The sequence below is a fragment of the Ochotona princeps genome, chromosome 2 (genome assembly GCF_030435755.1).
Source record: "Ochotona princeps isolate mOchPri1 chromosome 2, mOchPri1.hap1, whole genome shotgun sequence".
Lineage (NCBI taxonomy): Eukaryota > Metazoa > Chordata > Mammalia > Lagomorpha > Ochotonidae > Ochotona > Ochotona princeps.
The window spans coordinates 26,652,497-26,724,585 of record NC_080833.1 but is presented as its reverse complement, the minus strand read 5'-3'; the positions used below and the strand labels follow the sequence as shown (position 1 = coordinate 26,724,585).

The 72,089-nt window shown below is 45.2% G+C and overlaps 1 protein-coding gene across 1 annotated transcript; it reads right to left on the bottom strand.

Moving 5' to 3' along the window:
• Positions 1–14,434: 14,434 nt before the first annotated feature.
• AGO4 (argonaute RISC component 4) lies at positions 14,435–55,274 on the bottom strand. Its single transcript, XM_058678805.1, has 18 exons — positions 55,016–55,274; positions 51,283–51,448; positions 46,193–46,313; positions 42,672–42,853; positions 42,358–42,494; positions 42,089–42,223; positions 39,228–39,315; positions 36,798–36,945; positions 36,449–36,568; positions 36,171–36,299; positions 35,762–35,895; positions 34,482–34,666; positions 33,053–33,212; positions 28,281–28,596; positions 28,021–28,155; positions 21,353–21,454; positions 20,886–21,085; positions 14,435–17,506 (listed from the first exon to the last, which is right to left on the bottom strand). Exons 1-18 carry the CDS (start codon positions 55,032–55,034, stop codon positions 17,398–17,400), a joined length of 2,586 nt encoding a protein of 861 aa, XP_058534788.1. The 5' UTR covers positions 55,035–55,274; the 3' UTR covers positions 14,435–17,397.
• Positions 55,275–72,089: the final 16,815 nt, after the last annotated feature.

Below are 72,089 nucleotides of genomic sequence, written 5' to 3'. Positions count from 1 at the left end.
CTTCCTTCTGGGGTGAGTACGCCGAGGGGGGAGGCCTCCGTGACTGGGCATGTCCGGGACCCACCCAACACCCTCATTGGGTGGTGGGTGAACGGGATTGGGGAGGGGCGCAACCTCGGGCCTGCAGGATTTAACTTCCGGCTGCCAGAGGCGAGCCGAGGGCTGCGGGAGAGGACGTCTAGCTCGGATCCCGAACCCAGTCCGCCATGTGCCCATGGCTCATGGCGGGCTGGGCCCGGACATGCCTGGGTGCGGCCTGCTTCCTTCTGGGGTGAGTACGCCGAGGGGGGAGGCCTCCGTGACTGGGCATGTCCGGGACCCACCCAACACCCTCATTGGGTGGTGGGTGAACGGGATTGGGGAGGGGCGCAACCTCGGGCCTGCAGGATTTAACTTCCGGCTGCCAGAGGCGAGCCGAGGGCTGCGGGAGAGGACGTCTAGCTCGGATCCCGAACCCAGTCCGCCATGTGCCCATGGCTCATGGCGGGCTGGGCCCGGACATGCCTGGGTGCGGCCTGCTTCCTTCTGGGGTGAGTACGCCGAGGGGGGAGGCCTCCGTGACTGGGCATGTCCGGGACCCACCCAACACCCTCATTGGGTGGTGGGTGAACGGGATTGGGGAGGGGCGCAACCTCGGGCCTGCAGGATTTAACTTCCGGCTGCCAGAGGCGAGCCGAGGGCTGCGGGAGAGGACGTCTAGCTCGGATCCCGAACCCAGTCCGCCATGTGCCCATGGCTCATGGCGGGCTGGGCCCGGACATGCCTGGGTGCGGCCTGCTTCCTTCTGGGGTGAGTACGCCGAGGGGGGAGGCCTCCGTGACTGGGCATGTCCGGGACCCACCCAACACCCTCATTGGGTGGTGGGTGAACGGGATTGGGGAGGGGCGCAACCTCGGGCCTGCAGGATTTAACTTCCGGCTGCCAGAGGCGAGCCGAGGGCTGCGGGAGAGGACGTCTAGCTCGGATCCCGAACCCAGTCCGCCATGTGCCCATGGCTCATGGCGGGCTGGGCCCGGACATGCCTGGGTGCGGCCTGCTTCCTTCTGGGGTGAGTACGCCGAGGGGGGAGGCCTCCGTGACTGGGCATGTCCGGGACCCACCCAACACCCTCATTGGGTGGTGGGTGAACGGGATTGGGGAGGGGCGCAACCTCGGGCCTGCAGGATTTAACTTCCGGCTGCCAGAGGCGAGCCGAGGGCTGCGGGAGAGGACGTCTAGCTCGGATCCCGAACCCAGTCCGCCATGTGCCCATGGCTCATGGCGGGCTGGGCCCGGACATGCCTGGGTGCGGCCTGCTTCCTTCTGGGGTGAGTACGCCGAGGGGGGAGGCCTCCGTGACTGGGCATGTCCGGGACCCACCCAACACCCTCATTGGGTGGTGGGTGAACGGGATTGGGGAGGGGCGCAACCTCGGGCCTGCAGGATTTAACTTCCGGCTGCCAGAGGCGAGCCGAGGGCTGCGGGAGAGGACGTCTAGCTCGGATCCCGAACCCAGTCCGCCATGTGCCCATGGCTCATGGCGGGCTGGGCCCGGACATGCCTGGGTGCGGCCTGCTTCCTTCTGGGGTGAGTACGCCGAGGGGGGAGGCCTCCGTGACTGGGCATGTCCGGGACCCACCCAACACCCTCATTGGGTGGTGGGTGAACGGGATTGGGGAGGGGCGCAACCTCGGGCCTGCAGGATTTAACTTCCGGCTGCCAGAGGCGAGCCGAGGGCTGCGGGAGAGGACGTCTAGCTCGGATCCCGAACCCAGTCCGCCATGTGCCCATGGCTCATGGCGGGCTGGGCCCGGACATGCCTGGGTGCGGCCTGCTTCCTTCTGGGGTGAGTACGCCGAGGGGGGAGGCCTCCGTGACTGGGCATGTCCGGGACCCACCCAACACCCTCATTGGGTGGTGGGTGAACGGGATTGGGGAGGGGCGCAACCTCGGGCCTGCAGGATTTAACTTCCGGCTGCCAGAGGCGAGCCGAGGGCTGCGGGAGAGGACGTCTAGCTCGGATCCCGAACCCAGTCCGCCATGTGCCCATGGCTCATGGCGGGCTGGGTCCGGGCGGCCAGTGCGCCATTTGGCGCCAGGCTGTGCCTACTGGCCGCCCGGCCGGGGAGCTCTGGGGTATTGGACATCTGAATCCCTGCTGAGATAGCTCTAGAGTGACCCCACTGTTTCTGGGATCTGAGTCAATCCTAAAGATTCCCAATGCCAGTAACTCTTCCTTTGAAGAACTTCCAATCCCTTAATAATGCTGAGCTTTGAACACCTATCAAGTAAAAGATAAGCTCCGGCTTGTGTAGCAGGCTGGCACCTAATGGTCCTCGGAGCAACCACGTGCAGGTGCGTGATTTACAGCTAGGAACGGTCCCAATCTGGGAAGCCACAGCTGGGATGAGGTTCCCACCAAGGGGTGTATGTGCTGGAATGGGGGCTGCGTTCTATCTAGGAAACAGTTGCAGTCACCCGAGGCACTAGTGTGGGCTGGGATTGGATGCACCAGGCCGGTTCAGATCCCAGCACCATCTGGTGTTATGGAGAAACAGGGTAGATGTGGGACTGACTAGGCTGGGTCTCAATCCCCTTCTGAGCCATGTGTGAGCTGTATGTGGGTATGGACGAGCCATGGCTGGGCTGAAACATCCAACAACAAGAGTCAGAATGGGGTGAAAGCCAGCCAGGAAAAGCCACTGTTCCTGCTAGGACAGGAGGTGAACTGAGTAGGGTTGGCTCAAGAACCCCCTGGCAAGCGCAAAATCTGGCATTGGGAGGGGTTCTGATGGAGGAGCCTGGGCAACTCCTCTGGCAGGACACAGTCCCTGCAGGTAAGCGCGAGAAGCATGATTGGAAACAGCCCAGAATAGGCCATGGAAAGTTTCCCACTGGCATGCATTCGGCATGGGTCAGGAGCAGGCCAGGCTGAATCAGTTCATGTCATCCTCTGGCAAATCCGATCACCAGAACAGAGTGTGGAATGGGCCGGGTTTGGTTGCGACAAAACCAGTACACATTCTGGAACGCCAGGGCGTGGTTGCCTGTACTGGATATGAATGCAACACCCATCCAGCACACGTGAGATCCAGGAAGGGAGGGGCAGAGCTGGCGGGGGGGTTAAGGGGCTGGTCCCCTCGCTGGACAACCACTCCCACTGGAGAGTGTTGGCTGGGATAGAGACAGACACGACTAAGCAAGGCTACAACACCTGTGCGCTGCATGTGGACAAGATCAGGGCCACAGCATCAGCTGGCAGAAGCTGGCACTGGGGACTAATTCTGTCGAGTCAAATCACAGGACCACCTAAAGAGTGCATAAACCGGGACAGAGAGACCTGGGAGGGAAAAAGTGGGTTCCCCCTTCTTGGGTCACTATTCCCGTGGGAGGGCATGAAAACTAGGACGGGGGCTGGGATGGCTAGACAGAGGCACTCAACAACATCTGTGAGGGCTGGATGGTTGAGTCGATTAGATAGAACTAAGCTTTAATACCCATTGACAAGTACCAGAGCCAAATGGGATGGGGAACAGACTGGTCTTCTGCTACACAAATTGGCAAACCAGGGTAGGGGGCAGGCTTGGTGGGGGTTATTGTGGGTCACCCCGACTAGGCTGCAGCTCCCACTGGTTGATGTAAGGGCCGAACCAGACTGGACTGCAACACCCATTGGTTCCAGTGCAACTCGGGACTGAAAACAGAACCAACACAGCAATTGCAACCACCAGCTGATCAGGGTGATGGACTGTGCCGGGCCCTGTGCTTGCTAGAACATACAAGAATCTGGTCTGGGAATACCTCAAAGTATCTTTGGAGATCTCCCCACTTGAACTGCTGGACTCAGAATTCTAACCAAGAAAAGACAGAAGACAGAATAGGACAATCATTCATCTCAGCTACATGTTGGCAGCGAAATATGGGACAAATGGAGACTTCATGATGGACCATATCAATCAGTGGACCACCTCATCGAGCGAAACTGGCAGTGACTCATAACTGGAGAACTATTAACTCCACTTGAGCACATATCTCAGAGCATGCCCCACATATGGGACTTGGGGTGGGCGGGAAACCGGGTGGGGCTTCTCCCTCAATATCCCCTTTTACCTCAGATACATGATGGAAACAATATGGACATAATAGCATTGCCCACCTCCCTATCCCCCTGAACCTTTTTTTTTTTTTCTTCCTTCTCTTTCTTGATTTTCCTTCAACTATAGTTAACTATGTAAAGATTGTCAACAACAATACAATAAAATGGATTATATATAAAAAAAAAAAAAAAAAAAAAAAAAAAAAAACTCTGAGGTTGGCAAAGGGTTTTGCTCCTTTGCAGGGGAGTTTTCAGTATTATTCATTGTGCCTTTGTCTCTTTTTTTGCTCTTGATCATTGTACTTCTGGTCAGCAGAGTCTTCTCCTTGGGGCAGGTTTCTAAGCTGTGTCACCCACAGGTCTACAATGCGATTTTACTTATTGCAGTTGGTACACAACTTTTTACTTGCAGCCACTGTGCCACAACTTCCAGTGAGTTCCAGGTCTGGGTTCTTACGTCAGATTTCCACCGTGGTCTCCACAGTCCCAGCTCCTGGCTCACCACTCTCCACCTCCTATGATACTGTGCTAAGGCTGCACTGCTGTCTCTGCAACCTTTCTCCCACTTCTGGTTGGAGCAGGTCCCAGGAGTAGAGAAACACCAGGTGTCCTATATAATTAGGTTGTTTGTGGTGCTGATCTTGTTGGAACCTGTTGGACGTTAGGTCTGGGTGTCACATGGACCTATTTTGACCCGTACGATTTTACAGTAGGTATTATTTTCCTGTGGGACCAGTGCAATACACGGAACTCAGTGAGTTCTCGCGACTTCTGCACATGTGCAGTTCACTGTTGTCCCCTGCAGTGCTAAAGCTATTGCCACAGTGTGCAAAATGGCGCCTGACGTACCACTACTAGAATTCTTGATCTGCTGGCTGTTAGATCTGAGGGCTACCCAGACCTGTCTTGGGTGGGAATGGCAGAATGCCACGTTGATGCAGTTCACTGAGTCAGAAAAGAGTTCACTCCCAGCTCAGCGCATGCTCAGTCCTTTCCCTTGCCTTTCCTCCTTATGCAAAATGGCGCCCAATTCAGCTCTAGGGGGCTGACTGGGCTATGAATCTACTCTGTTCTCGCACTGCCCATCTGGGATCTGCTGCTCTGTCTCTGATCCTGGTCAAATAAAACGGACCAGCAGGACGGAAAGTTCTTTGGGTTTGCCTCCCAACCTCCCAGTGAAAGTCCCTTCCCACCTGGTTGCTGGTAGAGTTCCAGCTGCTGGGGGAGTTCAGTTCGCTGTTAGCTGAATGCTGCTGGAGTATCAGTCACTGTAGCACCACACCGTTGTGTCCGCTGCTTTCTTGTGTCTGTCAGTCTCCAGGTACCCCTCTGCTATTATTCTGTCCTTTCCTATTTCCTGGAATATGTCCTCTCTGTTTCATCCTGATTAAATGTTTTTCTGTCCATTTAAATGTGTCCTTACCCTATTCCGCCATCTTGATTCTCCCCCGATTTGCTTTTGTCTGTGCCCTTCTGTGCCCGGAGAAGGGAGCTAGCCTGCAGGAAAAATCAGCTTGCCTTCTGGCTTTCTCCTACCTCATCTCAGGATATTTAGCTTGCTGGGATGTGCTAAGTCAGTTACCAGTTTCTGAGTTCCAAATTTCTGTTTCGTTTTCCCCTTTTCCTTGCTCTATGTCCCTATGAACCCATGCTTTAAAAAAAAAAAAAAAGACATCCATTATTGTTTTTACGAGGTTAGTGGAGGAAAGAGAGGTAATTGTGGGTGTGTAATCCACCATCCTCAATCTATGCAAAGTAGAAGAGTGGTCAAGAACACACGCCTGGATCTGGCGCAACAGCCTAGCGGCTAAAGTCTTTACCTTGAACAGGCTGGGATCCCATATGGGCACCAGTTCTTATCCTAGCAGCCCCACTTCCCATCCAGCTCCCTACTTATGGCCTGTGAAAGCAATTAAGGACAGCCCAAAGCCTTGGGATCCTGTACCCATGTGGGAAACCCTGAAGAGACTCCTGGCTCCTGGCTTTGCATCAGCTTAGCTCCAGGCATTGTGATCACTTGGGGAGCAGAGCATGAGACGAAGATTTTGCTCTCTGGCTCTCCTCCTGTCTGTATATTTGATTTTCCAATAAAAATAAACAAATCTTTAAAAAAAAAACAAACCTGGGGCTAGTGCTGTGGTGCAGCAGGCTAAGCCACAGTTAGCAGCACCAGCACTCCATACGCGCACCAGCACTGCATACGCACACCAGCTGAGTGCCTAGCTGTTATACTTCAGATCCAGATCCCTGCTAGTGCACATGGGAAACAGTGGAAAGTGGCCACTGCACTCACATGGGAGGCTTAGAAGCAGCTGTTGCAATGATCTGGGGAGAAAGCTAGTAGATGGAAGACCTCTCTGCCTACCCCCTCCACAACTGTCCTCTCCTTTCTAATACATAAATACATAAATTTTAAAACAACAACATACATGCCCTACCTAGACTACACTGGTTTGGCTCTTTGTAAAAACTCAAACTCTTCTTTCCTTCATTTCAGAGTCCAGAGTCCTAACCATTACACTATGGAACCCTCCCTAACCTTTCCTTCATTTCAACACACATAAACTGGTAGTAGTAGCATCTATTTTATTAGTTATAATGAGAATTAAACGGAATGTATGAAAGACGTCAGGACTGTGAGAGCTCCACAAATGTTAGCTATCATTTTGATGAGGAGGAGGAGAAGGGGGAGGAAGCTCTCCAACAAGAAAGAGAACAAAACTAACAATGACTAAACTAGAGGAAAGAGATCCATGGGGGCCCGGCGGCGTGGCCTAGCGGCTAAAGTCCTCGCCTTGAAAGCCCCGGGATCCCATATGGGCGCCGGTTCTAATCCCGGCAGCTCCACTTCCCATCCAGCTCCCTGCTTCTGGCCTGGGAAAGCAGTCGAGGACGGCCCAAAGCGTTGGGACACTGCACCCGCGTGGGAGACCCGGAGGAGGTTCCTGGTTCCCGGCTTCGGATCGGCGCGTACCGGCCCGTTGCGGCTCACTTGGGGAGTGAAACATCGGATGGAAGATCTTCCTGTCTGTCTCTCCTCCTCTCTATATATCCAGCTTTCCAATAATAATAAAATCTTTAAAAAAAAAAAAAAAAACAAATAAATCTTAAAAAAAAAAAAAAAAAAAAAGGATCCCATGAAGAGCCCCTGCATTTGCATTCTAAAGCCCCAGAAAGATAAAAGAAACAACAAAAAGATGAAAGAAGCTCCTTCAGTATCATTACTTAGGTAAGAAGTAAGTTACTACAACAATAGGACAATTTAAGGAAAAATAATAAAATATCAAGACTTTCAACTTCATCATGAGAAGAAAAATAAAAATCAAACAAATTATCCTAGAAAACAGGAGAAAGGGAGGAAAAAAGCAGAGAGAATATTGGGCCCCATATTATCAACTGAAGATCTAACACAGCAGACTGAGAAAATAGGAAGGAGAAATGATCAAAGAGCTAAAATAAAAAAACTTCTCAGAACTGAAGGGTAAGGGGTTCTAGAAAGAAACAGGCATTCTACGTTCTGTGTTCAGCACACACAGAAAAAAACAGAGAGAACAACACAGTCATAGAGCTCAGCAGGGTAAAACAGCAAAGTTTTAGGAAAAACAAATGAAGATACCTAAACTTCTTATCCGAGTAATTACCACACTTCAATATGTTGTGTGTTTTAGGAGAGGACAGAGACAATGTCCACCCTCCTCATCCCACATACCCTGTGCCAAGCACGCCTGGAAGAGTGGATGGGGTGAGTCAGAGCAAATAAAACTAATCTTACGGAATTTCTGGAAACACACATCCTGCCAAACGCACTGAGAATCCCGCTACTTATGGTGGTTGTGTGGCTGCTGTCAGCACCTGGATCCAACAGAAGAATCCTAACATGAATACCAAAACTGCTTAGATTTGAATTACATTTTTATTAAGAAGACAGATTGACAGGGAGGAGGAGAGACAGAGAAGAACTTCCATCCACTGCTTCATTCCCCCAATGGCTGGTGCTGAGCCGATAGCAAGTCAGGAGCCTGGAGCCTCTTTTTATTATTATTATTATTATTATTATTAATTATTTTGCATTATGTTACAGTTTCATAGGCTCTGGGAATCCCCCCCCACGCCCCTCCCCCCTGGTGGCTTCCTCCACCTTGATGCAGTATTACAGTTCAAATTCAGTCAAGATTCCCTCCTCGCAAACATATACCGAGCGTAAAGTCCAGCTATTTATTGTCCAGATGGGTTGAACAGTCTCTTGGGGAGACCATTTCTGGTCCGTTGTTAGAGCTGGCAGAATATCATCCCATTCAACCAAGAGTCCCGACATAACATCAACAGCAATTTGCAACATTATGGAATTGACATGGTTGTGAGTAACCAGTGTGTTACAAAAAAAAAAACAAGTTCTTAACCACAACCTATGATTAGCCCATTGACATTTCAGTTTTAGTTTTATATACAGAACCGACTGCTATATACCTTAAAATGGCTATAAGGTACCATTCAGCTGTCTCGTGTCTATTTCATTTTAGTATTTAGCCATTTGTTGTGTTGAAGTATAATTTTGCTGATCTTGGCAGATTTTAGGGTAATCTAGACTGACTTGTAACTCTAACAAGACATTTGTCGACAATTAAGGTGCTGAACATTTTTTTGTTTGTTTGTTTGTTTGTTTTTGGGGGGTGTGCAGGGAAATCCCCAACACCATGGTGAGGAGTGACTAATCTTTGTGTCCCACCCAGCGAGGCATGAGCCAATCCACACCAGCTCTTTCCTGTCAGATTAGGAGCCTGGAGCCTCTTGCAAGTCTCTCACGCAGGTGCAGGGTCCCAAGGCTTTGGGCCATTCTCTACTGCTTTCCCAGGCCACAAGCAGAGTGCTGGACGGGAAGCGGGGCTGCCAGAATACAAACCAGTGCCCATATGGGATCCCGGTGTGTTCAAAGCAAGGACTTTAGCCGCTAGGTTATGGCGCTGGGCCTGTACTAGGTTTTAAAGGCAAGACCTCAGGCCCGGATGGATGATCTTCCTCTCTCTCTTCTCCTCGTTTCCGTATATCTGATTTTCCAATAAAATTAATGTTATTTTATAAAAAAAAAAATTAAAGGCAATAACTCAGGGCCCAAGGACCCTGGATTTCAACCCTGGCTCTGCCAAGATCGGACTAGACCCAGCAGGTTCGGGGTGCATTGGCGTTGACCCAGTCCCTTCTCTGACCACCGCTGTGACCTGAGGTTAGTCAGCCACCTCAGCGAAACAACACGGTGCGCACATCCCGGGCAGAGAACACCAGTGGGAAGGGATGACCTGGCGACGGGAAAGCTCTCTTCCCATCAGAGTTCCCTGTGCCATGGGCAGAGGTGACAGAAAGGACAAGCGAACGGCACATTGAGCAAGAGGAAGATGGCGGACAGAATACCGGGGCCTACCACCACGTCACTGCCCTGCCCCCTCAAGCCCGGCTTCCACACATTGCCAAAACGCCCAACACCACATGAAATTACTTGCCCGAGTCTAGTTCCTCAGGCGCTCTGTTGTGGCCTCAGGGTGACAGGTCTGCAGGAAGCCCCCGCGCATGCCTAAGCGCTGGTGCTCACCTGGACAGCTTCCCTCGTGCCCCGCGCCCTCACATCCCAGGCCTCCCTCACGCTCCGGCGTCCTCGCGCCCCCAGCGGCCCTTGCAGCCCCGGCGTCTTCACATCCAGGCCTCCCTAGCGCCCCCAGCGGCCCTTGCGGCCCCGGCGTCCTTACATCCAGGCCTTCCCAGCACCCCCAGCGGCCCTTGGAGCCTCCGCCAGTCCTCACATCCCAGTCCTCCCTCACATTCTCGGCCTCCGTAGCGCCCACAGCAGCCCTAGTGCCCTGCTCCTGACTTCCCAGGTCTCCATCACACTCTAGGCCTCCATAACACCCCCAGCGCCCTTGTGTGCCCTCTCCCCCACGTCTCCCTCACGCTCCCATCCTCACACCCCATGCCATGGCCAGTGAGTGAGGGTGCGTTCCCTATACCAAGCCCACCCCTAGTCCCGGTTTTTGCATGTGTCAGCATATGCTGCAGCCTAGCCTAGCCCATCCACATGTCATCAGGCTCTCATGCATACCCATGGGTGTTGCAGCTGAACTCAGCCTGCCCTGCCCCAGACCCAGCCCACACATATGCTATCACATACTGCTGCCTTGACCAACCTATCCCACCCCCAACCCTGGCTCTCATGATCACTAGTGGAAGCTGCAGCCCAACGGGGAGGTGCCCACAGTTTACTTCCAGGCCCTCTTCCTCTATCTACTCTTGAAATGTTCTTGTTTCCTAGGAGCCCATGCTTTTTATTTCTTCTCCCTCTGCACGATCTTTCTGGGCATATATTTAAAGGATTTTTTAAAACAATTTTTTGATATTTATTTTTATTGGAATGGCAGATTACAGAGAGAATGACATACAGAGAGAAAGATCTTACATCCGCTGGTTCACTCCCCAAGTGGCCACAGCAGCCAGAGCCAGGAACCTCTTCCAGTTCTCCTATGTGGGTGCAGGGTCCCAAGGCTTTGGGCTGTCCTCTATTGCTTTCCCAGGCCACAAGCAGGATGGGAAGTGGAGCAGCCGGGACATGAACCGGTGCCCATAAGGGATCCTGGCATGTGCAAGGCGAGGACTTTAGCCACTAGGCTATAGTGCCAGGCCCTTAAATGATTTTAATCCCCACCTGTATACTTATGGCTTCAAATTTCCTATTGCAGCACAAGCCCTCAACATCAACTTAATCAAAACTGAAGCACTCACCTTACTCCTTTCTCACAAACCATCTCCTATTCTTGTTCTCTCAGTGTGCTGCGACTTACTAAGCTCCCAAACTAAGAAACTAAGGGTGCATCTAATGAGTCTGCCTCCTTCCCCTCACTCTCTAGACCTACTCTATCACTGAGTTTGACTTCTATTTTATGACTCTTTTTTTTTTAAAGATTTTTTAAAAAATTTTTTATTGGAAATTCAGATATACAGAGAGGAGGAGAGACAGAGAGCCAGGTCTTCCATCCGATGGTTCACTCCCCAAGTGGCCGCTTCGGCTAAAGCTGAGCCAATCCAAAGCCAGGAGCCAGCTCTTCCTGGTCTCTCATGCAGGTGCAAAGCCTTGGGCCATCCTTGGCTGCATTCCCAGGCCACAAGCAGGGAGCTGGAAGGGAAGTGGAGCTGCCGGGATTAGAACTGGTGGCTGTATGGGATCCCGGCACATTCAAGAAGAGGACTTTAACCACTATGCTATCGCGCCGGGCCCAACTAACTCTTGTGTTCTTTTCTGTCTTTCCCTGCAACTACAGCATTGCTGCCAGAGTTAAAGCCTTATCATCTTATGCTTAATTGCAGTAAAATTTGAACTTGCCTTCTGTGGACCTCAGCTTCAATCTATCCAAAATGTTCCTGCTTGCTGTGAGCAAACAAACATGTGAATGAGCACATGAGCCGTTCCCCAGGACCTCAAGGGTGGACATGAACATGAGACAGGTGAAGGGACTGAGGCCTTTTGGATCCACCTGAGTCACATAATGAATTTCTCATTACAAAAGGAATTCTGTCTTCCAAACAAGTGGAAGAAAGCATTTGGGCAAAGAATGTAGCTGCTATAAACTACTGGAAGTACATCTCCCCCTTGTTTACCTGACTAACTCCCATTGTACTTCATGGTCTGCAGGGGTAGACCCTGCCCAAATCACTGCCACCACAAAATGTTTCTTGACAGCCTCTGCTAAGTTCCTCACAGTATTCTTTTGTTTTGGGCCGAATAGCAGGTGTAATGAAATCAGAGGGCCTGACTAAAATTCTAGTTTTGACATTCAGTAACTGTGTGGCACTTAGCATCTTTGTTGCGGACTCTTCAACTTTAAAAGGGGATACCACTATCACTTCATTGTTTTCTGGGATTCAAGATGTCAACATAAAGACTGCCAGAGAAAGTTTTCAGGTAATATAAATCTTGATGTCTTCTCCACCCTGTGACACCTCAGAGTGAACTCTTTGAAAACTTACATTTTATTTATGTATTTTTTTATTGGAAAGTCAGATTTACAGAGAAGGAGAGATAAAGATCTTCCGTCCACTGATTCACTTACAAAGTGGCCACAATAGCTAGGGATGAGCTGATCTGGAGCCAGGAGCCAGGAGCCAGGAGCCAGAAGGCTCTTCCAGGTCTCCCACACTGGTGCAGCTTTGGGTTGTCCTCTACTGCTTTTCCGAGGCCACAAGCAGGAAACTGGAATGGAAGTGGAGCAGACAGGATACCAACTGCTGTCCATTTGCAAGGTAAGAACTTGAGCCACTAGGCTATCCCAAGCAGGACCCGAAGATTTACATTTTAATTCTCTGGTGCTCCTAGCACAAGACTGACCTTGGCATATGTCCAGTTCATCATAAATGTTTGATAAATGTGGAGATGGAGATGTTATGCTGAAGAAAGGTGGTAGGGTGGTCCCTTCTAGCAGAGTTGGTAAACCGTAACTTCTCTGAGGATAAGGGTTATATTGTATAAATCTCTGCAGCCATCCTATCATGAAATAGCAACATTTTTTGCTGGTGAAAACTTTTAAAGCCTTAAAAAAAAAAAGATAGGGGGAGGGACCAGCATGGTAGTCTAGTGGGTGAAGTCCTCAATTTGCATGTACCGGGATTCCATATTGGTGCTGGTTTGTATCCCCGCTGCTCCATTTTCCTTCCAGCTTCTTGCTTGTGGCCTGGGAAAGTAGAGGATGGCCCAAAGCCTTGTAACCCCATACCCATGTGGGTGACACAAAAGAGACTCCTGGCTCCTGGCTTTGGAGCTCAGCTCTGGCCATTGTAGCCACTTGCGGCGTGAACCAGTGGATGGAAGATCTTTCTGGGTCTCCTTCTCTGTAAATTTGACTTTCTGATAAAAAGTACATAGATCTGAGAGAGAGAGACATATTAGAGGTCCTACTCTGTGACATATCATGTTAAGCCATGGCTGAAGGGCTGGCTTGCCATATGGGCACTGGTTTGAGTCACAGTTGATCCACTTCCAATTCAGCTCCCTACTGATGGCCTGGTAAAGTAGGGGAAAATGGCCCAAGTGCTTGAATTCTTGTACCATGTAGGAGACCAGGAGCTCCTGGCTCCTGGCTTAACCCTGGCCACTGTGGCCATTTAGGAAGTGAACCAGTAGATGGAAGACTTCCTTTCTCTGCCTTACCCTCTCCACAACTCTACTTTTCAAATAAAATAAAATCTTTAAAAAAAAAAATTTAACTGTATAGCCCCAGGCTGGGTGTTTTTTGGGTAGTTTCTCTGGAGAAGTTAGTTGGACTACATTACCTCTGGAGATTAGAAATTTGTCTCAAAATATCAGTTAAATAGATCTTCCTATTAGGAACTGTACCCAGAACCCTGGTGAATATTTGAAAGTCTTCATATATAAAATATTGCAGAAAACATCTTCTAAAATTCCCAAACAGCAATGTATAAAAATAGGAAGACCTAGAATTTCAGAACACAAAGTTTTCCCACTGTTGTCAAATTTCTGAAGTCAAGAAAATTGATTTTTTTTAGTTGATTTTTAAATGCAACCATATGCATTGCTAGCATATTGTGCTCCATATTTACTGGACAATTGAACAGCAACAAGTTTTGGCACAAGAATGCTGATTCATCTTATTTTTATTTTATTTTTGGACACATAAACACAAAATATCCCTGCAAGCCAAAAACAATTCCAAAATTTAAAGAACCATTATCTTTTCTCAATATGGGAATCCAACCCCTCCCTTAGTAGCTTAGAAAGTACCTCGTATTGCTAGAAACATACATTCAGTCCAAACTGAATAAATTTCAAACATTACAAATCTAACAATATTAAAACAGAAATCACACCATGATTCAAAGGAATCAATGCAAGCATTATCAGCCACTAGACACAGAAAGAGCAGGAATTATGTCAATAGCAAGGGACAAGACAATGTTCATCAATAACAAGATCTTCCCTTTCATTTGATAGGGAACAAATTTTTCTTGGAGCTAAAGCAGTTGTTGAGGCACTGCTTTTCACCTCCACTTTCTGAAAATGAAGGCAGAGCTATCATCTCACTATTGAGCCAGAAAGCACATCTACATCCACAGAGGCTGGCTAGGGCAGGGTGGAGAGGGTGAGCTTTCTTTTCCAGTAGATCACCTTTTCTCCTTGGGAAGCAGAGGTATCTGAGCCAGGTAGGTTATACTGTGACACAGGGTGGGCACCAGATCCTAAAATGCAGACCACGTAGAATACAGCTGCTTGCAACCCCCCAGATACAATTTACAGTAAGAATGATTGTGGTCTGCCAGCACAGAACACTGGCTGCATTAGCTGGCTCTCTGTATAAACTGCTCAGGATTCAACAGCTCACAACAATAAAATCATGTGATCATCAGGAGTCTTCACCACTCTCTTACTGTCCCTTACAAATCCTTAGCCTGAAATAGCTACTCATTAGCATCACTACGTTTGAGTCTTTCACACCACATGACAGTGCCTAACCAGGCTGCCTGTTAGAAAACCAAACAGCCCAACACTACATCTAGGAAATGCACACCACCCGTTGATTGACACATGCATAACAATTCAGTCTGTCCCAAGGGGCTACCTATTTGAATTGTCAAGTCCTGTTAAAAAAAAAAAAAACTGTGCTTTCAGCCCTGCTGGCCCAAGTACTGTGGCAACTCTGATTCTATACAGAATATTAAAGATTCGCCCCTCATCAAATTCTTTTCAACAGTCCCACTTATATCTGTCCTGTTGTCCAAAATGACAGCATTGCACCCTTCATGATATTATTTTCCTATAAAATATAGGCCTCCCGGCTTTTCCTCCACCAGTACACTGAGTTGCCCCAGTGTACAAGAACTGACTGAGATATTAACAAATGCCATGATTCAGGGTCAGGCATATTACCCAGATGCAGGCAAGTAGTTTGGGGCTTCCTGTTACTCCGCCTTGCTTGCTATTCCATGCACACCTGGAGATGGTGAGAAGTGACTCTTCTGTGCGTTCTTCACAAGCAAGCCCTGAGGCACTCAAGTGCAGGGGAGGTGCATGCTGGCCAACCAGCCATGGAGAGTTCTTCATTTTAGCAAGTCCTCCTTCTACAAAAGCTTCCATTTTGTCCTCCTCTTGGGTCCAGGGTGGCCATGCTGATGTGGGTTTTTGCTGTGCTCTCCCTGAACAAGTGTGAATAAGCAGCAGCCAGCCCCTTACCAACATGTCCCGATTTGTATGATCCAAGTGAGGTATTTGCAAAAACAAAAACAAAAAGGAAAACCTTACAACATGAACACCTGCCATCTTGTTACCCCCGCCTAGGTTCCCGGTACCTTTGGAGACAAAGGACGTTGGCATCATCAATCACCATGAGCTGTGGGACTCAATAAACATCACAGAACTCAGAGACCAGTCTCAGCAGGTGTCTGCACTCCCTCTGAGCAGCAAGGGTGGAAATGTAAACTTCAACATATGGACAAGCTTGTCTCAACGACTGATGAAGAACGGTGCTTTATATTGCTGGGATTCTAAAAAGGCTACATTGAGAGATTTGGACTAATGTGTTTAAGCAAACACCATTCACCATCAGCTTCGGCATCCACTCTCCCCGCACATTCCAGACCACGCTGTGTCTGTCCCATCCCACCCCTCCCCCAGCTGCAGCAGAATGATTCTGTGGCCTTGTATCTCCTTTTCCATTTTTCATTCCTGATGTTCCAGGAAAGAGATTTCCAAGTCAGTCACATTTGGGCTGGGAAACACTGGCTGGGACTACCAAGGATCTATGTAATTGTTGTCCATTCACAAAATATTAGTTACACTAAGTACAGACACTGTTTTCCCCCTACGCTTTTCCTGATGCTTACACTGGACAAGCATCCCTTTGTTTGGACGAGAAAGGAATCCCATCTCCTTGTGAGCAGAATCCAAAATCTAGGAAGAAAAGACCCAATATTTCCTACATGCTTTTAGCTGAATAAAAAGGAAGGAAAACCCACCAAGTGCCTTCCCATCAGAAGGAGAAGCAAAAAATTTTGCTCTGCAATTACTCATGTGGATCACCTTGGTTCCCAGGGTGAAAACAAAAACAAAAACAAAGCCTAAATGCTGGTACAATTTTGCAAGTTGCAGCATTGCACAAGGTATCTTAAGGACTGGCAAAGCCTAGCCAATAAGGAAGCCTCCTGGTTCTAGCTTATTTTAAAATGAAGTGACAGGGCACTAACTGTGACTATAAAAAAGGTAAAAAATAATTATTTAAAAACACATGGAAATATGTCTTTTCTGACCAGCTTCAGAAATTGCCAGCTTATGACATCTAAGAAACAGTTAATAAAGAACATATCAAAATCTAATCTAGAAAACTACATCATCAGGGGATAGAAGAGGAGGGACCTTAAAAGACGTTTATTGCCAAAGTTCACTCTCTATGAGAAAAGTTTAAAAATCATTAAATCTAGCAAACCACAGAGCAGCATAGAATGGGCACTTTTAAAAACTTGGAAAACTCTTAAATAATTATTGGTACTTCTATAGGAAGAAACATGAGTATTTTGACCATGGCAGTGTTATCTGTCACTATGACACGCTTCTATCGGTTTCTGTCACACATTCACGTAAGTCAACCAAATAAGGTAACTGCCTGCTTGAATCTGAAGCCCAGTATAATGCAGTTTGCCTGTGGCCTATACTGGCAGCACAAGCCTGCGGAGATCCGGTAAATGATGTAGAAAAACTCATAAAACCTTGCTGAAAACTCTCAAAATTGAATGCTCGTTAAAGGCATTTACAGTGGCAGTTGGAAATCTCCACTAGAAAGTCTGTGAACCTACACAATTAAATAGCAACACCGAACTGAAGTCGACTGGTTTCTCTCTCCCACATATACACTTCTTGATGGAAACAGAAAACAGGAATCATCTTCTCTTATGAGATGAGAGGGTTATGGGCATGCTGAGAACACCATTCTGTAGACACAGTGAATGCATCGACCATAGCAACTTTTCTGGGGAAGTCCTTTAGAAAGTTTAGGCTCGTCAGCCTTTGCACATTGAGGTAAAAATTCCATCCAGTGCATCAGAAAAGAGAATCTATGTGTATCTATGACCTTAAAAAAATGGCTCCATTTTGTCAATGCATCAGATGGTGCTGCAAAGAAAGTTGGGATCCAGTGCAACAAAGCGGAGCTGCTTAGAGAAGACCCTCTGAGGTCCCCTTGGCTCTCTCAAGAGGTGGTAGGCATTTGAAACGTTTTGAGGCTGCTTGAGGTGCCAGATAACTTGAATTATAATTATGATTATTACTATTTTGGAGACTCTCAGGCAAAATACATGGTATGTTGGGTGTCATGGTGGATCTGTACAGCCTTAGCCAGGGCCTGAGGATCCCGACCGTTGCTCTGTCCTGACACGTGACTGCCTTCTGCACTGTAAAGAAAAGAAAACAAGAACCCTGATGTAAGATAAGGTCACTTTATACTTCACACATTTCAAATAACACAGACTGCCAGATTAAAAAGGAAATCAGATCCAAGCCTTGGCTCCTTCAATAGTTACGTCTCTCTAGCCATTGGTTCATTTAACCAAGAAGCGTATAATGTTTGCATGGGCTCCACTCTTTCCTGGTACTTGCATAAGAATGTCTGCTGCCAGCTATACTGGGTTAATTCCTGCTTACCCATTAGGTTCAGCCAAATGCCATTTCCCCTATTGAAATCTACTCTGGGAGTGAGTATTTATTACAACAGTTAAGATGTTGCTTGGGACCCCAGCAGCCCATACCAGAGTGCCCAATTTGAGTCCCATCTTCTTCACTTCAAAGGCAGTTTCCCTTGACATGCACCCTTGGAAGCAGCCTATGTGGAAGACCCAGTTGGAGTTCTAAACTCCTAAGCCGTTGCCTGTCCCAGTCCTGGTTGGTGGAGCTATTTGGGGAGTGAATCCGCAGATGGAAGAGTTCTCTCTGTGCCTTTCAAATAAAACAAAGATAAATACATAAAAATGAAAAGAAGAGAAAGAAACCTATTCTCTGTCCAAATTCAAGAGCAGAAGCATCTGGAACAAGCTTTCACAGTGTACTGTGTTTTTCTTTCATGTCGCTCAATTCAATTGAAATTACTAACTGGGTAATGACTTATTCCCCTACTGAATACAAATTTCAAGAAAGAGAAACTTTATACATCTTACTCACCTTTCTATTCCTATTGCCCAGCACATAACATAGTTTTAGTAACTGTTGAATGAATGAGTCTATCTAGCACAGTGCTAGAATCCACACTCAGCAAATGTCACTGTGCCACCAGTCACTTCTTGCTTTCCCTTTGCTAGCTACATGATCTTGGATAAGTAAAAACGTCTGTGAATGTTGATTTTTCAGATTAACAATGATAACCTGGAAGGGTGGCATCCCATAAGGGAGTGCCAGTTGGCATTCCAGCTGTTCCACTTCCAGCTTACTGCTAATGCACTGAAGATGGCCCAGGTACCTGGGGTCTGGTAAGCCACATGGGAGACGTGGTTGGACTTCTAGGCTCCTGACTTTGGCCTGGCCATTTGAAGAGTGGGCCAGCAGATGAAAGATCTCTTTCTCTCTCTGTCTCTGTCTCTCTACATTACTCTGTATCTCAAATAAATAAAATCAAGCTTTTCCTTTTTTAAAATAAGGAGGGAGAGGGGGTTTAGTGAACCATAAACCATCATAGCTTCTTTGCCTTCTCTTCTTTAACTGATTATTACTATCCTTCTCATCTAGTCTTAAATCTTCATCATCTTTTGCTTTATTTTTCCTGTGCCCCACATGGCCAATTAACTACCTATTGCAGGAATAGCTTATTTTCCCCCCTTAAAGATTTATTTATTCACTTGAGAGACAGACTGACAGAGAGAAATAGGAGAGCTCTTTCATCTACTGGTTTACTCCCCAAAAGGTGGTAACAGCCAGGCCTGGGCCAGGCTGTAGTCAGGAGCCTGGACCACAAGGCTGATCCCGGGCATAGCTTTTTACATTTAACAAAGACAGTCTTGCTCTAACATACTTCTGGAATAAAAACAAAAACCAAAAAACAAAACAAAACAAAACAAAAAAAACCAACAAAACAAAACAAAACAAAACAAACCCCTGCTGTTCCCCTTTAACACGCTCTGGCCAAAGAACACTTGGTATTGTCCAAACATGTCATGTGCTCTCTCCTTTGTGTTCATTGTTGTTTCTGCCTGGAAAATCCTTTTCTTTGTAAAGCCAAGTCTGTGCATCTAGCTATCAAGTCCTCTCCAGCAGCCTTTCTTCCAACATCCATCGCACTGCTGCCTGTATTGATGCCATATTTGCCTTCGTCTTGGTACTTCCAGCACCTAGCACAACACTCAGCACCAAGTTAGTCGTCCCGACCTAACAGACATGTTGGGGAGTGACAGTGCGTTCTTGCAGAGAAGGCACAAAGCCTTCTCAGCCGGACTTTTCCACGATAATGTGTTTTCAACCCTTACAGAAATAGACTTGCAGTGGAATGTCTAGAATTTAGCTGCTAGCTGAATTCAGACTTGGGGAAAAGCCCAGAAATGTCCATACTTCACAGATGGTCATTTGGAAAAGAAAATTAATGCAGGAAGCTCAGGCATCAGTCAAAATGTTTAATTCTCTTGAGATCCCCATTTGGGGTTAAGGGTGGTCTAGCCCCCTCCCACACACAGGTGCACCGTGGTGCATTCCAGATTGCCCTGGGAGTGACACAAACCGGCCAGGCCTCCCACTGCATGAAGCACAGTCTACAGGCCTATGACCACTCTGACTGGAGTGGGGGCTATGCTGGCCTCCTTTGGAGGTTACTCAGCACCTGAACCAAACTGAAAGGCATCTGGCTCGATGGGCAAGCCAGAGGCAGCTCCAAATGAAACATCTTTAGAGAGACAATACAAGTATAAACAAGCCAGGCACCTCTTGGAGCAGAAGTTGCATTATAAGCTCTCAAAGGCAAATGCAATTTCATTGGTTTGTTGCAATTAAACTCTAAAAGGAAATTTATATCTTTAACAAAAAGTTTTTTATAGCAACTTAAAAGGAAAGAAAGGTATGGTAGGCTAATGGCTAAAGCCCTTGTTTTGCATGCACCGAGGTCGCATGTGGGCACCAGTTTGTGTCTCAGCTTCTCCACTTCCCATCCAGCTCCCTGCTGGTGGCCTGGGAAAGCAGTCGAGGACGGCCAAAGTCTTGGAACCCTACACCTGTGTGGGAGACCCAGGGGAAGCTCCTGGTTCCTGACTTCGGATCAGCTCAGGTCTGGCTGTTGCAGCCACTTGGGAAGTGAACCAATGAACAGAAAATCTTTGGCCCCGGCGGCGTGGCCTAGCGGCTAAAGTCCTGGCCTTGAACGTGCCAGGATCCCATATGGGCACCGGTTCTAATCCCCGCAGCTCCACTTCCCATCCAGCTCCCTGCTTGTGGCCTGGGAAAGCAGTCAAGGACGACCCAAAGCTTTGGGACCCTGCACCCGCGTGGGAGACCTGGAAGAGGTTTCTGGTTCCCGGCATCGGATCGGCATAGCACCGGCCCGTTGCGGCTCACTTGGGGAGTGAATCATCGGATGGAAGATCTTCCTCTCTGTCTCTCCTCCTCTCTGTATATCCGGCTTTCCAATAGTAATAAATCTTTAAAAAAAAAAAAAAAAAAGAAAGGAAATCTTTCTGTCTCACCTTCTCTCTGTAAATCTGTCTAGCCAATAAAAATAAATAAATATTTTTTTTAATTATATAAAAAAGGCAACATGCTGCTAAATTAGAAAGAGATTTTTATTGAGCCTGAGACACTTACCTGTCATGATCTTTATCCACCAGATGATACCTGGCCCTAAAGGCTACAAGCCGGGCGTAATATGCAGGTGCTGGGATAGAGACCGAGCGAGTGCACCTCACGTAGGTGTGACACAGCTGGTAAGTCAGCAGCTGGAGCTCATCTGCGGTGAAGCAGTTGTCATCCCACAAGACTTGGTAGTGTGAAGGACGGCTGGTTCCCTGGAGGAAGAGTTGCACCATTAGCACATTTCTCATGCACTCTGGCTACCCGAAAGAAGATAAGAATTAAAACTTACTCCTTAACTGCAAAAGTATGTCTGCCTAGCACACCTACAAGGAGACACCTAGACCAACAGATAGCAGTTCTGGGATACAGGCATTAACACAGTCAATGACAATGTCAAGTAACAAGTCTACTCAAGCTAACTGCAGAATTTGCAAACATCACCCTATCAAGTCAAAGATCTGGACCCATTTCCAACTCACCTGAATTCCTGCATGACTACAGAGGTAAAAGTCGAACTCGGATGGATGGGTGATGGTGCTATCCACCGTAGTGCCTGCTGGAACGTTGCCACTTTTCCCCACCTACCAAAGCAAATGTTGTTAGTCATCAGAGTGCCCAATGATGCTCAGGACAGTTTTTAATAGTATGTGTTAATGGATAAAAGGAAGACAAACTGCTCCTAAGTAAAGCCTTAAAAAAATCAGTTTTAATTGATGATGCTGGATCCCCTGTGATTTTTGCCTTAGCTCAGCCATCTCATCCTGAAGTATTTTCTCCTACAAATATACCCAGTGTTTCTCTTGGGGAAATTCAGATGAATAAGTTTTTACCTGTGGCTTGGAGCTGCAGTATTGCCATGTAACTGCAGATGCTACCCTGGCCGATTCACAAAAGGAAGGGGGAAATGAACATTTAATATGGATAAGTTTTCCCCCAAAAATCAGTTTTACATTTCACTTGAAGTAAAAAAACAAAACAAAACAAAACAAAACAAAAACATCAAAACTGCACAACTTTAAACAAAAGTTACAATGAAGGAATCTTTGAATTGGCTCACCAGGTTCAATAAACTTTATACTTTTATAGGTGCCAATAAAATAAGCCACTGGCAAGTGGCAATCAGGAGGAGAACACCTGAAATGGGAATGAAGAATCCAGTTTCGGGCCAGGTGCTGTGGCCTAGTGGCGAAAGTCCTCGCCTTGAATATGCCAAGATCCCATATGAGCGCTGGTTCTACTCCCAGTGGCCCCACTTCTCATCTAGCTCCCTGCTTGTGGCCTGGGAAAGTAGTTGAGGACGCCCGAAGCCTTGGGACCCTGCACCTGCGTGGGAGACCTGGAAGAGATCCTGGCTACTGGCTATGGATTGGCTCAGCTCTGGCTGTTGTGGTCACTTGGGGAGTGAGTCATTGGACAGAAGATGTTCCTCTCTGTCTCTCCTCCTCTCTGTATATCTGACTTTGCAATAAAAATAAATAAATCTTTAAAAAAGAAAGAAAGAAAGAAAGAAAGAAAGAAAGAAAGAAAGAAAGAAAGAAAGAAAGAAAGAAAGAAAGAAGAAAGAAAGAAAGAAAGAAACCAGCTTCACAGGCCAGTATTGTGGCATAATTGATTAAGCTACTGCCTGCAATGCTGGCATCCCATGTGACCATAGCTTGCAGTCCAGGCAGCTCCAATTCCAATCCAGTTCCCTCCTCAAGCACCTGGAAACAGTGGAAGATGTTCTAAGTACATTGGGCTCCTGCCACTCACATGGTAGACTCCCACATGGAGTTTCAGGTTGGCCTAGAGTTGTTAAAGTTATTTGGGGAGTGAACCAACAGATTGAAGATCTCTCTCCCTTTCTCTCTGTAACTTTTCTTTTCAAGTAAATAAATAAAGAAAAAAAAAAGAGGGGGCGGCACTGTGGTGTATCAGGTTAAGTCTTTGCCTGACACTGGCATCCTATTTGGGTACCAGTTTGAGTCCTGGTTGTTCCACTTCCAATCTAGCTCCCTGCTAATGTGTCTGGAAAGGTAGCAGAAGATGGTCTAAGGTCTCGGGTCCCTGAACCCCCATGTGAGGGCTAGAGGAAGCTTCTGGCTTTGGATTGGCCCAGCTCTGACCTTTGCAGTCATTTGGGGAGTGAACCATTGGGATGGAAAATCAATCTCTCTCTCTTTCATAACTCTGTCTTTCAAATAAACAATCTTTTTAAAAAAAAAAAAGAAGGAAAGAAGGAAGGAAGGAAGGAAGAAAGGAAGGAAGGAAGGTAGCAGTCTTTCAGGTTCTTTAGATGAAAGCCTACAGATGCAACACCTTGGGGAGAAGGGAAGCCAGGCACACTCATTGCAATGCGTGTTTCTGGAACACCAACATGCTGGCTCTGCAGTAAGTGTTGGAGATGAGAGCCAGAGGCACACAGAGAACTAATGAACTTGCCTTTCAGCCCTCATGAAAACCATATAAAATTAACTGTAATGAAATGTGATAAGGGGATAGCGAGGCACTGGGAAAATGTGGTTGGAAGGAAATACTCGAGTTACATTTTATAGGACAAGCATGGTGCGATAAAAACTAAAAGACATTCCAAATACTTCCATACTCAGGAATATATAAGCAAACTATGGCTTGTGACAGACTACTCAGAAATAAAAAGCAACAAATGGGGTGGGCATTTGGACTAGTGGTTAAACCACCAGCTGGGACTACTGTAGCCCACATAGGATTGCCTGAGGTTTGACTATGCCTACAATTCTACCTTCCTGTCTATGTGCACCGTGGGAGGCAGCAAGTGATGGCTCAAGCACAGAGTCTCCGTTACTCACATGGGAGTCTCTAGCTTCTGGCTTTGACCTGGCTCAATCCTAATCATTGCAGGCCTTGAGGGGAATGAATCAGTGGATATGAGTTTTGTCTCTCAAATAAATAAACAAGTAAAACAAGCTACTTATATAGATTATAACCTGGGTGAATCGCAAATGTATTATGGCACCTAAAAAAACATGTATTTCAAAAAAATTTTTTTTTGCACTAAACAAACATTTCTCTTTATTTATTTGAAAGTCAGGAAGCTGAGATTGACAATACAGCTGAACTCTAAGCCAGGGGTTCCAAGATGGGATGTAGGCATCCCAAATGGCATTTTTATTTGTTTTTTTTTTTAAAGATTTATTCATTTTATTACAGACAGATATACAGAGAGGAGGAGAGACAGAGAGGAAGATCTTCCGTCCGATGACTCACTCCCCAAGTGAGCCGCAACGGGCCGATGCGCGCCGATCCGATGCCAAATGGCATTTTTAACCACATGCCAGACTCCTACCCTTATGTTTGCCTCTCAATTCTATCTTCCATGAATATTTTGAAATACTCTTGTACTCACATGAAATTCTAGAAAAGGTGAAACCATAAGAGCTGAATACATATCAGCTAATGGCTGAGTAAGGGAAAGGTTGACCAGAAAAGAACCATATTAGCATATTTTTAAAAAGAATAAAACTGTAGAGACAGAGTGGGGAAGGAAGCAGACAGACAGAACTCCCATCTGTTGGTTCACCCCCTAAATGTCTGTAATGAAATACTTGTTGGAGCTGAGTATTGAACCCAAGCACTCCAACATGGAGTTTGGGCATTTTTAATTGGTATCTCTGCCACTGGGCCAAACTCTGGAATGTGTGAAGACATTTGAGCAGTGCCGTGGCACAATAAGATTTTGTTTTAAACAGTAGCGCTTGTAGCATGGAGGGTGGAGGGTGTGTTGGTGAAGGAGGAATAGAAGCAGGTAGCCTGCAGGGTCTCCTCCTGTACGAAGCCCTGTGCCCAGAGCAGCAGACACGCAAGAGGAAGGGCTGAGATGAGATGCCAGGACACAACACAGAGGACTAGCTGGCCACCCGGATATGGAGGACAGCAAAAGAGAAGAATGTTAGGATAACTGAAGTTTCAGACTTGGCTGACTAAAGACATAATGATGCCAAGGACCAGAATGAAAGGAAAATGAAGACTAGAGTTTGGATGAGGATGAAACAGTAAGTAGAAGGTTTAGACATGTTTTGCTGGAATTGCCTGTGGTTGATTGTATCACGGTTGAATGTTCCCATGCCCCTCCCTAAGGGAGGATTATAGCTCTCCACCCAATTAATACCCTAGAAGGGGCCATCTCAATGTGTTGGTGGATACAACGTGGCCTGAAATGGTAGTTCTAGGCTGAATTTTTAGGAGGCAGTACTTGGCTTACTGTATATCTTTTTCCCCCCTCTGCCACAATGACTGGCACTGTTCCACATGGATGCCTCCCTGCCAACTTAGGTTCCAATGCCAGGAAAGCAGGGTCACAGCTGCAACAGAGCCACAATGCATGTGTAATGTGAGCAAGAAAGAAATATTTGCAAGCCACCAAGATTTGGGTTCTTATTGTTGTTACTATAGCACAGCTTAGTCTATCTTGACTGATCCACAGCCTGTGGGACATTCATGCAAATTTGTCAGGTAATCAGAATCTCACGTCAAGAGTGGCATAACGTGGTTTGGGGTTAGAAACACACATTTAGGAAACACTTAGTAAACAAGCTAGCAGATTGAAAGGCAGATTGAAAGGCAGATTGAAACAGAGGAGAGCGAGAAATATGAAATGCCAGGAAGTACCAGAGTGAAATGGGCAGTGGAGGAAGAAGAGTTGAAGGAAGCCTGGCTATAAAGATGGCAGTAAACCTGGAAAGTCTTGTCACTGAGGCCATTGAAGGCCATTATTGTCTTAAGTGCTGCTAAGAGGTCACTGGCCAGATACCAACTCCAGGGAAGTCACTGACATGGAAGTCAGCCTGCAGAGAATTGAAGTATGTTGTGAGAAGGTAATATGGAAGGTGAAGTACTTGTTTTCCAAGTTCAGTCATGAAAGCAAGACAAGATGAGACAGCAAGGAGACTCATGGAGAAGTAGGCAAAGGAAAATTTATTGAAGGCACTGAACAAGATCTGAGCAATGAAGGGGGCAATAGAAGGTTTTTTTTTTTTTTTTTTAAAAAAGGATACTTAATGAATCAGTGAGGTCTCAGGAAAGCAGAAAGAATTAGGATCAAAAGTAAGAGGGCTGTGGCTATGGCAGTGCCAGTATCCCAACTGGGTACCAGTTCTAGTCTCAGCCGCTCCATTTTTGATCCATTTCCCTGTCAAAGGCCTAGGAAAGCAGCAAAGGATGGTTCAAGTGCTTGGGCTCCTGCGCTCATGTGGGAGACCCAAAAGAACCTCCTGGCACTAGCTCAGATGGCCCAGCTATGGCTGTTGCGGTGGATGGAAGATCTCTCTCTCAAAACTCTGATTCTACCTTTTAAATAAATAAAATAAATAAATAAATCTTAAAAAAAAAAGTTGGGCCAGGGCATTGTGATGCAGCAAGTTAGGCCATGGATCTCCCACATCCCATATATGAGTGCCTGAGAGGGAGTCCCACCTCTGCTTAGAATCCAGCTTCCTGTTAATGTGCATCCAGGGTGGCAGTAGATGATAGTTCAAATATTTGGGTCCTTACCACCCATTTAGGAAATCTGGAAGGAGTTCCTGTCTCCTGTCTTTAGCCTGGCTCAGTCCTGATAGCTCTGGGCATTTAGGAAATAAACCAGAATATGCAAGATGTCTTTCTTGCTTTCAAATAATAATAATAATAATAATAATAATAATAATAATAATAATAATAATAAACAACGCATGCTTTTTAGGGCCAGCATGGTAGTATACCAGACTAATTCTCTGCTTGTGGTGCCAGCATCCCATTTAGGCACCAGTTCAAGTATTGGCTTCTCCACTGGCCTGGAAAAGAAGAGGAGGATGTCTCAAGGCCTTAGTCCCTGTACACATGTGGGAGATCTGGAAGAAGCTCCTGGCTCCCAATTTCTGAACTGCCTAGCCCTGGCCATTGCAGCCATTTGGGGAGTAAACCAGTGGATGGAAGATCTCTCTTCCTCGTTCTCTCTACCTTTCTCTTCCTCTCCCCTCTCTCTGTAACTCTGACCTTCACATATATACATATATACATTTTTTAAAATTTATTTTTATTGGAAAGACAGATATACAGAGTGGAGGAAAGATAGAGAGGAAGATCTTCCATCCAATGATTCACTTCCCAAGCGGTTGCAAAGGCCGGTGCTGAGCCAATCCGAAGCCAGGAGCCAGGAGCTTCTTCCAGGTCTCCCACATGGATGCAGGGTCCCAAAGCCTGGGGCTGTCCTTGACTTCATTCCCAGGCCACAGGCAGGGATCTGGATGGGAAGCGGGGCCGCCAGGATTAGAACCAGCACCCATATGGGATCCTGGCGTGTTCAAGGCGAGGACTTTAATGCTATTGCACTGGGCCCAACTCTGACTTTCAAGTAAAGTAAATAAATCCTTAAACACACACACACACACACTTTTTAAATAGAAAGAATACTGGCTGGATTGAATGCTTAGCTTAGCAATTATCATGTTGGTTAAAATGTCTTATCTCACAATGTCTATTTCGTGGCTACCTTTGGCTCCTAATGATGTAGACCTTTGAGGCAGTAATGATGTCTTAAGCCATTGCATTTCTACCACCCACACTGAGTTTCTAGGTCTTGGTCCAAAGTACAATTTCTACCAAAGGCATATTACTTTAGGGCCATCATAAAATTGAAAAGAATGCAGGTCAAATTATCTGCTTAGTGGCTTAGAAAAAGTTAAGTAACTCATATGTGGTTAAGAGATGTGTTAATAATCACCCAAAGTCTATACTCTACAAATTCCACACACAGATATAAAATCACTTTAGAGTTAGATCCTTTAACAAACTTGTGAGCCAGGGCAGCAAAAAGTAGCAAGAGGCAAGAGAGTCTACACAGATCAAGCCCCCTTTCACAGCTGGCTGCCTTGATCACTGCAATGTTCTGGCTGGTTCTGCTCTCTACTCCTCCACACACAAAAAACCATGCTAGAAGCCAGCATTTCTGCCCAACAAGAGAAATATTCAGACTTGAGTCTTGCATCATCCAGAATTAGCCATTGGGACTCAATGACAGCTAGCATAGATACTCAATTATTCTTAGGCACTTCTGTGTTTACGGGAAAATTATCCAAATGCTCATTCAAAACAAAAACAAACACATTCCATAGTCACAGCCTCAAGCTGGGAAGCTTATATCCCATCTTCTTACCCTCTCCGCTTTATCTGCACAAAAGAGCCGCGTGTGATGCCTCTTTTGCACCACAATGTATGTTATTCCTGGTCGGTAGTCCTCTTCCAAACTAATACATGCCTTTCGAATTGCTATTAGTTCTGGCCAAGCTACCTAGGAGATAGAAATGGCATAGCATTTAATTGAGAACTCACCCCCTATCTCCCCAGGGTGGCAAATGAGAGGAGGCTCTTTCAAAATCCCAGAAGCCTGAAAGGGCAAAATTGAGGGGAGAGTACCTGTTTCATCTGCCCCTCTGACACCCCTCCACGATAATAGATGATCCGAGTGGGCTTGAATCGCGTGGATTTGTAGAACTGGATGAGTAGCTCTCGAACCATGTTGGTAAGGTCCTGGATGACCTCCTGACTGTAGAGGAGCTCCTGGGCGATCTCCTGCCGGGATGTCTGCACCCGCACGGTAGCACAGTACCGGCTCGGGTGGCCATCCATACTGCCCACCACGGCAGCAATGGAGGGCTTCTTCCCATCCCCAGCTGGAGGGTGAGTGACATCTGCTCCCAGAAAGATGACAGGCTGCTGGAACACGGAGGGCCTGTTAGATTTAAAGAGACATTGCCACTCAGAAATGCAGGTGAAAACATTTGGGTTCAGCAAGAGTATATCATCAGAGATAATCACAGGTGTAATTGTTTAAAAAAGAAGAAAGACTTGTGCCTGGGGCAGAACTGGCATCCCAGCAGCTCCATTTCTGATCATTTCCCTGCTAATGCACCTTGGAGAGCAGTGGAAGACGGCCCCTGCACCCATGTGGGTGACCCAGATGAAGCCCCTGGCTCCTGGCTCCTGGTTTCAGACTGGCCCCACCCTGATTGTTGTAGCTATTTGGGGGAATGAACCAGTGGATAGACTCTTTTTCTGCCTCCTATTCCACTCTGTAACTCTGCCTTTCAAATAAAATATATATTTTATATGTATTTGTAAAGAGTATATTTGTAAATATATGTAAGAAGTATATTTTTTCATTTATTTATTTAATATTTTTACAATCTTTTCATAGTTAATTAGGGTAAAAAGGTTCAAGGGCTATAGGAAAGTGGGTAAGACTATTATTTCCATATTGTTTCCTTCATGTTTAAAAAGGGGGTATTGGGCCCGGCGGCGTGGCCTAGCAGCTAAAGTCCTCACCTTGAACGCCCTGGGATCCCATATGGGCGCTGGTTCTAATCCCGGCAGCTCCACTTCCCATCCAGCTCCCTGCTTGTGGCCTGGGAAAGTAGATGAGGACAGCCCAAAGCCTTGGGACACTGCACCCGCGTGGGAGACCTGGAGGGGGTTCCAGGTTCCCGGCTTCGGATCGGCGCAGCACCGGCCCGTTACGGCTCACTTGGGGAGTGAATCATTGGACAGAAGATCTTCCTCTCTGTCTCTCCTCCTCCTCTGTGTATATCTGACTTTGCAATAAAAATAGATAAATCTTTAAAAAAAGGGGGGGTATTAAGGGAGAAGGCCCACCCAATTTCCCACCCTCCCCAGGTCCCGGATGTAGGGCATGCTCCGAGGTTCTTGCTCAAGAGGTTTTGATAGTTCACCAGTTGTGAATCGCTGCCAATCTTGCCGCTCTAAGCACGATGAAGTCTTTGAGGAATCCACTGATAGTCCATCATAGAGTCTCCATTTGCCCCGTATTTCGCTGCCAACATATAGCTGAGATGGTTGAGTGACCTGTTCTGTCTTCTGTCTTTTCTTGGTTAGGGTTCTGAGTCCAGCATTTTGATTGGGGAGATCTCCAAAGAAACTTTGTCTGAGGTGTTCTCAGACCAGATTCGTAAAGAGTATATTTATATAATGTATATGTATGTGTATATGTTTACATATATATATTGATATGTGTACATATAAATAATTTATATATGACAAATTATAAGAGTTGTTCTTCAGGAGAGAACACTAAGTCTAAGAATTGATGCCACCACATTCAGAGAATCTGAACTGACTGCAAGGTGAACAAAGTTGTCCTATTGAGCAGGCTGGGAAGATTTGAAAAAGAACACCTAAAATAAATTTCACAATGTCTAAGAGCTAAGTAAAACTTCCCCAGAACAGATTCTCTTGGGATCCTGAGACCTCTAAAACAGAAACAGAATTGTAGCAAACATAATGGATTTAGGAGCAAAATCCCACTCTCTTTAAGATGTGAGTGTTAGGGACAGAATCAAACCTATTTCCTTCCTGGTTTTATCACTTATGCAGTGTATTTAACTTACTTATTTTATTTAGTGTCTGAACACCAACACACACACACACACACACACACACACACACACACACACACACACACACACAAGCTCTGTGAGGCAGGAATCTTATTTCACTGGTCCCTGCTGTATTCTTCACGACTGGAATATTGCTTAGCCCACAACTGGCACTCATTGAATATTTGATGAAAGAATGAATTCATGTACTTTGCACTGATTTCTCTATTTAAGTAATCAAGGAGAAAAACTGTATGTAAGCTTCTCTGACAAAAGCTTGGCAAAAAAAAAACCCACAATGGGATAAAAAAGATGTGAATTTCATTAGGTTCTTAAAGGCAGAATCAGAGACTATGAGTATTAATTCTTAAAGTATAATTTGGGAGGCACTTCATGTGACAGATGCTAAAAATGACATTCTATAACAGCAGGGAATATGTTGCATTTATTTCTCTTTATCACCTTAAAGCAAATGCCTGGCACATATAGCAGTGAATGAGGGTGGACCTCTATATACATGAACATCTTCATAAATTAGTAACAGCTTATATTTTTAGTGCTCACAGTATCTGACAGTGATATGATTATCGATTTTGCTTTCCAGATTCAAAATATGAGACATTTCTGAGGCCAGTAATGTAGTACAGCAAGTTAAGCTACCACTTGCATTCTGCTTTTCAAATACACAGATACACACACACACACACACACACACACACACACACACACACACAAAGAGTAGAACCGGTGTTGTGGTGTACTAGGTTATAGTATCACCTGAGATGCCATGGTACTGGTTTGAGTCTCAGCTCCACTTCTGATCCAACTCCCTCATAATGCACCTGGGAAAGCCCAAGTGCTTCAGTCTCTGCTCCCACGTGGGAGACCAGGAGAACAGCCTGGCTCTACCTCAGCTGTTGTGGATATTTGGACAGTGATAACCTCTTTCTTCCTCTCTCTGTAACTCCCTTTCAAATAAATCAAGAAATTTTTCTTGAAAAAGAACAAGTCATTCAATTTTGCCTTAAGTATAGCAATGATTACAGCTCTAAAAATTTTTAAGTTTTTAAGCACTCTCACTTTTAATTTTACATAAAAATAACATTTTATTTATTCCTTCATTGTCCCAAAGCCACATAACCTTCAACTCTCAAAAACTATATGGGGAGAGGGCATTTGACCTACAGTTAAAATACCAGTTAAGATGCCTGACACTCCATGTTGGACCCGCTCCTGATTCAAGCTTCCTGTTAATATGCACTTGGTTCAAGTAGTTGTATCCCTGTCATTCACCTGAGAGTCCTGAATTGAATTCTTGGCTCCTGGCTTCCGCCTGGCCCAACCCCAGCCATTGTAAGCATTGGGGGAGTCAACCCAGTGGATGAGAGCTCTCTGTTTCCCTGCATCTCAAGCAAATAAAATAAAGAAATAAAAATTTAAAAAAGAAATTGGGTGACCATATTACAGAAATGAAACCAGACAGATATGAAAAGAAACTTACACTTAGGAACGTAATAGTGCTGGATTTAGGTATTTAATAGAATTATTAACAGCACACCTGGATTAAAACCAATATTTTATAGTTGTCAAGGCAGATATTATCTCAACAGATGAGGAAATGAGGGCCAGATATGCTAACAATTCATTAGAGATTTGCAATATCCATATCCTATCAATATATCCAAGAGCAACAAAGAACTACCACAAATTTAAACAACAACAACTCACGATCCAATACCAAAAATGGGCAAAGGACCAGTAGGCCCATTACATAAAAACATGCTCAAATGACCAATAGGTATATGAAGTTGTGCTCCTCATCATTAATCATTAAGGGAATGCAAATTAAAGCCACAATGAAAAACCATCATCCCCAATCAAAATGGCTACAATTTCTTAAATTTTTATTTATGTATTTGAAGGGCAGAGTGACAGATTTCTATCCATTGGTTCTCTCTCTAGAAGCCCAAATGAAGCCAGGAATTCTATCCAGGTATTCTATACAGATGGCATGTACTTGAGTCATCAACTGACACATCCCCAGAGCATCTACAGGGAGCTAGACTGGAAGTGGAGATGGGGCTTGATTTCAGATGCTCCAATATAGACTGCAGGTATCCCAAGCAGCAACTTTATCCTCTGCACCATAACACCTGCCCCGAAAATGGCTCAAGTTGAAAGGACATGTTTACCAAGTGCAAGTAAGGATATGGAGCTAGAATTTTCAGGGGAAATGGAAACTGGCACAATCACTTTGAAAATGATTTGGTAGTATCTCTGAATCCTATCCATAACTGTGTTCATTATAACTCAACAGCTGTGCTCTTAGAATTTTACACAAAAGTGTGTAAGTCTACCAAGAATGTAGAATGACAATATTCAGCAATAATAGAATAAATTATGTGGTTTCATTGTCTCATGAAATAAAATACAATAATGAAAATAAGAAACTCTTGCTAAGTGCAATCAGATACATGAATCTCATAGACATAATGTTAAACAAAAGAAGACAGACGCAGTACACTATTTAACACATATTATAATTTATTTGAAGTTCAAAAACAGGAACATCAACCTATGGTAATAGAGGTCAGCACAGTGGCTGTCTCTGATGCTATTCTACTGGGAATGGGTACAGAGCTGGGAAAACTTCAAACCTCACCTTTGAAGGTGGGTGCAGGGGTTTAAACAGACAGAAGAAAAGTAATTGGATGTGTATTCAAGGTGTGTGTGCTTTACCATAGTTTCTGGACATTAGGTTTTAAATGAAAGTGGGAAAAGAATTCAAACTCTTACCTCTGATGAGGGACAAGCACGTTGTTAATCCCTCCGAGCTTGGCATTGATCTTCAGGCAAAGGTTGGAAAGGGTTTGGGGTGAGGTCTTCACTACATTCTTTACCTGGACACACTGGGTGGCCATACCAAGAAGTGTATCTCCCACACGTTTCACTTCCGCTAAAAAAATTTTTTTGAATGTTTATGTCTGTTAATTACTAAAGCAGAAGAAATAACCTGCACGTTAATATTTATGGAGTAGCAACTACACACTGCTGTGCACCGTGTTAGATGCTTCTGCAGTATTAAGCTTTTCATCAGTTAGCTCTGCGGGGCAACATCTACCCCCTCACCCCCCACCCCTGTTCGAATAGGTCCTCCTTCCTCCCTGTTTCTCCCCTGCTATAGCCCTGAAGCCAGCCTGCTTCCTTTAGCGTTGGTGCTGCCTGCCAACACTCGCTCAGTCCTTTGAAGTTCCTTATCCCCACAGGACAAGTCTGGCAAAGGAATGCGTTGCCTAGCTCCTCCCTCTCAGTACACACACACCAACCTTTTGAATTCTACATTCCTTCTAGCCTCCTTCACCCTGTTAACACAATTGGGAGAAACAGAAGGCAACAAAAGAGCCAACAGAAGTGAAATTGCTACTCTGTAGTTCCTACAGCCTTCACTTAAGATTATAGCAAAAGAATTTTGTATCATTCTTAGGAAAGATACAAACTAAGCAGAACTGGAAGTTGCAGACTCTCCCCCTCAGCTTCACTCTGATAACCTTAAGTGTTATGTTTTGTTTTGTTAACAGATTGTCCAGTTCCCTTAGCTTCCCAAAGTGGAGGTGTGTGCAGGTGTGCAGCCTAACCTGCTCTCATCTCTGCTCTCCCTGCACAAGTCAGGTAAGGTCATAAGGCTGGGGATAGCCAATGAGTAGCAGAAAGAAAGGAGAATTGGGATCCTGCAGTGAGAGGAGCAAGAGGCTACAGATCAACAGAGGCTACAGATCAACTTTCAACAGACACACAGTGGGAACAAAAATTAAATCTCCGTTGGTTAGAATCACGGAGAGCAAGGAGTTGTATGTGAATGTAGCACAGCCTGACTTGAAATTATTCTTCACTCAGCATTAGAAGGTTCCATACCCTGGCACTATGAGCTAAGCTGTCACCTACACTGCTAGCATCCCATGCCAGAGTGCTAGCTCAAGTCTCACCTGCTCTTGTTTCAGATCTATCTCCCTGCTAATGCACCTGAGAAAGCAACAGAAGATGGCCCAAGTACTTGAGCCCCCGCCACCCATAAGGGACACACAGAGTTTTGGGCTCATGGCTAGGACTCTACCAACCCCTGCCTTTGTAATCATACAGAGAACAAGCCAACAGGTCAAACTATGGTTTTTTTTCGCTCTCTCTCTTTCAAATAAATAATTAAAAACTTTTTTGAAAGGTTCCATACCATATACTGGTGTCTTTCCAGGCAAGATAACCACTATTAGCTGTAGGCCCACATATGTCATTTTCAGGTGCTTGAACATGGGCTCCACACTGTCCGCCCCCTGTGCATACTTGCAGAAACATGGCTGACCCTGGATGGGCATTCCTGCATCCTTAGAGATTTTCCGCAGTTGATCTGTGAAACTCCTATTAAAAGAGAACCAGTGGCACAAAGCTTTTCATTTCCATGTTCCTTCTTTGCATCATTTTTTTTTTCTCTAAAATGTTTCTTTTACTTTTGCAAATTCTTAGCCAAAACCAGAAACAAATAGATAACAAAAATAACAACAAATCATTCATGGATTGGCAAAAATAGACTGGCAGTTGTACCACTGCAATGATAACAGAGAAGAATCAGAATAATTACATAGTCTGATTATTATTTTGAATTTTTAAATAAGGATGCCTCAGTTGGCACCTAGGAAGTAGACAAGCACTTCTACTCAATTATTTTTTAAAATTCAGATCAGTAATCTTGGACTGAAGAAAAGCAGAGTCAAAATGTCAGGTAACTTGAATTATTTAGTATTACTAAGCTGATCACAAGAATAGCTGGGTAAGCTTGTATTCAACACAGAAACGAATTGCCACTGAATCATTTAGCATTCTATTTAAACTTGTAACAGATGTGGTTCAATAACAATGTTAAAGAAATCATCGCCTTAAAAAACAATTCATTCTGAACTTTCAGATTTTAGAGTTAGCAGAATATTCTCTTATGTGAGTTGGCCAATATTGCGTTGAATACCTGTCTTTCATCCCAGTTCCCTCTTCTTGAGTTTTTTTGATCAAGGATTAACCTTCTTACTCAATTCCTTTCTATAGAAAGCTGCATCAGTTTAAGAGGTGAGCCAATAGGCTTTGCCAGTAATCCTTCAGGAAAACAAGCTCCCTAATGTAACAGTCTTATAATGACTAAAAAGAAACAAATCTTTATCTTCACCAAAAAGACACAATTAATACCAAAAGAAGCCTCACTAAGAATTCAAGAATCAACCAATCAGCATTACTTTGGTGTTTTTTAGTCACAAGTTTTTGCTCTAAATGTAAGGAAGTTGAGTCAGATTCTTAATGCTCCCAAGTTGGTAATTCACTAGGATAGAAGGTCTTTTTCATAAAACCAAATGATGTCACTATGGGAGTCAGGGATGTCAGCGCCAGAATACCCAGCACATTCACATAAGGAAGGGGATTTGAGATCTGGAAGGGGTATTACTAAGCTGAAAATACGAAGATACTCACTTTAGTAAATCTTCCCTACATTGTTTCTGAGGCGCAAAACAAGCAACTGCCCAAACTTTAATTTCAATGCCAGCATAAAACTGCTTTCCTCGCATGTCCCAGACACCCTGGTTGGGTGTGGCTACTGTTTTATTCTTAAAAAACAAAAACAAAAACAAAAACAAGAAACAAAAGAAAAGAGAAAAGACATTACAATCTAAGGCCATTTTAGTATTGATGAGGGAATAAACAAAATTCTATTTGGTATGGGCCAGAAGACAAAACCAAAACCAAAAACAAAAACAAAAAAAACAATAATAAGCCAAACTACAGGAGAAAATTCAGTGTGGTGCAAATGGGGAAAACCTTGGATGTACTCTCGTTTTGGCTAGTTGTGGGAAAAGCTTGCAGAGTGAGATAAAAAGCTTACCCGGCCTCCGTATTGTAGCATTGGTGCTGGCAGCACCCTGCCTGTGAGTTCTGTCATTTCATTGTGGACAACGATACCAAATTCTTTAAGGTAAGGGTCAGGGCATCCTACCATGCTGTTACTCTTCACCTAAAGAACAGGAAAACCTAAATACATAAAAACCAGACAGTGACTGTGTCTCATCAGGACTCTGCTATTCTTCTGCTGCTGTTCTTTTTCTTTTTTAGCTTTTCCAATTTTAAAGTGCACTAAGCTTGTTTAGACCATGCCTTACTGACCAGTCTACTGATTTCTTCCTGTCTGTCAGGAGCAGATCTGGCTGTGGCTTTGATCATCGTGGAGGTCTGATTGTCCGTGAGTTTCTTTATACATCGTTGTCCTGCCACTATATTACACACCTGACGAGAAGAAAAATGAAAGCTGTTTGTGTGAATGGCTTCGAGAGTGGAAGTCTTGGCCAAACTCTACCTTATGTTTTTATTTTCAAGAAAAATAAACTTTCTATCAGATAGCTATCTGCCAAAAATATTTTATCAATTCATATTAAATCCCACAGCTAGTTTAGAACACTACTTGAAATGAATCTTCATTTAGTAGATGGGCGAAGAAAAATGTTGTTTCTCTTACCTCAAGTGGCAAGTATGTATGCTTTTGCTCTTGTCCCACTTGGAGACAGGGAAGATGGGGGTATTTCAGCTGCAGACTATACTTCTGCTTAAAATATTGAGATACTGTACACTCCATAGCTTGACCATTCTCTAGCTGTAAAGGAAAACTATAGGAGAGAATATTTTTTTCAGAAATTTCTAAATAAGTCAATAAAGACACAACATTTTCCTTTTTATACCACTTAGCTTATTATTATTTGAAAGGCAGAGCCACAGAGAGGAGAGGTCTTCCATCCATTGGTTCACTCTCCAAATGGCCACAATGGTCAAAACTGATGCAAAGCCAGAAGCCAGGAGCTTCCTGTAGGGTCTCCACATGGATACAGTGGCCCAAGAACTTTAATCAACCTCTCTTGCTTTCCCAGGCCTAAGCAGGGAACTGGATTGGAAGTAGGACTGGAACCAGCACCCATATAAGATGCTGGTGCCACAGACAGAGAATTAACCCACTGTATCACAGTGTCAGCCTTGGCATAACATATTTCTACCTTGATCACTTACAACAAAAATAAAAATTTCTTTGAGCATTTTCACTTAAATAATTTTAATTTTAACCAGAACAATGATTCCACCAAAATTCTCCACATTCATTGAAGTGAGGTAGGATGAGAAAAATAATTTAAAAAAAATTTTTGAAAAAAAGATCAGGTATAATTTAGCCTAATGGTTGAAACACCACATAAGAGGCCCATGTCCCATGCTGAAGTGCCTGGGATTGATGGTGTTGTCCCGCTCCTGACTCCAGTTTCCTGCTAGTGCAGATCCTTGGAGGCATCAGGAATGGCTCAGGTAACTGGGTCTTTGTCATTCATATGGGAAACCTAGATTGAGATTCTGACTCCCAATTTTGACTCCAGCTCATTGTGTGCATTTCAGGTGAGAACCAGATGATGCAAACTCTTACTGTATCTATCTGCCTCACATAAACACATAAAATCTTTTTAAAATTAAAATAAGGATTTGGGGTCATCCACAGAGGAGTTTTATTTGCTTAAGAAACTTTTTGTGAGGCTAGCATATAATGTTCCACCTCAAGTCAATCATCCCATATGGGCACCAGTTTGAGTCCTGGCTGTTCCACTTCCCTTCCAGCTCCCTGCTTGTGGTCTGGGAAAGCAGAGAAGGATGGTCCAAAGCCTTGGGACCCTGCACCCACGTGGAGGACCCAGAAGAGGCTCCTGTCTCCTGGCTTCAGGACAGCTCAGCTCTGACCAATGCAGCCATTTGGGAAGTGAACCAGCGGATGGACGATATTTCTCTCTGTCTCTTCTGCTCTCCATAAATATGCCTTTCCCATAAAAATAATAACAAATAAATCTTTAAAAAGAAGCTTTTTTAATAAAATGATTGTAGCATAGTTATTGGAATCACATTTTCAGATCTCCAAAGTTTCTGATCCCCAATCAAGAGCAAATACATGTGAATTTGGAGACAGGAAGATCAAAGGCATGTTTAGTCTCTGCCAGAATATTTGGCATATACTTTGAGCATACTCGCACAGACTCTGTGGCTTTTTAGGTGGGCAAATTTATCTCAACTGCTTACTGCATTAATAACTTTAAACATGCTTTCTTAACTGGTGTAGTTCCACAAAACAATAATGCCATGGGGACCGCTCATGGCCTATGTGCTTTAAATTGAGCAAAAATTATATGTGTCTATAAGTCTACCTATTGAGACAGTTACATTAAGTAATGAGTTAATGTAGTTCTTGTAATGAATGCTACAAGTGACAATTACCTACGAAGAGATGGGGGAAGATACACACAAACCCACAAAGCAATGACACCCATGACAGCCTTCCATGCCTTAAAAGACCCTGCAGTACACAAGCATACAAACAATGTTTCTAAAGGTCTATAATGATGACTGCATCACTAAATTAATATCAATGTACATTTAACCTATCCTGTGGGAAAGTATGAAGAGTTATATCAAAAATCCATAAAGCATTTCTTGGGCCCAGCAGCGTGGCCTAGCAGCTAAAGTCCTCGCCTTGAACACACCGGGATCCCATATGGGCTCCGGTTCTAATCCCAGAAGCTCCACTTCCCATCCAGCTCCCTGCTTGTGGCCTGGGAAAGCAGTTGAGGACGGCCCAAAGCTTTCGGACCCTGCACCCACGTGGGAGACCTGGAAGAGGTTCCAGGTTCCCGTCTTCGGATCGGCGCACACCGGCCCGTTGCGGCTCACTTGGGGAGTGAATCATCGGATGGAAGATCTTCCTCTCTGTCTCTCCTCCTCTCTGTATATCTGCCTTTGTAATAAAAAAAAAAAAAATCTTAAAAAATTAAAAAAAAAAAAGCATTTCTTAAACCTTTAGTGTTATGAGCAAACATCCTGGTGCCTTGAAATCGTAATTGTGCTAATTCAGATGTGGTTAACGTACGTTTGATGGCTGGCTGGCCTTCTGGTCACATTGCAAACTCGATATTTTCGCTTCATCTGTCCACAGTGGGTCACTTCAACTTTGAGACCTGAAGGTTAAAAACAAAACAAAACAAAAATAACTTAGTAGTCATTAAAAGCATAGTGACAAGATGGACTTAAATGTTATTTTGGGGAGCAGATGTTTAGTGTTAGTAGTTAGGATGCCAGTTAGAACGCCCGAGTACCACTTTGCAATTCCTGATTCCCACTTCCTGCTAATAAGGGATCTGGGAGACAGCAGTGACAGCTCTGCAGTTGGGTTCTAGCAACTGACTGGATTGAGTTCCAGCCCCTTGCTTTGTCTCTGGCCCAGTTCAGCTACTGTAACCATTTGGGAAGTTGTAGCAGATGAGCACTGCACCTGTATAACTCTATTTTTCTGCTTCTCAAATAAATACATTTTAAAAAATATTAATGCCGTTGGGCCTAGCACGATAGTGTAATGGTTAAAGTTCTTGCCTTGCACAAGGGCCCAGTATGTGATGGTCAGAACCGGGCTGGACAGCAAACACCCATTGGTTCCAGTGGAAAACAGGGATGGAAGCAGAACCAACCCAACAACTGCAGCCACCAGCTGATAGGGGCGATGGACTGTGTTGGGCCCTGTGCTTGCTGGTGCATACAGGAATCTGGTCTGGGAACACCTCACACAAAGTTTCTTCTGGGATTCCCCCAGTCGAGCTTTCGGTCTCCGAACGCTAATCATCAAATGACAGAGGACAGAACAAGTCAATCAACCACCTCAGCTATATGTTGGCAATGAAAAGACGGGGCAACTGGACTATATCAATCAGTGGATTTTCCAACTACCACATCATGCCTGGAGTGGTGAGACTGGCAGCAATACAGTTCTGTGGAACTATCAAAACCACTCCGCCGGTTCTGCCTTCAGGCCAGAGATGGTCTCCCCAAGAAACTGATGAGCTTTTCTGGACAATAAGATGCTGGGCTTCTTGCCTGGTAGATGCATGCGGTGAAGGAATCTCGACTGAATTTGATCTGTGGTAGTGCAGCGAGGTGGAGGAATACACCATGGGGGGGGAGAATCGCAGGGCCTATAAAACCATGTCACATAATGCAATGTAATCCCCCCCCCCCAAAAAAAAGAGAAAAATGTGGTGCAGCAATGGGGTGGAGGAGTCTGCCGTGGGGGGGGGGGTGCAGGGAGGGGTTGGGGCATCCCTAGAGCCTGTGAAACTGTGTCACATAATGCAATGTAATTAATAAAATATATACATTAAAAATTTAAAAAAAAAGTTCTTGCCTTGAAAACACTGGATCCCACATGGGCACTGGTTCTAATCCCGGCGGCCCTGCTTCCCATCCAACTACCTGCTTGTGGCCTGGGAAAGCAGCTGAGGACGACCCAAAGTCTTGGGACCCTGCACCCACATGGGAGACCTGGAGAAAGAGCTCCTGGCTCCTGGCTTTGGATTGGCTCAGCTCCAGCTGTTGTGGTCACTTGAGGAGTGAACCATCGGACGGAAGATCTTTCTCTGACTCTCTTCCTCTCTGTATATCCACCTTTCCAATAATAAAAAAATCTTTTAAAATAAAGTAGAACCCAGATGACCTAAAGTATTTTACCTATTTCATTAAATCATTTAAGAAATATTTATTACTTATTGATTTTAAATGTTTATTTACTTTCATTTTATCTCAAGGACAGAAAGAAATCTTTCATCTTCCTGAAATGTCTGCCATAGTCCACCACGGCTGGGTGAGATTAAAGCCAGGAGAAAGGAACTCACTCCAGGTTTCCCATAGAGGTAACAGGGAGCCAAGCATGTGAAACATCTCCTGCTGTCCCAGCAGGCACATCAACAGGAAGCTGAGTTAGAAGCTGAGGAGTCAGGACTTGAACCAGGCACTCTGATATGGTATCCCAACTTGAGCCACTGTGGCAAACACCCCAACATTTATTATTTCTTATGCATCAACTACATTGTGATGCTATTCTCAAGTCTGAGATGGCTTCATAAAACTCACATTTTAGTATCTGGACAATAAGATGCTGGACTCTATGCTTGGTATATGCCTGCAATGAAAGAATCTTGACTGGATTTGAACTGTAATATTGCAACAAGGTGGAGGAATCCACCATGGGGGTTGGGGTAATCCCAGAGCCTATGAAACTGTCACAAAATGAAATGTAATCAAAAAACCCTCACATTTTAGTAACAGAAAATAGCTAAAAACAAGTTTAAAAAAAAACCCTGAAATTTCAAAAGGATAGTTCATGAACTTGTATTCGTTTATTTTCATTTTACTTTAGAGGCAGAAACACAGTTAGATTTTCTATCTCCTGATTCATTTCCCAAAAACCAGGACTGGGCAGAGCCAGGCTAGAGCCAGGGGCCAACTTCTTTTCAGTCTTCTGTATGTGTATCAGTGCTCTGAGCCACCATCTGCTGCTTCCCAGGATACACATGATCAGAAAGCTCTATTAGGAAAGCCAGGAATCAAGCCAGGCACTTGGATGTGTAATGCAGGTATCCCGTGCAGTGTCTTAACCACTGCCTTAAATACTCACCCTGTATTTTTTCATTAGAAAAGAAGCTTAAAAGTAGGTAAGGGTAACATCTACGGAGTGCCTGATACATGATGGGTACTGTATTGGAAAAATTTATAAGCGTAATGGCAATTAATTTTCACTATAACTCTACATAATACATATTATTATCTTCATCTTTGAGATGAATAAATTAAGGTTCACAAAGGACTTACTTAAGGTCCCACTGATAGAACTACCCAGGTTTGCTTAACTCCAAAGCCCATGCTGAGCTGTCTCTCCAAGACTATTTCAATGCAAATACTCACCTCTGATTTCTTTGGTAAACTTCACACGCTGGGAATCAGTTAAAGGTTTGGTCTGTTCATTGATGTTCTGAATGTCTAAAATTTCACACATGAATTCAATGATGGGCTGAGCCCGGTAGAAAGCAGTTGCAGATACTAACAAACAGAGAGGAATGACACTTAGCTTCAGGGAGAAGAGAAGCGACCAAGCAAACCAACCAACCAACCAACCAACCAAGCCACCAACCAACCAACCCAAAGGAGTTAGTGCAGAAAGAAGTTCATCCTACCATCAATATTGAGCATCATATTCCACATAGCAGGTCTCACAGACTGATGGAAGCCAAACCAAACCTCTCTGCCCCCTCCCAGAGGGTGGTAGTAACCTTCAGGAGGTGAGAAAAAGGACCGCCCCACGGGAGTGTACCTGAAGAAGTTAACAGTTGTTAACATTTCACAACAAAAACTCTAAGGGTTTCTCACTTCACTCTTATGAACTGAAACCAAGTTTGAGTGATCACTTAGAAACCTTCAATGGTTCCAATACGAATCTAACTAAAACTGTGTGGTGTTTGTGGGAAAGAATTTAAAGAAAGATACTCACCTCATGGAGGGAAGGTGTCTTGTGATCACGTCGAGTGCTTGAACTGAGTCATCCGGGACTTCACTCAAGTGCCCAGCCAAAGCTTCTAAAAGCAACTGGAGGCTCACAACGGACACCCATTGAATAGACACTTTAAAGGTTTGGTCTTTACCCTCACCTGGAAGGGTCACCTCCATGTCCACCTAAGGAAAAATCACACACAAGCACGTATGCTAACAAAGGCCATCAGAGTTCTCAAGAACAGTCCACATGTTATACACATAGGATCTTTACTTTTATTGTAAAACACTGAACAGAAGCTTCCACCAACACAGGCATACTTTAGTATGGAACATAATAACAATAATATATTAATTATAATAACTAATATTATAATAACATAATATTATTAATATGATAATATATAATAACATCTTTAATAATAAGCCAGATACTGGAAAAACATTGTGCTAAGCGGAAAAGCCAGAATCAGAAGGACAAATTTAGGGCCAGCACTGTGGCATAGTAGGTAAAACTACCACCTGAGATGCTGGCATCCCATATGGGCACCAATTTGTGTCCCACCTGTTTCACTGCTGATTTAGCTCCCTATAAATGGCCTGGGAAAAGCAGCAGAAAATGGTCCAAGTGTTCAGAACCCCGCCACCTACATGAAACCCCTGGCTCCTGGTTTCAGCCTGAGCCAGCACTGGCTATTACAAACAACCAGGGAATGAATCAGTGAAAATCTCAATATCTCTTTCTTTATCTCTCTCTGTAATTCTTTAAAAATAAATAAACAAATCTTCTTTAAAAAGAAAAAAAAAACATTGTTATTCTCCTTACATGATGTAACTACAATAGGTTCAGGAAGACGGGGCTAGGGACTAGGGGCAGTAGAGAGCAGGGAATCACTTTTCATCAGTACAGTTTCTGAATGGGATGATGGAAGAGTTCTGAGAATGGAGAGTGGTGCTTACTGCACAACAATATGAAAATTCTTGATGTCACTAAATGACATACTTAAAATGTTCAAATGAATAAATTTTATAACTATATTTTACCAACGTAATAAATCAGATTATGTATCAAAAATGAACAGATAGATATTAGCATTATGACACAGTGGATTAAGCCACCACTTGCAATGTTGGCATCCCATAGGAGAATATGGCAATTTGAGGGCCTGGCTTGATTGCTTAGTGGCTAAATACTCACTTAGCAAGTGCTGAGATCCCAAATGGGCACCAGTTCTTGTCCCGGCTAATCTATTTCCCATCCAGTTTCCTTCTTGGGCCTGGAAAGCAATGGAGGATGACCCAAAGCCTTGGGACTCTGCACCCATGTGGGAGACCCAGAGGAATCTCCTGGCTCCTGGCTTTGGATCGGATCAGTTCCGGCTGTTGCAGCCACTTGTGGAGTGAACTATGTATATGGAAAATCTTTTTCTCTGTATCTCCTTCACTCTATAAATTTGCTTTTCCAAAAAAAAAAAATCTTTTAAATATATATACAGAGAATATTCTAATTTGATTCCCAGCTGCTCAACTTTCAATCCAGCTTCCTGCTGGCCAGGCAGTAGAAAACAGTTCAAGTGTTTGGGCCTATGCCACTCATGTGAGAGATCAGGATGAAGTTCATGGCTTCCAGTTTTAGCCTGGCCCAGGTCTGGCTTTTGCGGCCATTTAGGGAGTAAACCAGGAAATAGAAGACTTCTCTCTGTCACTCTGACTTTCAAATAAGTATTTCAAATTTTTTTTAATGAAGAGGTCTCCCTATTATTTAATGAAAAAATATGGAGTGGCATCCAAGAAATATGTAGGCATATGAGTAAAAAGCTAATACTTGTGTCTATTTTTTTCTTATACATTTGTTACCAGGTGAATAAGAAATTCTTTTTCTGGTTTAACAAAATATGTTGTACTTACTTTAAATTGTAATGATTTCCCAGTGTTACTGATTTTTTAAAAGGTTTATTTATTTTTATTGGAAAGGCAGATCAGATTTACAGAGAAGAAGAGACATAGAAAAAAATCCTCCATCTGCTGGATCTCTCCCCCAAATGGCTGCAATGGCCAGAGCTGAGCTGACCCAAAGCCAGGAGCCAGGAGCCTGTTCCAGGTCTCCCACGACAGTGCAAGGTCCCAAGGTTTGGGCCATCTTCTACCTTGTCTTCCCAGGTGATAAGCAGGGAGCTGGATGGGAAACGGAGCAGCCAGGACACACACTAGCAGCCATTTCGGATCCCAGCACTTGCAAGGTGAGGATTTATCCATGGAGCCATCACACCAGGTCCTAACACTTGTATCTAAAATCACACATGTCAGATTAACACAGCAGCTTCTTCTGTAAAGGAAAACGGAGTTGAAGGATTAAAAAAGCAAGAAAGTAAGAAAGAAAAAGCAAGAAAGAACAACATTTCTAAATCATCTGAAGTAAGTTTATAATGAGCATTTATTCACATATTATTTTTCTAATTTTTAAAATAAAACTTAAAATATTGTTCTATTATGAATTAATTTTATAGTGGACATTATATAATAATTTCCTATAATTATAAAAACTCCATTGTTCCAATTCAGGTAATATCTTTTTTTTTTTTAAAGATTTATTCATTTTTATTACAGCCAGATATACACAGAGGAGGAGAGACAGAGAGGAAGATCTTCCATCCGCTGATTCACTCCCCAAGTGAGCCACAATGGGCCGGTGCTGCGCCGATCCGAAGCCGGGAAACTGGAACCTCTTCCGGGTCTCCCATGCGGGTGCAGGGTCCCAAAGCTTTGGGCCATCCTCAACTGCTTTCCCAGGCCACAAGCAGGGAGCTGGATGGGAAGTGGAGCTGCTGGGATTAGAACCGGCGCCCATGTGGGATCCCGGGGCTTTCAAGGCGAGGACTTTAGCCACTAGGCCACGCCGCCGGGCCTCAGGTAGTATCTTATTAAAGGATACTAATTAATCAACAATTTGGAATGTATGTAAAGATGACACGATCAGCCTACATTTTAATACTCATCTTCAAGTATCAATCAACCAAGAGACAAAAGAACATGTCCTGTACGAGTTTACCATCACCCTGAAAACAATTCTAGGACTGGCATTATGGTGTAGCCAGCTAAGCCTCTGTCTGTGATGCTAGAATCCCACATGAGTGCTGGTTTGAATCCCAGCTACTCCAGTTCTGATCCAGCTCCTTGCTATTGCAGCTAGAAAAGCAGCAGAGGATGGCACAAGTCTTTGGTCCTCGGTACCCACACAGGAGACCCACAAGAAGCTCCTGGCTCCTGGCTCCAGGTTTTGGTATGAACCAGTCCAGGCCATTCTGGCTATTTGGGAAGTTAGCCAGTGAATGGAAAATATTCTCTCTCTCATTCTTTCTCTCTCTCTCTGTCTCTCTATAGCTCTGCCTTTCAAATACATTTTTTAAAATTTTATATAAAAAAAACTCCAAGAACTGAGGTATAACTAGAAGGGGAAACATTTTTGCTGTCATGAATTATAAACCACCTAAGAGTTCAGTATTTCTTGGAGTTCACACTTACCCTATCCCGTCCAATTGGCAGGGGGTGTGCTGTGTACATGTTCCTTTTGCCATCATAACCAGGCTGCCGATCACCAAATATCTGCATCTTGAAGTGCCGCACCATTGTGTCTACTACCTCCCTTAACAGCAATAGAAACAGTGGCAGTTAGCTTTGAGACATGTCTGAATAGTAAAGAAAGAATCACCATTGTCTTAATCACCTAAATTCAGTTCAGCAGTACTTGGAAAGAAGAAAAACTTTACAACTGATTCCATTAATTTTAAAAATGGTTAACTCAGGGCAAACATTTTGGCTAGTAGTTAAGATGCCTGTTAAAACTCCTGCATCCCACATCTGACTATCTAGGTACAATGCCAGGCTCTCAGCTCCAGCTTCCTACTAATGCAGACCCTGGGAGGCAGCAGGGACGGTGAGCCTGAGTTCCTGCCACCCATATAGGAGACACGTATTAGGTTCCCAGCTCCTGGCTTCCGTTCAACCCAGTACCGATCACTGCAGGCATTTGAGGTACGAATGAGTTCTCACTCTCTTCCTTCCTTCCCTCCATCCTTCTCTACTCTTCAGGTAAATAAAGATGTTGTCTTCAGAAAGGCAGCAACAGGGATGGATACTGTGCGCAGCATGTGAAGTTGCCACGTGCAGTGCCAGCGTCCCAGAATGCTTGTTCAACTTCTAGATGCTTCACTTCCAATTCTGTTCTGTGTTAACAAGCCCAGGAAAACAACAGAAGATGACTCAAAAGATTCGGCCTTTGCCAACCATGTGGAAGACCTAGATGAAGTTCTCGGCTTCTGGCCTTGAATTGACCCAGTTCTGGCTGGTCAAGGCATTTAGGAAGTGAATTAGTGGATGCCTGTGTAACGGGCAGGGGATTAACCCATTATACCACAATGTTGTCCCAGTTTATTTGAAAGATGAAAGTCTTTCTCTCAATTATGTAGAGCTTTACTTAAGTTTTCTTGCATTTATGCCACATAATACTCATAATGTATGCAAGTCCTAAAATAAGTGCAGCCTCAAGGACCCTAGAGTATTCAGTTTAACACATGGACCATATGAGTCTCTGAAATTTTTGAATGCAACAGTCAATGGAGTTAGATGATTTGTCTTATCAAGATCAGTGAATTCCATCTGGGGACTCTACCTTAAGAGCCAAAAACACCACTAGTTAATGTATTACTATTACTATAAATAAAATCTGTGGAAAAGCCATATTTACACACCAAATTATGTGGCTGAAAAAAAAAACTAATTTAAGCCTGTACATGTTAATGCTAAAAAAATGGTATTTTCTCATTTTAAATTATGATCATAAAGAGTTTTACAGTAAAGAGCTATTTTCACTTTCATTCTCATTTAATTTTCACAATAACTTTGTAGGATAAGCCAGGAATCCATCCCTTGGTCATCCAATGATGAAGCAGCACAACTGGATGGCCTTAGGCAGAGTTTCTTAATCTTTCCCATGGTTTGTTTCTCCACTTGTAAAAGTATGACAACTTATGACATTGGAGCTGGTGTTTGGCACAGGGGTAAAGGTGTTCACATTCCATATCAAAATGCCTGAGTTTGGGCCTGGTGCCATAGCCTAGTGGCTAAAGTCCTCGCCTTGCACATGCTGGGATTCTTTATGGGCAGTGGTTCTAATCCTGATGGCTCCACTTCTCATCCAGTTGACTGCTTGTGGACTGGGAAGGCAGTCAAGGACAACCCAGAGCCTTGGGGCCCTGCATACATGTGGGAGACCTGGAAGAGGCTCCGGAGTCCTGGCTTCAGATCGGCACAGTTTTGGCCGTTGCAGCTGCTTGGGGGAGTGAATTAATGGACGGAAGATCTTCCTCTTTGTCTCTCTTCCTCTCTGTATATGTGACTTTCCAATAAAAATCTTAGAAAAAAAAATCTTAAAAAAAAAGATGTCTGAATTTGACTGCCAATTCTTTTCCCAGGAGCCCCCTAGGAGGCAGTGAGTGCTGACTGGAGTGCCTGGGGCACTGCCACCCACATGGGAGACCTGGACTGAGGACCTACTTCCTGGCTTTGGCTGGCATTTGAAGCATGTGAAGTGGCTGGAAGATGAAGGATCTCTTCCTATCTTTTAAATAAATAAAAATATATTTAAATCTATTTAAAACAAAATTGGTAATATGTAGTGATCAAACACACAGAGTATGCAGAGTATGTGCTTGTGACAGTCCTAAGCCTGCTTCTTCTGATATGCTTATGGATACTGCTCCCTCCTGAAGGAAGGGACACAAAGACATGCTATCATTGCACCTTAAAAATTAAACCACTTTATATATATAATATATATTATATATAATACATATCATATATTATATATAATATATTATACATAATATAATATATTATATATTATATATAGAGAATATATATAAAAGACACTTATGTGTCTGAAAGGCAACGTGACAGAGAGGGGTAGGAGATGCCTACAACAGTCAGGGCTAGGCCAGGCCAAAGCCGGGAACTAGGGACTACAAATGCTCTCCTACGTGGATGGCAGAGGCCCCGGGACTGGAGCCATTGTCTTCTGCCTCTCAGGATGTGCATTAACAGGAAGTTGGATCAGAAACACTGGGGTACTGAAATCAAGTACTTGATACAGCAGGCAGGCTTCCCAAGTACTGACTTCACCTGCTAAGCCACAGTGCACACTGCTAAAATGAAGCTGTCTTAGGTGCATATCTTCCCCATTTCTTTGCTCCCCTGTGGATCAGAATTCTTTGAAGGAGTTGCCTCTAATTTGGTATTCCTCTTTTCCTTGTTAACTTTCTCAGGCTAGGTTTTTAATCAACAAATTATCTTTATCAAGATCCTCAAGGAACTCCACATCTTCTTGAATATCAGATGCTCCATTTTTTAAAATAAAAAATATCTTCTCCCCTGCCCCAGGGCATCACTCTATCCTGTTTTATTTTTCCTGTTCCATTGTTCTCTCTAACCAGTCTCTTTGCTTCCTCTTATCCTCAATCTTTAAGCATTAGAGTAGCTCAGTCTTGGAATCTTATTTTTGTTCCAATTTTAGTATCTGTGCTGCCGAAGTGAGCACCTGGAGTCTTGTTTTCTATAACCACACTCATTTCCCAAATGGATTTTTATTCAGTTTCATGGCTTTATCTCTCACACACACAAACCCCTCATCTGATAGCACCTCACATAGTCAACTTCCTGCTTAGTTTCTCTACAAGTGTGACTAATAAACATTGTAACCATAACATGCTGAAGATGCTTGGGTGTCCTAATGTGTCATCCCTGTTGGCTTCTTTTGTTGTGCTCCCCATCTGATAAGTGCTAAGTCTTTTTTTCCATTTGCTCAGTTAAAAAAAAAAAATAAACCTGGAATTACCCGTGACTCATTTCTTTCATTTACACCCCATGCTTAATCTACCAGCAAATCTCAGTGATGCTACCTTCAAAATATGTGTAGGGGCTGATCATTTCTCATTGCTAGCAATTAGACTGCCCAGGTTTAAGCAACCATCACCTCTCACCTGAATCATTACAAGTGCTTCATAATGTACTATGCTATTTTTTTACATTTAGCCATTCTTTCCTTTCTTTCTTTTTAAGATTTTATTTTTTTTAAAGTAAAATTACAGACAGGTGGTGGGGAGAGGCGTGGAGAGAGAGAAAAAGAGAGGGAGAGAGAGAGAGAAAGAGAGGGAAACCTCTGTCTACTGGTTTACTCCCTAAATGGCCACAACAGCTGGGGTTGAGCCAAGCTGAAACCAGGAGCCAGGAGCTTCATCCAGGTCTCCCACTGGAAGCCCAAGCTCTTGGGCCATCTTTCACTGCTTTTCCAGGCACATTACCAGGGAGTTGAATCAGAAGTGGAGCAATTGGGGCATGAACTGGCACCCATTTGGGATTCTGCCATCTTAATCTGCTATACTACAATACCAGTCTCTAGGGGCAAAACAATCCACTAAAAATCTAAGTGAGTTACATCACACAAGTATGTGAAATCCATATAACCACAGTAAATGCTTTTTAAAAATGTCTACAACTGATGGGGAGGCTCTGTACAATAGCAGGGTTTCTGGAGGTTCTCCAACCTCATCTTCAAAAAGAAAAATGCATACATAATGTACATGCTATACGGCTCAGCTCTATCCTCATCTTCCACCCCTGCTCTATTTTTCATTATAGTTGACACCAACTAGCAAATAATAAGCTGCATTTGCTTAACTATTCATCTACCTTCCATCTTCCTCATTAGACTAGAAGTCCCTGAAGGTAGAAACTTTTGCCTGTCTTGTGTATGTTGTATTCCCAGAACACAGAACAATACTTGGCACATAATAAGCGCTTCACATAGAACTTGCTGAATGGATCCATGTTGACTACTACCATCGCCTCTACTGCTACTGGCCTCCGACATATGATATGATGTTGAATTCTACCAGAAAGCCAATTGTTGAACTGCACAGAGAAAACTTAGAATAGCGTACAATATTTCATTTGTTGGCAAGAACAAGAATCTTAAGGTCAAGACTGCTGGAATATTACAGCACGGGAAGGAAGAAGATAGAAGTGGTTGCACACTGCTAGACTATTTACTACAGGAAAGTATCTTCACACCTGGTAAATTCCCACTATACAGCCCACAAAACTTACAGCTTCTCATCAGGATCCCTCTTAGATAATGCTAGAAATAAACAGAATTTCAATCTGAGAAAACTTTTCAAATATTCCAAGATGCTTCTCTGTCTTCACACACACTTTTCACATTGATACCAGGATTTAATAAAATTCAAATTTTCAGAAAATTTTATGTCCCAGAGACACTAATACCATCTCCTATTCTTATTCATTTCTGCTGTCTTTGGTTCTTGAAAGTAACCTTTCTTTTTCCTTTGACATGCATTTGCTAACTGATCAATGATAAATTGTCACTGATGTCAGCATCAAGGAGGGTAACCATGTGGAGGCAGTAAACTTAAGCTTCAGGCACTTACTATCTTAGGTAAAAAAAACCAAGCCCATGTGTTGAAATTATCTAGAGAAAACAACATGACATAAATCATATGTGCTCAAACATACAGAAGTGTACTATTGATAATTCTTACCTGTTGACTCTACGAGGCCGCTTTTCTGGCTTAATATCCACATCATAGTGATACACATCTATCTTAGGAATCTGAACCTGAAAATGATTCGCTAGCAGTCGGATGGGTTTTCCAACAGTGCCAAGGCCAGGACGACGAGGTGGCTGAAATAGGCTGTTGGGAGGTCCTGAAAGATGAAAAGACACTTGCTGCGTGAAGCCTGATACACATCATGATGACAACAATGAGAGCTGCAATTATTTGGACCTTATTCACTGAGCTTGCCCTGATGTGAGGTAGAGAGTGGACCTTGTGGTGAAGATGTCAGGTTGAGACAACCAAATTCCACACAGGAATGTCTGGGATTTAATCCTGGCGCTCTACTGATTCCTGGTTTCCTGTGAATGCAATCCCTGGAAGGCAACAAGTAATGGTTCAAGTGACTGGAACCTTCTACCCACATGGGAAGTCCTGAACTGAGTTCTTTGTTCTGTGTTTCAGTCTGTTCCTGGCTTGGCTATGGAAGACATTTAGGCAGTAAACCAGTAAGAAGAGTTCATTCTTTCTCTCAAATAAAATAAATCAATTCATTAAGTTTAAAAGTATGGAATGTTAATCAACTTTTAGATTTCTAAATATTTTGCCAGGCTACTATTATTTTAAAGATAGAAACATCAAAGCTGAGAGTATCATGAATTCCTTGCATATATAAAACTTTCCATGAGCATTAGTAGCTCTACAGCTACTATTACAAAGCCCATATGCACTAAAAATAAAACCATCACCAAACTCGTGAACCCATCATCCCCCAAGGTGGAGGGTGATCCATCAATTCTCCCCAGCCTGCATTATCATCTGTTGTACAGAGGAAAATGAAATAGTAGTTATATTTACCCATTTATTTATTGATTCTTGTGGTGAAACAATATTAGTAGTATTATACCTCTTATTTATAATCTGGTATTTTTAGAATTGAGACAATGAAATTTTCCATTCAGAAAATGTTGTTACTCAACATTTATTCATTTTTAAAATAATTTACCATTTATTTTTTGTATTTGAAAGGCAGAGAGAGAAAGAGTGATTTCTATCCATAGTTAACTCCCCAAATGGCCACAATAGCCAGGGCTGGGCCAGGCTGAAGCAGGAAGCGGTAACCACATCCAGGTCTCCTCCGTGGGTGGCAGGGCTTAAGCCATCACCTGCTAGCTCCAGGGTGTGCATTAGCAAGAAGCTGCATCAGGAAGCACAGTAGCCCAGGCTCTGATATGAGATGTGGGAAACCCAAGTGTTGGCTCAACCCACTGTGCCACAATGCTTTCCCCATTTTCTACTGGTAGCATTTCACTCTTGCGTAAGATGGAGATAAATACCTGCCTCACTTTCTAGTTATGAAAGCATTTTTCAAACTACAAAGCACTGCAAAACTAAAAGTTACAATCAACGTAATAAAAATCAACTGGTAATCGAGTAATTCTATTTTTGAGTTCTTGTCAGAAACTGAAACAGGGGTGTGTATGTGGTGATGGGCTGGGGGTGGGAGTGCACAGGAGACTAAGAAAGCTCCTGTGGTTGTTCCAGTGAGGAGGTCACAGAGCACCAGAGCCAGGGGAGGGCTTTAATCCACAGAGTTGCTCTTCTAGGTTCTGAAATAGCTTGTATGCTATATCAAAGACTGAGCAACAGTTTGGCATGGTGGGTAAGTTGCTGCTTGGGATGCTTGCATCCCATTTGAGTCCCAGCTCTGCTGATTCAGCTTCCTGCTAAGGCACATCCTGGGAAGCACCTGGGCCCTACCACTCACATGGGGGATCCTTATTGAGTTTCAGGATTCTGATCTGAGCCTGGCCTGGCTCCAGCTGTCAAAGGCATTTAGGGAGTGAATCGGCAGAAAAAAAATATCTCCTCTCCTCAGATAAATAAAATGTTTTCAAATTTCATAGGGAGATACAGATCTCTCTCTCTCTCTTAAATAAATATCCAAGGCCATCAACTCCCTTTGATTCGACTGTTTGGCAGTTTCTTGTTATTCATTGGGCTTCCAAGAGCCTACAAAACCAAACTAGGAGTTTGCTATATGGCAGGATCAAGAAAAAAAGTCTAGGCAACACTTTGGCTTATTCATTAGCGTCATTCACAACTTATAATTCTAGTTAGTTAGAACTATTTTTTTTTTTTTTGGAAGATCTTCCTCTCTGTCTCTCCTCTCTGTAAATCCAGCTTTCCAATAATAATAAATCTTTAAAAAAAAAAAAAGAACTTTTTTTTTTTTTACAACTTGAATAATTCTGGGGACACAGAGAAATCCTCAACCCTACAAAAACTAAAATCAAACTAAAAACAAGTACAAAGGCAGTTCCTAACATCATCAGGTAAATCCTTTCCCTGGAATTCAGCCTGTTACACCGTCTCTTTCCACATCAGCTCACAAACGCAACGGTTGCTTCCATGACGCGTGGGAGGGAGAAGAAACAGTTACGGAGCATCTGTGAGCATCCTATAAGATTTCTCACACACATGATCTCATTTCACTCTCACAACAACCACCTCGGTTTATAAATGAGGAAGTGAAGGTTCAAACAAATTAAACAATTTGTCTATGTTCCTACAACTATTAAGTTACTAGATTGCGTTTGAACAGAAATGTGTTATATTCCTAAAATCTTGATCACATCCTCAGCTAGGGAACATATCTGAAGTAACTTCAAGTAACATTAAGAAACATTTCTGTGACAAATCGATTTATTTTTGAAAAGGCTTATGAAATTTGAAAAGGTCCTTTCAAAACCAATTAAAACAGCAAATCCAGGTTGGGGGAAGCGGTGGGTGCTCAGTCATGCAAACAAGTCCTAAGCAAACAAATCCCCAAAGTTTCTGAACACAAATGGCACATTGATTTTTCCATGCGCTAAAAAACCACTGAAATTCTCCACACCCAGCCAACTCTGTAGGCAAGGTCTGAAAATTAAAGTGAATTCCACTGCAGCCCCCAGGTGCTTCTCTTCTTAGCCATAGTACCGGAGTCCCACTGAGGTCGCGGTGGGAGATCCAGTTCCCAGCCCAGAGGAAAACCTGAAGGGTCCCTTTCGATTTGGGCAGAGTGCGGCAGGTCGCCAGAGGCACAACCCGCGGGAAAGTGCGTGCCAACAAGCCCTGTCTCCCTGCCTACACCATCCCAGCAGAGGGGTCGTGGGGACCCTCAAGCCCGCGCGGGAGCCGGCTGGTGGCGACTCCTCTGCCACTCCGAGGGCCAGCTGATTGACTGACCACTGACTGACAGCTGGGGTCCTGACACTTCAGGGCTTTCCAGAAGGAGTTTTGTACACTCCTCGGCCCTCAGGACTCCAGAGAGGTGTCTGAGGGAAGTTCTCCGACCGGAGTGGGGTTTCGCACCGGCTGCCGGAGAGCAGAGAAACAGGGGTGTGGCCTGGAACCCCCCTACTCGAGGGAGCGGGCGGGGATCTGAGAGCACCGGGCATGGATGTTCCCTGTGAGGCCCACCTCCTCGTCAAGACCCTGGGGCCAAGGTGGGGTCAGGTGGCGCCTTCCAGGACCTCCTGCCAGCCCCCGGCAGCAGCGCGCTCCCCGCACCCGGTGGGTGGCCCTGTGTCACTCCCTCCTCCCAGCTCCGGGCGCCGCTGGGCACCGGGCCCCTTCCAGAAACCCGGTGCTCCTGGGCGCCCGCCGGAGGACGAACGGGCAGCAGTAGTTCAGCCCCCGCCAGCCCCGCGCCCCGGTCCGCCGCGCGCCTCACCGGGTCCCAGCGCCTCCATGGCGGCGGCCGCCTCGTCCCGCTCCCCAGCACCTCCGACTCCCGGCCCTGCTGCCGCCGCCGCGTAACGCTTGATCTCCGGAATATTGGCGTTGGGGGATGGCCGCGGAGACGCGGGAGCCGGGCAAGGGGCGGCTGCGGCAGGCCCGGGGACACGCACCCAGCTCCAGCGGCTCTTCCGGCCTCAGCGACAACAAAAACAATCCCCGCCACCGCCCGCCGCTGACGGCGAAAGGCAGAGCCCGCGACCGGGCGCGGGACGCGCGCTACCCCAGGTCCCGGCGGGCGGAGGGGCGTGCGCGGCCCTGGTCGCCTGGTCGCGGGGTCGCCGAGCCCTGCCGGGGACCGGGACCGACTGCGGCAGCGGTGGGCCGGGGACGGAGACGGGTGCGCGCCTGGAGGGGCAGCGCCCGCAGGACGTGCCGGGCACGCGCGCGCCGGCCCGTTCTGCCCTCCCTGGCCAGGGCTGGCGCCTCTGGGCAGGTGCAGGAGTGTATGGGAGAGGCCGCGGGAGGTTGGGGAGGTACGCCTGCTTGCTTGAGGGCGTCCAGACTCTTCGTGAGCATCTATATACCAGTCCCGCTGATTGGCCCGTGCGAGTCACACCTTCCATCTGTCCCCAGGTGATTTTTGTCTCTCCCCAAGGCTGACAGCACTCTGGTCACCTCCATCACAGCTATTGTTTTCCTTCACCCATCCCCGCGCATCCATTTGCCCTAACAAATCCTTTTTTAAGCAGAAAGGTCTTGCCTTCTTGGATGCCCAACCTTAGCAGGCAAGAGCCAAGGGAGCAAGCTGCCGACTCCGGGGCCCACGGTCAGCCTAGCAGGCCTAGCCTCCCCAAAGCTGTCAGTGAGACACACACAGGCCACAGGCCAAGAAGCACTGTCCAGACAGGAGAGTGAGGCTGCCAGAACCAAGTATCACAGGCGTCTTTCTCTCCTTGGTCTAGACACAGGGGAGACCCTGTGTCTTCAATGGTTTTCCCTCGGTGTTGTTCACGTCGAAATAAAAAAAAGGGGGGGGGGGAGCGGATTTATTTATTGGGCGGGCACAATGGCCTAGTGGCTAAGTCCTGACCTGGCATGCGCTGGGATCCTATGTGGGTACAGGATCGTGTCCAGGAAGCCCATTTCCCATCCAGCTCCCTGCTTGTAGCCTGGGAAAGCAATGGAGGACTGCCCAACGCCTTGAGAACCTCCACCTGTGTGGGATACATGGAAGAAGCCCCTCGCTTTCAGATCAGCTCAGCTCCAGCTGTTGCGGCCACTTGGGGAGTGAATCAATGGATGCAAGATCTTTCTCTCCATCTCTCTTTCTCTTTGTAAACCTACCTTTCAATAAAAGGGCAGAACTACAGAGACTCTTCCATCCATTGGCTCACTCTCCAAATGGCCACCAGAGCTACTTTCAAGTCTCCCATGTGAGTGCACATGCCCAAGTACTTGGGCAAACCTTTGCTGCATTTCCAGGATCATGGGAATTAACAGGGAACTGGACAGGAAAAGGGGCAACCCTGTTTCCGTATGGGATGCTGGTGCCACTCACAGCAGGTTTAACTCACTGCAGCAAAGTGTTGGGCCCAAAGTTTCCATTTTTACTAGCATTTCAATCCTGTCAGGTTTAGGGTCCACCCTGAGGACTTCATTGTAACATCAAGTAAACCCTTCAAAGAACCTGTCTCCAAATAAAGTCATCATCAAAACACCAACGTTTCTTTAAAAAAAAATTATTTTTAAGATTTATTTATTATTTGTATTGGAAAGGCAGATATACAGAGAGGAGGAGAGAAAGAGAGGAACATCTTCCATATGATGGTTCACTCCCCAAGTGGCTGCAATGGCTGGAGCTGAGCCAATCCGAAGCCAGGGGCCAGGAGCTCTTCAGAGTCTCCCACGTGGGTGCAGATCCCAAGGCTTTGGGTCATCCTCAACTGCATTCCCAGGCCACAGGCAGGGAACTAAATGGGAAGTGGGGCTGCTGCTGCTAGGATTAGAACCGGCGTCCATATGGGATCCCAGTGCGTGTTCAAGGCGAGGACTTTAACCGCTACGCTATCACACTGGACCCCCCAAATTTTTTTAAAGATGTGTTTTGTTGGAAAGGTAGATTTACAGAGTGAAAGAGACACAGGGAGAAAGCTCTTTCATCCACTGGTTCACTCCCCCAAGTAGCTACATTGACTGGAACTGAGCCAATCTGAAGCCAGGAGCCAGGAACCAGGAGCTAGAAGCTTCTTCCAGGTATCCCATGTGGATGCAAGATCCCAAAGCTTTGGCCATCCTCTCCTGCTTTCCCAGACCACAAGCAGGGAGCTGGATGGGAAGTAGAGCAGCCAGGATACAAACCATCACTCATATGGGATCCTGGCATGCACAAGGCGAGGATTTAGCCACTTAGCCATTGCACTGGGCCCCAACACCTAAATTTTGGTAAGTTCATTTAAGCACCTGCCATGGCTAAGGCATTTTGTATGCTGTTATAAAGAATGTTCTGGGTACATATGACCAGGCACTATATTCAGGTTTTCATTAAATTTTTGCAAAGACCTATAAAGCAAATATTATTCAGGTATAGAAAGTATTTGTACAGATGGGCAAACTGAGCCACAGGAAAGCTATCTAGAGCAGGCTCAACGTGGCAGACATGATGCTGTTGTGAAGCACAGAGAAGTTGGTGTTCTAAAGCCTGCATTTAGGTCCTGGAAGATTCCTGCCCTGGCTGTGGAACTAGACCTTTCAATCTAATAATTGAAATCTTTTCTGCTGATAACAAATTATGCATTCCATAGCATCATGCTACCCCTCTGTGAAATGAGATAGTGCCTGGAAACGATAGTAGGAGATAGAAAGCCTGGGGGTGGGGGCAGTGCAGTGGCTGAATTGAATGACCTTCTCCTTCAAGCACCAGGATCCCAAATGGGTGTTAATTCATGTCCCAGCTGCTCCACTTCCCATCCAGCTCACTCTTTGTAGCTTAGGAAGACTATGGAGGATGATGTAAGTCCTTGGGTCATGTGAAGAGCTGCAGAGGAGGCTCCTGGCCTCATATCAGCTCACCGCCAGCTGTTCGACCACTTGGAGAGTAAAACAGCAGGGTCAGAAAGATCTACTTGTCTGGAAGGTAGAGAGATAGGGAGCTCCCAGCCATTGGCTTACATTTTACTTAAGATTTATTTATTTTTGTTGGAAAGTCAGATAAAGAGGAGGAGAGACAGAGAGGAAGATCTTCCATTCGTTGATTCACTCCCCACCCGGCTGCAGCAGCTGAAACTGCACTGATCCGAAGCCAGGAGCCAGGAGCATGTTCTGGGTCTCCCACGTGAGTGCAAGGTCTCAAGGCTTTGGGCTGTCCTCGACTGCTTTCCCAGGCCACAAGCAGGGAGCAGGATTGAAAGCCGGGCCACCAGGATTAGAACCAGCGCCGATATGGGATTCTGGCACGTGCAAGGCAAGGACCTTAGCCACTAGGGTACCACTCCAGGTCCCTGGCTTACTTTTTTTTTATTAAAGTAAAATGACCATTTGCAAAAACATAACTGAATTATCTTCACTGTCTAACCATATCTAGACTTTGTTTTACAAAGGTCTGAAGATGAACATCATCTTTTACATTTCCACATTGCATTTTGATCAGGTGCTTCTTTATTTTCCCAACACAGACCTGAAAATTTGTAATCACTGTTGCCTATTCTCTGTTCATCTCCAAATAACAGTGGTCAACATAAAGTGGAGCCCTATGCATGTAATATTGAATATCCTGAAAGTAGTTATTTCAGATACATACTGTTATCCTCATTTTATAACAGAGAAAACACAAGTGCTGGAGGCAGGATTGAGTCAGGAAGGATTGCAAGACTTTATAATCTTACCTGAGTTTGCTGTACTTCCTCCTAAAAATATCTTACTGTCCATCTATGGATTCACTGATTTATTCATTTGCTAATTCATTTCTTTCCTGGCTCACTTTTTAAATGCCTGCACAAACCAGGGTTGACCAGGCTGAATCTGGGATCAGTATCCTGGTCTTCCAACTGGCTGGCAGGGAGTCAAGTAGTTAAAGCATCATCTGTTGCTATCCAGGGTGCCCATTAGCAGGAAGCTGGAGTTGAGAACCAAGTTGGAACTAGAACTCAAGCAGTCTGATATGGTATGCGGGTGTCCTAACTGTGTCTCCTAAGCAAGCACCCTAACTGCTGGGCAAGTGCTTAACCCTAAAGGTCAACTCTGAGTTAAACCTGGTGGCTACCTCCCTGCTTTTCCATCCAACACTGACTTCCTCCCACAGTTTAAGAACTGTTTATGTTTCAAGGGCTGGTGTTGTGTGGCAGAGAGAGTTAAACTACTTTTCGTAATGCTTGGCACCGCTTTCTGGCTGCTTCCCTTCTGGTCTGGCTCCCTTCTAATGTGCCTGGAAAAGCAGCAAAAGGCAAGTCAAACCTCTGCCATTCATGTGGAAGACATGGATGGAGTCCTTGGCTCCTGGCTCCAACCTGGCCCAGCCTCAACTGTTATGTCCACTTGCAGAGTGAACCAGTGAATGGGAAATCTCTCTTTCTCTCTTCCTTTCAAATAAGTAAAGTATATATTCAAGAAAAAGAAGTGCTAATGTTTCAAATAGCCTGATCTGAACCTGACTTTTGTAACCCCATACTTCCTAATGACTTTTTTCCATATTTTATTTGGTGACTTGAACAGAGACTATACTTTCTGCTTGGATGGAAAATAGTGTTTATCGCTGCAAGCCGCAGAAACCTGAATATGAGTACATTCACCTCACAGTTCCTGTTAGTGCCAGAGTGACTCACTCGTCTAAGTCTCCAAGCTCTCTGCTTCTTGACCCTTCTAATAATCCACATTCTTATTCCAGATCTCACCCCCCACTCAAGCCCACATTTTGCCCTCTGAAGAAACTCCCTCCTGGGCCTTCCAACCAGAGTTCTGATAACAGAACTGTTATCAGAACTGTTATCAGAACTCTGGTTGGAAGGCCAGAGTTCTCCCCTCTGCCTGGAAGCCCTTCCTCCACGTCCTGTTGCGGCTGAGAAGTAGCTACGCCCCAGAACACAGCTTCTTCCTTCTGCTCTTCTGAGGATGGCTGCCCTCTCTCTCCCACATTGTCCTTCCTCCGCCCTCCCACACCTCCAGGACAGGGCAGGGGATGGGTAGAACATTGGCAATGTATGTGCCTCACTGCACCAAAGCTTGAAGCCTGATTTTCACATTTAAACCACTTGCCACCTGGCCACATTCCCACAGTGCCTTCCTTGCTGCGGTAATTAACTCAGTTCATGCTCTTCATGTCTTAGGTAGAACCTGGCTCCCACTGCACAGTGAGCCCTTGAGGGTAGGACTGGTACCTTCGCCAGATACTCACAATTGTATTACTGTTGCTTAGCAAACTATATGGAAAAAATGTTAAGCCTATTAAGAGAATATTATAGAATACAACAATGAGCAAATAAATGTATACATCATGGAGATTAATAATGATCCAATGGAAGAGCCTTGGTGAAAACTCTGGGTCCAGTGCCAGTTTCTCTAGTGCCCAGACTTTCTGATGACCCTGGGGTCAAATCCTAATTGCACAATGCACTAACTCTAAATACCTCTTCATCTGCTCAAGGATATTTCAAGGAGAAAGTGAAATCACCAAGTGCAGGTGCCTGTGTGTCTGGCACAACATAGGCCAGCAAGTGCCTGGTTAGGTACTAGTTCTTCTTCCTCACTCTCTCCCCAACTAAAAGCCACAATTACGATGTCTCTCTGGCTCCCTTGCTGCCATCCTAGCACCCCTGGAGACAGTGAGCTCAAGGTCTCACCTCAGTCCAAGGGGAGAGAACAGAGCCTCAGGGACTGCGCATGTTTACACATCGATGCCCAAGCCACCTGGGGGAAGGCACTTGGCTTACCCACCTGGGAGTGAGAGCCAGGTGCAAAGAACATGCTTGGTCAAGGTTTGTCAATGAACTGAAATTCTTGCATGTGTCAGGGCTCCCTGAGGGCCAAACTGTGCCAGGTGTCAGGGCTCCCTGAGGGCCAAACTGTGCCAGGTGAGTCTCCCTGGTACACATAGGGCCAGGCAATAGGGCTCAGCCACCAGTTCTGTTTGTGGCACTGAAACTTCTGTCTGGGCCACTGGTCTTTGTTCTGACTTCCCAACTTCTCTTCACCCCAGCTTCCCTCAAAGTCTAGAGCTTAGAGGTTGGGGAGGTGCTTCTTTGCAGCTGATCACCTGGGTCAAGGTCTTTCCCTGGCAAATCCCTATTCCAATAAAACTTGTAAGTGGAAGATACTCTGTAGCTTGTCTGAGAAAGGTCCGGACGTGCATTGAATACTCACTCCTGAGCTGGACCAGCTCATGAGGGACCTCTACAGGCGTTCAAGTGAAATGTGTGCCCCGCTGCTCCTGCTCCATCCAGCAGCCTTGTTTTTGGCACATTTTGGGGAGATGCAGTTCACATTCACCATTTTAAAATATATAATTCAGGGACCAGAGTGATGGCTCCAATTGAGTTCCCTTTTTTACTATTAATGCAAGCTCCATCCTCAAATAAATGATTTATAAAATTTTTCCATGTGAGATATTTTACTTTTTAATGTTATTTGAAGCACAGAAGTTTCTCATTTAGATGTGGTAAAGTCTGTTTACTTTCCTTTGATTGCTTGTATTCCTTTGTTATCAATCTAAAATGAGGCTATGAAAATTTATTCTTGGGTCCGGTGCTGTGGCCTAGCGCCTGAAGTCCTCGCCTTGAACGCACTGGGATCCCATATGGTCGCAGAGGAGAGACAGAGAGGAAGATCTTCTGTCCGATGGTTCACTCCCAAAGTGGCTGCAACAGCTGGACCTGAGCCAATCCATAGCCAGTAGCCAGGAGCTTCTTCCAGGTCTCCCATGCGGGTGCAGGGTCCCAAGACTCTGGGCTGTCCTCGACTGGTTTCCCAGGCCACAGGCAGGGAGCTGGATGAGAAGCTGGGCCACCGGGATTAGAACCAGTGCCCATATGGGATCCTGGCGTGTTCAAGTTGAGGACTTTAACTGCTACGCTATAGCACCGGGCCCAGTAACTTTTTCTTTTAAAAAAACAATATTTATTTCATTTGAAAGAGTTACAGAGAGAGGGAGACACACATGGAGACACACACAGAGAGAGATCTTCCATCTGCTGGTTCGTTCCCCAAATGACCACAATGGCCAGAGCTGAGCTGGTTTGAAGCTGGAATTCAGGAGCTTCTTCCCGGTCTCTCATGTGGTGCAAGGGCCCAAGGCCTTAGGCCATCCTCCATTGATTTTTCACACCTTGAGTAGGGAGCTGGATAGAAAGTAGAGCAGGTGGGACTCAAACTGGTACTCATATGTTATGCTGGTGCTGTAGGTGGAGAATTGGTCTGTTATGCCACCATGCTGGCTTCAAATTAATTTTTCTATATGGCAAGGGGTAGAGGATCAAACACATTATTTTGCATCTAACTACCCAGTTGTCCAAGAACTTTTTGTTGAAGAGACTATTCCTTCCCCTAAAGAATAATTTGGCACATCTGTCAAAAATTGGTTGCATAGAAGTTTATTTTTGGACTCTTAATTCTATTCCATCAACCTTATGTCTTTTAAAAAAAAGATTTATTTTGATTAGAAAGGCAGATTTACAGAGAGGAGAGACAGAGAAAGATCTTTCTTCTGCTGGTTCTTTCCCTAAGTGGCTGCAATACCAGAGCTGAGCTGATACAAAGCCAGGAGCCAGAAGCTTCTTCCAAGTCTCTCATGTGTGGGTGCAGGCTTTGAGCCGTCCTCTACTGCTTTTCCAGGCCACAAGCAGTGAGCTGGATGGGAAGTGGAGCAACTGAGGCATGAACTGGTGCCCATATGGGGTCCCAGCACCTGCAAGGTGAGGATTTAGCCACTGAGGCATCATGCTGGGCCACAAGTTTATGTCTGTTTGTTGGCTGGTATCACACTGTGTAGGGATCCCATCTGGATCTCCCATGAACATAGAGGAATTCAACAGAGGGAAAGATCTTCCATCTGCTGGTTCACTGTCCAGTGAATGTCCACAATGGCCAGAGTTGAAGCCAAGAGCTTCCTCTGGGTCTTTCACGGGAATGCAGGGGCCAAAGACTTGGGTCACCCTCCTTTGCCTTCCCTGGCCATCAGCAGGGAGGTGGGTTGGAAGTGGAGCAGCTGGGACATGAACCGGCACCTATATGGGATGCCAGTGCTTAAAGGTGGAGGATTAACCTGTTTATCCACAGGGCCAGCCTTGGGGAAACTTTCTTAAATGTCTGGTGATCCTAGTTATCCAGTGCATTTTGGAGTGAAATGTTATTAAAAGTTAACTACAATTTTTGAATATATAGACACGACTCATTCTTTCTTTGTTTCTCTTTCTCCTTCCTTCCTTTCTTTTTTTAAGAATTCACTTATTTATTTGAAAAGTAGAGAGTTACCTTTCAGAGGTAACCTTCCACACACTGGGCTCACTCGCCAAATAGCCACAGCACTAGCAGAGAGCTGGACTGGAAGTAGAATAGACAGGACAGTGCTCGTATGAGATGAAAGGTATTGCGGACAGTGGTTTAACCCATTGCACCACAATGTCAACCTTGGCATGACTTTTTTTCTGAAATTTATTTATTTATTTTAAATGGCAAAGTTACAGAAAGAGAGAGATACCCTCCATATGCTGGTTCACTCCCAAAATGACTGCAACTGGGCTAGTCCAAAGCCAGGAGCCAGGAGCTTCTGCCAAGTCTACCACATGGGTGCAGCTTCCCAAGCATTTAAGCCATTGTTCACTGCTTTTCCTAGAGCATTATCAGAGAGATGGGTTGGAAGTAGAGCAGCTGGGACTCAAAAATGGCACCCACATGGGATGCCTAGCACTGCAGGCAGCTGTTTAACCAGCTATGTGACATTGCCAGCCCCAGCATGACTTATTTTCCAGTATGATTCACTCTGTGATCTATTTGGGCATTTTCATGGGAGCACCCTTAATTCTCCACATTCTTGAGTTTTCTGGGTCCTTGGCTTCTCAGCTCTTCCTTAGTGGAAGTCTTCCAGTCTACCGACCGAGAGATACAAATGTGGTTGATATCGTCAGGCTGAGTGAAGAAGTTACTGAAGGCATCCCCATTCAACATCTGCACTGTAACCCCATCCTCTCTCTGCGCATGGCTCACTGTACTATTGCAAAGACAGTATACTGAAACTGAGTAAACAAGGAGTATGATGAGGGAGTCAGGGAGCAGGTGCTGGGCACACTGACAATGAGGGCCCACAGACCTTCTTAGGAGCCAGGATTCTTATGCTGGATTAATCAGGAAACAGCTAGAGAGTTTCAAGCAGGAGCAACATCACCTGACTTGTGCTTTAAAAGGATCACAAGGAGTTGGCACTGTGATGAAATCTGGCCCAAGGGTTGGGTCTCTGCCATATACATGAGAGACCCAGATGGAGTTTGAGGCTCCTGGTTTTGGCCTGACCCATCCCTAGCTGTTGTGGCCATTTCAGGAATGAACCAGTGGATGGAAGAGCTTTCTGTGTGTCTGTGAGTGTGTATCTCCTTGCCCCCTCTCTCTAACTGCTTTTCAAATGAATGAATGAATGAATGAATGAGTGAATAAGTCTTTTAAAATGATAATCACAATAGACTCTTGGGGGGGAGTGTCAAGGGTTGAATTATGTCTCTAAAAAATACACATTGCAATCCTAGCCTCCAATACCTCAGAATGTAACTTTATTGGAAATAATGTCTTTGCTAACACAGTGAAAATGAGGTATAATAATGGGCCTTTACAACTATGCCACAGACACAGACATACATGGAGAAAAGACACAATTCCCAGCAGGGTGGCCTAGAGGCTAAAATCTTCACCTTAAATACACCGGGATCCCATATGTGCACCGGTTCTAATCCCAGCGGCCCGGCTTTCCATCTGGCTCCCTGCTTGTGGCCTGGGAAAGCAGTGGAGGACAGCTCAAAGCCTTGAGACCCTTATCCGCGTGGGAGACCTGGAAGAGCTGTTGGCTCCAGGCTTTGAATTAGCGCAGCACCGGCTGTTGTGGCCGCTTGAGGAGTGAGTCAATGGATGGAAGATCTTCCTCTCTGTCTCTCCTCCTCTCTGTATATCTGACTTTCCAACAAAAATAAATAAATCTTAAAAATAAAAATAAAGAGACACAGTGGGGCCAACACCATGGCATAGTAAATTAATCCTCTGCCTGTGGTGCTGGCATTCAATATGAGCACTGATTGGTGTTCCAGCTGATTCACTTAGATTCAGCTCTTTGCTTATGGCTTGGAAAGTACCAGAGGATGGCCCAAGACCTTGGGCCCTTGCATCCAAACGGGAGACCCTCAGTTCCTGGCTTCTGGCTTCAGATCGGCTTAGCCCTGGCCATTGTGATCATTTGGGTAGTGAACTAGCAGATGGAAGGACTCTAGTTTTCTCTCTCATTCTGTCTCTCCTTCTCTCTGTAGCTCTTTTAAATAAAAATAGATCTTTAAAAAGGAAAGACACAGAGAGAGGTAGTAAGCACTACGTAGAGATGGGGGACTAGAGAGGTACAACCAAAAATGGAGGATGCTGAAGGTGCAGGCAAAGCACCAGCACCCACGAAGAGGCAGGGAAGAGTCCTCTACAGGATTTGGAGGGAGCCTGGCCCTGCCTACACATCAATCTCAGGCTTACGGCCCCCAGAACTGTGAAACAAAGCTTGTGTTTGAAGCTATTCTGCTCTTGTATTTGGTTACAGTGGCTCTAGGAAACCAATGACGAAAGCAAGGTGGACATAGGGAGACCATGGGCTGCTGCAGCCAGACTGAAGGTTGCTGGTTGTGGGTTCTGACAACACTTTGAAAACAGAGGTGAGCTGTTGGCTGCTGCAATGTCCCGGGATAGGTCAGACTCCATGGTTGGGGCCCAGCTCCAGCCATCACGAACACACGGTGAGCTGGGTCTGGGCCTGCCTGGGCTCAAGAGGCTTTTCCCTTCCTGGTGAGTACGCTGAGAGGGGAGCTCTTGAGAACAAGGTGGGCCCGAGTTCCACTCGCGGCCAACAACCTGCGGTGGGTGGGACCAGAAGGGTGTGACCTTGGGGTCTGGGTGGGAGAACTTCCAGTAGCTTGTTGGCTGCTGTGTGGATTGGTTACAGAAGGGGGTAGATTGGGTAGGGCTGAGCAACCTTTAGCTCACAAGCAAAAATAGAAATCAGGCTGAAGCACAGGTCATGCTGAACTAGGCTCTTGCACTTACTGGTCTGCATGAGCGAGGGATGCTAGGCCACAGCAACAAAGGCAAAGGCCAAGACAGGTGAAGGGTTGAGCCAAGCTGAGTCAGAGCAACCACTGACATGCATGTGATCTATGGCTGCTAACAGGCCCAGTTGGGGAGCTAAGAGGACACCCTAGCTGGGTTGGGGTTCCCACTGGTGAGTGCAGGGGCTAGAGTTGGGGCGGCGTTCTGGTCTGGGTATGGATGCAGTCTCTTTTGGCACAAGTGTGGACTGGGACTGGATGCACCAAGCCGGGCTGGACTCCAACACCATCTGGTGCTCTGGAGGACCAGGGTAGATATAGGATGAACTAGGCGGGTCTCTGCCCCTAGTGAGCCACGAGTGAGCTGTGACTGGGTATGGATAAGCCTTAACTGGGCTGAAACATCCAACATTAACAACCGGAATAGGTTAAAGGCCAATCAGGAAAGGCCACTGTTCCTGCTAGGATAGGAGGTGAACTAAGTAGGGTTGACACATGGACCCTTTAGTATGCGCAAGATCTGGCATTGGGAGAGGTTCTGATGGAGGAGCCTGAGCAACTCCTCTGGCAGGACACAGTCCCTGCAGGTGAGCACGAGAGCTACAACGGGGAGCAGCCCAAACCAAGCCAGGGAAAGGTACCCAGCAGCATACATTTGGCATAGGTTGGGGGCAGACCAGGCTGAACCAGTTCACATCACCCTCTGGCAAATCTGAGCACTAAAATGGAGTGTGGGTCGTGTCAGGTTAGGTCTCAGCACATATCAGTACACATTACAGTCAGGATTGGATGCATGCTGGGCTGGGCTACACTATAACCCTCACCAGTGTCAGCTGGAATTGGGGGTGGGCCGGGCCTGGCCAGGCTACAGCACCCACTGGCAAATGCCGAGGCAAGGGGGGGCATGCCAGAGTGGGCCGCAGCGCCCAGCCAGCACATGTAGGAACCAAGGAGGGAGGGGGTAAAGGTGGTGGTGGGGGGAATGTGGAGGGCCTTCCTGCTGGAACACCACTACCATTGGAAAGCGTGAGTTGGAATGGGGACAGACCAGACCCGGCAGGGCTACAACATCTGTGGGGCTCATGTGAGCCAGATCAGGTAAAGCCACGCTTGGTTGACTGTCCTTATGGTAAATCAGAATGGGTGAGGGTTGTTTTGGCTTACCCGCAGCATCAGCTGGCAGATGCTGGCACTGAGGCCTAATTCTGTCAAGTTGAACTGCAGAACTACCTGGAAAGTACATGATCCGGGAGGGGACCCAGGAGGGAAATAGTGGGCACCTCCCTCTTGGGTTATCACTCCCACTGGAGAGCATGATAACCAGGACTGGGGAAGATCTGGCTGGACAGAACGACACCCACCAGCATGTGTGGGGTGTGGGCTGGATAGTGGGCCTGGTTGGGATGAACTAGGCTTCAATGCCCATTGACATGTAGGAGAGCTGAATGGGATGTGGGACAGACAGGATTAGTTGGCTGTGCATACTGGGAACCAGGGCAGGGGGGCAGGCCTGGTGGGGATTATATGGGTTGTTCCGACTAGGTTACAGCTCCCACTGGTTTGTGTGAGGGCTGAGTGTGTGTTGGGCAGAACCAGGCTGGACTGCAACACCCATTGGTTCATGTGGAAGACAGGGCTGAAAACAGAACTGATCCAGCAATTCAACCACCAACTGATTGGTGTGATGGACTGTGCCAGACCCTGTACTGTAAGCATACGCAAGAATCTGGTCTTGGATCACCTCAGACAAAGTTTCTTTGGGGAAAGTTTCTTTGGGGATCTCCCCAAACTGCCAGACTCAGAACCCCAACCATGGAGAGAATTGCAGGTTCCATGGTCTGACCATGGAGTGCAAGTGTCAAAACTGAGCCTCCTTAGAGGCTCAGATGGAACAGTGGACAGCATACCCAGGTACACATGGAGTATATGGCAGTAAATTGGAACCTGCAGAGGACACCTGGTACCACAACAGAGGACAGAGGACAGAACAAATCAATCAACTACCCCAGCCATGTGTTGGCAGTGAAAATCTGGACAAACAGAGACTCTAAGGTGTACTATGTCAACCAGTGGATTCTGCAGCGATTTCATCGTGCTTGGAATTGTGAGATTGGCAGCAATTCAAAACTGTTGAATTACCAAAACCACTTGAGCGTGCCCCACGTTGGGGACCTGGGATGGATGGGTGGGAGGCTGGGTGGGCTTTCTCTCTTTATCTCCCCCTTCACCCCAGACACAGCAAAAAAAAAATGTTGGGGAAAAAAAAGAAAACAGAGGTGAAAGAATTTGGTGATGGACTGGATAAGGCATAAAGAGAGGCAGCAGAGAATAACTCCAAAATCAGTACCACCTGTGCCCTCAAGGGTTTGCATCTCTGTGCTTAGGCCCTTCTTACAAGCAGAGTCACTCCCACAGACAAGAAGTGCTGAGAAATTAACTGGTCTTGCAGGCACCTTTCAATGTTGTCATTTATGACTTTCATCATGGAAGCACCAACTTTAGGACATTTATCCTGGGATGTTCAGTTTGTCCAGAGGCTTCTCCTGTTTTCTTCCGTGGGGAGGGATATCCTAGCCCACCATCATCAGGCTGAGTAGGAACAGAAAGCATTCCTGTCTGTAGACTTCCAATGAATGACCTTTTCCCTTGTAAGGCATCTCTCTGGTTCAATTGCTCTCCAGACTGACCACCCACAATCTGGCCAGTGAAGAATCTTCAACTGACAGGTGCAAAGACTGTAGAGGGTCCTGAAGGCTAATTGATTCTTTCAGAGACTTTCAACCAATCCTCCTATCTACATCCCATGTTTCCCCCTGGTCCTCCCTGGGTTTCTGGGTCCTCTAGTACTTGCATTTAACTGGAGCTCCGTGGCTCCGTGGCAGGAAATGGTTTGCTTCTCATTAGCACCGCCCCTGCAGAAACGTGGTGTACAGCTTTCTTAGCACAGCTAATTTTTGCACTTAGCTTTCTATCTTCTCATCCTCTGCTGTCTCTCTCCCACTCCATCCTGGTGGGTTTATTCTGGTTTTATCCATTTGCTCTCATTTTTGTGAGGCGCCAGGAAGGAGAGGGGATAAACATATGTGTTCAAACCACCACGTTGCCTCCTTAACAACCGTAGTTTTGAGATCACTGAATGTATTAACAAATCTCAAAGTTCTGGGACCAGAATTGCAGGCAAGGTGTTAACACACCCCTGTACAATCCACAGTCCTTGGAGCTCTTTCTGCCTTTTGGTATTCCAGAGAAACCCTTATTTTCTTGGAGGCTAGAACTGGGTCAGACTTATTTCTGTCTTTTCCACCCACCTATTTGCCAGCTTCTTGACTGTAGAGTCATCTCCTATTCTCAAGCCATCTGTCTGCAGGATCCACATAGTAGCAATATATGCCTGACTATGTTTAGTCCTTACAGTGATAGTGATCAAAAAAAGGAATAGCCCAGTTACACGAGGAAAGCATTTGGAAATGTTAGGGTACAGAGTAGGTAAGGGTGGCTGAGGTCACAAATATATGCCATTGCCCCACTTGTTAGTATTTCTAAATCTGCCCAAACTGGGCCTATCATAGTGGAAATATCTTTGTAATGCTTATCACAAGTCAGATGTATTCTAGCAACTCACAGAATAAATCATTATATTTTTATCTATGGAGATGGACCTTTGGTCTAATACTTTAGCTGCCAGTTTTCAGGATGTTTGCCTGGGTTGGATGCAAGGCTTTGCTTCCAATGTCAGTTTCCTACTGATGCACACTCTGGGAGGCAGTAAGTAATGGCTCAAGTGTTTGGGATGCTGCCAGCTACATGAGAATCCCGGATGGAGTTCCTGGCTCCTGGCTCTTGCTTGGCTTAGCCCTGTCTATTGTGGACATTTTGGGAGTGAAACAGCAGTTGGAAAAAATCTTTTTCTGTCTCTCTCCTTAATACTTTGCCTTTCAAATAAACAAATAAAATAGTATTTTAAAAAAGAGAAGATAATCAAGGACAAGATTTAAAATGACCTCAAAATCTAGCAGCTAAGTTGCGAAGTAGAGAGATAGTTGCCGCAGTTCAGAAAATTGGCAATCCACCTTTTAAAAAATTATTAATTCCAAAGGCAAAGTTTACAGAGAGAGAGAGAGAGACAAAGAGAGAGAGCCAGAGATCTTCCATCCTCTGATTCAGTCAGTCCTCCAAATGGCTTCAATGGCCAGAGCTGGGGCCAGTCCAAAGCTGGGAGCCAGGAGCTTCTTTCCGGTTCCCCATGGGCCCAAGAACCTGGGCTGTTATCTGCTGCTTTCCCAGGCACATTCTGAACTGGATCAGAAATGGTGCATCTGGGGCTAGAACCAGTGTCTATATGGGATGCCAGTGATGCCGGTACCCTAAGGGTCAGCTTCACCAGCTTTCCCAGAGCACTTGTGGGCAAGAAGGACTTTGCTAGATTCTTGCTGATGCTCCAAGTCTGAGCCCTGCAGAAGGTAAAGCTTTGCTCCACTCTCAAAGCATTGAAAGCCAGTGTGAACCGAATCCAACTAAAGTTGCAACAGAGCTCAGATTCAGCTCAGCCACAGGTTCTACCAGCTGTTCCCCACACACTGGTGATTCGACCTAAAGGGGTTTACTTTTGTCTAGTTTTCATTAGTGTCTAGGGCTCTTTTACACAAAATAGCTGGCATATAATAAAACATTATGAGACATAAAGAACCAAATAAAGCTTGTCAGAGAGAAAGCAGATGAAGTGACAGCTCAAATTTTAGCTGATAAGACGCGGATTTTAAAATAACTCTGCTGAATATGTAATGCTGCTAGTGGAAAGGGTGGATAAAATTCATGGACATATGGAGAACTTCCATAAAAATGTGGAAAGCATATATGTGTATGTGTAAGAAAAGAACCAAATGGAAGTGACAGAATGAAAATAAGATACATGAAATGAAAAAAATCTTTTTTCAATGGGCTTAGCAGTAGACTGAGCACGGCAGAGAGAAGAATCAATATGCTTGAAGGCAGGTCAATATAAATTATCCAAGCTGAAATACAGACAGGAAAAAAGAATGAAAACATGGAACAGAGTGTCCAAGAACTGAAATAATATCAAACATTCTAACATTTGTGTAATTGCAGTCCCAGATGGAGAGAGGAGACAGAAATCAGCAAAATAAGTATTGAAAGCGATAATGAGAGTCCAGCATGATGAACCAATTGGCTAATCCTCCCCTTGCAAGCGCCAGGATCCCAAATGGTCACCAATTCATGTCCTAACTGCTTCATTTCTCATCCAGCTCCCTGCTGATGGCCTGGAAAAGCTACAGAGAATGGCCCAAAGCCTTAGGACTCTGCACCCATATGGGTGACCTGGAAGAATCTCCTGGCTCCTGGCTTTGGATTGGTTCAGCTCCAGCTGTTGCAGCCATTTGGAGAGTGAACCAGTAGATGGAAGATCTTTTTCTTTGTATCTTCTTCTCTCTGTAAAATTGCCTTTCCATTGAAAAGAAATAAATGTTTTTTAAAAAGAGATTTGTATAAGGGCATTTGCATATTTTCATTCTTTCTCAATGTAGACACAAAGGTATCTTTGTTTTGTTTTTCTTTTACACAAAGGTATCTTATAAAAAATAGCAGAGGAGTTTGAACAGCTATACTTTAATCAAATGGTCATAATGTATAAGTCTCGTATGCTTCCATTATGTGGAAAAATTATTGATCCAGTACAATGGTGGCATGGTTAAATCCTCACCATACGGCTCCTGGATCCCACATGGGAACTGATTCATGTCTCAGTTGCTACATTCCCATCCAGCTCCCTGCTTATGGCCT

Excerpts from the sequence above, each read along its gene's own strand:
- AGO4 (XM_058678805.1), bottom strand. Across the intron at positions 42,495-42,671 it reads AGACACCTTCCCTCCATGAG|GTACACTCCCGTGGGGCGGT; the intron begins GTGAGTATCTTT and ends TAACTTCTTCAG. Across the intron at positions 36,946-39,227 it reads AGGCCAGCCAGCCATCAAAC|TTTTCCTTTACAGCTAGAGA; the intron begins GTACGTTAACCA and ends TCTCTCCTATAG.